The sequence below is a fragment of the Emys orbicularis genome, chromosome 16 (assembly GCF_028017835.1).
Source record: "Emys orbicularis isolate rEmyOrb1 chromosome 16, rEmyOrb1.hap1, whole genome shotgun sequence".
NCBI classification, from domain to species: Eukaryota; Metazoa; Chordata; order Testudines; family Emydidae; genus Emys; species Emys orbicularis.
Window position 1 is genome coordinate 29,338,631 of NC_088698.1, and position 70,628 is coordinate 29,409,258.

Consider the following 70,628-nt stretch of genomic DNA (forward strand, 5'->3'; position numbering starts at 1 on the left):
TCACGAGAACCAGCACGGGAATGGTGCTCCCGCAACGTGCCGGCGGATCAGACTGTTACATCAAATGGCTGTGCTCTGTACACGCCTGTGATTAGATACACTCTCGTTCCATCGCCAGGGTCTGGGTTTGCACTGGAAATGGATCCAAATGCGCCTTCCTTGGGGGAGCTGGAGGTGGAACATTCCAGCTCAGGTAGTTACCTTAACAGGACGTCCAAATCTTGCATTTGGCCACTCAGTTTTGCGCTGGGGTGCATGCCTGCCTATTTCACACCCCTAGGCACCAATACAAGAAAACAGGTGTAAGATCCAGACGTTCCACCTTTGAAAAGCCATATTCCCTCCAGACACCCCCATTTGAAAGCAGTAAGGAAGCTCAGCGCTTGTTTGACACCGTAACACAGGGGCCGTAGCCCAGAAGGAAGCACTTTCCAAAGCAATAAGGAAAGGCAGCACTTGAATTTGAACTGCCGGGACACAAATGAGCACAGATTCCACAGAGCCGTCTGGGAGGTCTATGCCAGCAGCTCTGATTTACTGTTTGTCAGGCAGTGGAAGTGCTCCGTGCCAACAGATCATTGCACCCTTCACTGACCCAGTTATCCATCAGAGAGCAGCTCACTTTCAGAGCGGCAGTCCCCTGTCACTCGCGAAACATAGATCTGCTCAGCAGAGTCACGGGAAATCATTGGTGGTTTGCTGCTTGGGCCTCAGAAATTCAAAAACCAAAATGAGGTCAGTTGGTTTGCTTTAGATCATGGATTTTTCCTCCTTGCTGAAGAAGGGAGGAAAATTTTGAGTTCCTCAACCCACCCACCACCCTGGGCTGTAGAGGAAGAAGAAACAATCTGTTTCCATGCCTGTGCTGGTGCTAAAGGGAGTAAGCTCAGGTTTTGATGGAAGAATTATAACTCCAAGCAGCCTGGCTGCAGTACAGGCTCAGTGTAAGGAAAAGATTGGATTGGACTTTAAAGGGGGACACCAGCCTTAGATAGGGCCAAAATTTAGGGATTTTTTTTATTCAAAAGGAGGTGGATTTACAGATTCGAATGAGTAAAATTCATCCCTGCGGGACTTCAATGATACCTAAGTCTGTCGGGGCGCTGGAAGGGGGGGTCCATGTCCCCCCACACTTTTAGAAGAGGGAGGGCTATGTCCTTCCACTTTTTATCCACCCTAAGGATGAGCGAGGGGGTGGGAATGGGGCCTCGGGGGAAGGGGCAGTGCAGGGGCAGGGGATCAGGGAGAAGGGGCAGTGAGAGGGTGGGGGCTCGGAGGCAAAGGGCGATGTGGAGTGTGGGGCCACGGTTCGGGCTCCAGGGACCCCCCACTGTTAGGAAGCTTCCGCCACCCCGAGATCTACTGTCCCTCTGCACAGGGTGCGAATTTCACTCTGGATTAATAGAAATGGTTCCTTGAATGTATCAAATCCAATTAAACCACGGTGTGTTTGTTTAATTCAATCATTCCCTCGCAGCCTTGGGAACCCAAACACACCAGCCATTATACATGGGAACCAGGAAGTGAAACTGACTGCAAAGAAAAGTATCATTCTCCAAGGGGCAGAAAATGACAGGAAGTAAATGAGCACCCAGCAGAAATGGTGCAAAGATAAGTGAGCACCTCTCCGATCATTTCTCATGCCAAGGAATTGTTAGAAGCAGCAATGAGGAAAAGACATTGCAATCAACTGGCAAGAGTGTACGTAACTGCTTCCCTCTCTGCTAGGTGGAATGAGAACATCTCAAGTGTGTGTCATAGGTGCTGCACTGCTAAGCATTTAGGAAGATTCTCCTTCAGTTCCAGTGACAGGGGCCTATGAGTTTTGGAGCAGGAGGACCTGACTCCTATCTCTAATGTCACCGTGGCATGAAGCACGGTGACAGGAAGGAGGTTCCCAGGAGGTCACAGATTTGTTGCCATGTGAGATTTGCCTTGGCACTCTCTTTTTCAGCAAGAGAGGGGCGGATCGGAGACGGAGTAGAAGAGGGGGATGAGCAGAAGCAAAGGGAAAGGAAGAGAAAGGCTGCATCTGGGTTTGGATGCTTCCCTTCTCAGCAGAGGAGCGGGAGGGCAGGGAGAGAAATGCGGGACACGTTATGACTATTTAGACACCGAGATTTACGGTGCCGTGCAAATGCCTTTGCTTTTTGCTCCCATATTGCACCTCAATTCAATTAAATTTAATTGAATTGATTTCTTGGAAGAAGATGCAGCCAAGCAGAGAGTTTATTTACAGCAGAGTATTTCAAACAGCTGCACTAATAAAAGCCAGCGAAGAGAACACGGACGTGATCTAGACGGCGCTTGGTGCAGGGCAAGAACGGCCCAGTTTGGGTTGGAACTGACACCACTTGCTCACCTTCCATGCCCAGAATTTATCTCCCTCTGAAACACCCCCAGTCATATCCAGCCGCCATTGCTAGCACCAGCCCACACTCCCTGGCATCATTGTACACTGATGATTTGCTGCAAGCCCAGATGCTTCTGTCTGGTACACAACTGAGCCCTGCCCAGCTTTAAGTGTCTGGCACGACAAGCTTTGGTCCTTGCCCAGCTCTGGGGCCTGGGGAGCTACATCGCCATGGTGAAGTGAAATGCATTTTGTGCTGGCGACGGGAGTCAGATAGAATTTGAGCGTTAGAGAGCAGAGTTCTTTGTATCCCCAGGAAAGGCACAGCCTGGGCAAGTGTCCCCTGCTCTGCTCCCCACTGTGCATCATCCCTGGGGCTGGGAGTTCAGTCTCCGAGTCCTTGGCCTCTCTGCTGGGACGGGCAGCCAGGGACGGGCCATGGTGTTTGTGCAACGCAGGCCCCTGGGCTGAGATCAGCAATTCATTTCACCCAGGCCAGCACCCAGCAACCAGAGGGCACAACCCTTTGGTCCTTCCAGGCCCTGTCCTGCAGCGTGCTGAGAGGAACTCCCGGGAGTGCAGAGCTCCTTCCTCTGCCTTCGATTTCAGTTGCAGCTGAGGATCTCAGCACCACACAGACTGATCCCCAACCTCAGATCCTGCCCCTACTCCCAGTGCAGGCAGAAGCAAAACTGAGCCCCCTGGGGAGCACCATGCAAAAGGCCAGATCCCCAGCAGGTGCAAACCAGCGCAGCTTCTGAAAGCTTATAATCCACTGCAAAGCTTTCTTCTGCTTGTCAGCTGGGGAGCCAGTGGATTCCTAATCTAGTCTCTAGATGTCCTTTCTGCTAAATGGATAGAAGACAGTGGGCTTAAAGCAGAAAATCACCCTGTATTCCAGATGGTCTGAAAGCCCCGTCGTTTGGAGCTAATCATGGATTTTGCTTTCCCAGCACTGAGTTTCAAACGCAGAGAGGTCAGGCTCGGTTTAGAGAAAGCAGCAGTGTGTTCTCGGCTTTTCTCTCTGCTGGACTGACAGCGGAGATGTGCACGGCTCAGGATGCCAAAGCATTAGATAGAGGCAAGACTGTTGTGCGGTTTGTGTCAAGAATAACAGTCTTTGTGCTGAGACGTGTCTCATTTCCACCCTCTTGCCCCTCAAAGCAGCGCTCCCCAGTTCTGGTTACTTGCTACAATCAGACACAGATCAGACGTGATCTTTACGTGTTTAGGCTCACTTCCATTCTGCAAAAGCAGGGCGGTAGAGTCATACAGTGGTTAGAGCAGGGTGAACAAGACAGCTGGATTCTATCCCTGGATCTGCCACTGGTTTTGCTGGGAGACCTTGGGCAAGTCACAGCACCACTCTATGCCTCAGTTTCCCCATCTGTAAAATAGGCAAAATCTGTACTTACCTCACTGGGAGGTGGGTTTGTGGGGCTTTGCTAATCAAGGTCTGTACAGCCCTTTAAGATCCTTGGTGAAAGATGCCAGAAAAGGGCAACTCCTTAGTATTTAGTATTTATTACAATCATGCCATTAAATAGTCATGTTGCTGGAAAGAATCTGCTGGGTCACATCTAACCCCTCCCACTCCAGCAGTACTGAAGTGTCCTCTGCATTAGGTCCCTCGGTTTTCAGATCTGCCCTGGCATGCAGCTTCAAAATACTGGTGGATTTTGTGTGTAATGAGGGCACTGGTCATTTGTGATTGATTCCACCCTTTCATCTTCATGGACCTGTAAGTGTGGAAGGGGGACTCCAGACCTGCACTTCTCTACAGGTCCATACAAGGCCATGCCCATGTTTCTGATGGAGGAACTTCAATGTGTTCAGGCATTTGGCTGGGTAAGTTGAGATACTCACAGGAGCTCTTTGGTCTGAAGACAGAGTTGTATACCCCAGGAGCATGGGCTTCCTGGTGAGATTTGGGGTGTTTCTTGGTTCCATTGTGACAGAAATATTGCAAGAACCTCCTTTCTTGTGCTCTTTTGGTATTTGCACTCCTTGATGGAGTGAGGAAGTGGAAATGTCTGTGAAAATGGGAGAAACCACAAAAAGTCACTGAGCTTTTTAGACGCTTGAAGAAGATTCAAGGTTTGGGTGAAGGTTCTGACTGGCTGCCCCATTCTTTATACTTCAGCTCCCACCATCTTCGCTTGCAGACTGGAAGCCCTGAGCGCTTCTTCCCTAATGTCAAATAACCCAACGTGTGACCTGGGAACTGCCACGTCTGACGCTCATCCACATGGATTCTGCTACTTGTTGGCCAGGGAGGCACCAGGGTGTGCTTAAGGTGTGAGACATGTTCTGCACGGGAATGACAGAGCATCCTGCAGCTTGCAAGCTTTCCTGAGCCTGAAAGCTGTCTGGGCAGAGGCAGTAGTTTTATTGTATGGCAGCACAGCACCTACCAGAGCAGAGCCTAGAGCCCGGATTGGGGCCGCTACACGTTACAACAGACAAAATCATAATAATTCCATAAAGTATCCTGTAGTTGGATTAAGACAGTGGTAAAAATGCTGGAAGCTGCAGGAACCTTACCACTCTAGGGTTCCCCGTACTTCACCATTAGGCATGTCTGCCCCCCTGCCACTGTCCAGTCTGTCCCCATTCTGCGGATAAAATAGGTGGTTGCTGTCCCCGGCGCTGTTCACAAGCAGCAAACGGGAGGAGGAAGTAAATCAAAATAACGTAACCCACTTCTGAAGCCAGCTTTCTCCTTTGAGGGCAAAGGCAGGCTTAGAAATACCTGGCGCACACTTGAGGGAAGCTAATCAAAGAGGAGTTCTCTGAAAGGAGCCGGTTTGCCGCTGGTGTTGTATAATCCCAGCATGCAACGCCAAACATGCCGTCATGACAAGACCTAAAGAGGGTTTCATCGCAGAACGCTACTCCGACGGGCCCAGCACAAAGAGAGACAAGCACTGAGAACCAGCCGACAACGTCCTGTAGGCAAAGCTCTTCCTACAAACACCACAGACTCCCAAGTGCTGGTGTTAAACCACTTAGGAGACACGGCAAAGTTCTCCTGCACTGATTGCTCACGCCAGAGAAAAACAGGGAAAATCAACTTTTAGAAATGAGAGGCTAAGGCGAGAAGCAGATGTGCCAGCAACACTGAGGCAAAACGAGGCTTTTAGAAACCAAACTTGAGCTTTGTGCAGATTAGCCATTAAAATGAACTCACTTAATTTCATGCCCCATGCAAATCTTTGCAATCGCTGGAGACTAGCTGCAATAACTACACAAGAGCAGAAATGCAGCGAGTCCATTTATTAGGAGTTTATTGTTCTGGGACTGTAGCAAGCATGCCTAGCCTTTACCACAGACATCCAATGCCAGCAAAAACCTTTTCAATGCAACATCTGCAAACAAAGGAAATTCAGGACTAGGCCATCATTTATTCCTGACATTCAAGGAATCCTAGTTTAGCCAGTTACTGGGTTTCTGTATGGCCCCACCTTCCTTAATCTCCCAACTGGCCGAGTGGGTCTCAAGGAAGTCCCATTTCCCCAGAACAGAGCGTGACCTAGGTGGTCACGATGGACCCTCTTGGACCACTAGCTGATGTTCCCAACACTACACCAAACCGCTGCCTCCATCCAGAACCTGTCCGCTTCCTTTCCCATCTTCACCACAACCTCTGCGATGCACAACATGGAGCGACACACTCAATGGCTTCATTCCTGAGTGAAACACACGGAGAAGGAACACTAGACCTGACCAAGACCAAGAATCCTTCCGCTTTTCATTGCTATTGGTAACCAGGCTGCGGCTGTTGGCGTGTTACAGCTATATGAGGCCCTAATCCCTGATGTAAGCAGCGGAGCTGTGCTGAAGTATGCAGCAAGGTGGGAATTACGCAGCAACGCTGGCTGCTTATGAACTCATTGGACAAGCCTCCGTTTTACCAGAATGACTCTATAAATGTAGTGCAGAGTAAAAATCTGTAACTCCCACCTGCAATCATTTGCAGCCAGGGGACTAGCACTTAGCATCTTCCAGCATTTCCACAGCAGGCCGTCCTCCGAGGAAAACGAAATCCCTGTTTGAGGAAAGCATTCCCTCAATCTGCAGCACGGCTAGGATGCTTGTCCACACAGCAAAATGCCATGTGGGCCGAACTGGTTCCAGGAACCAAGCCAGGTGCAGGGCTAAGCAGTCAGCACCGCGTAGAACATGGTGAAGGTTCACGTGGTTGAGCAGATCGTTAGCCAGGAACAGTACAGATACAAACTGTGTTTTTAGCCTATCAGCGAGAGCGTGGTAAAAAGCTGCCGCATGGGAAGGAGCAGACAGCAGCAGCACTCCCCCTGCCACAGGCTGCCAGCCACTTCACAACTGAAGAGACTCACAGAGAGAGACACAAACAGCGTGGTGAGAAGATGCACGGAACAAGTTTGCTAGGAAGGAACAGGCGATAATAACAACGCTCCATCAGAGTCGCTTCCTTAGAGCTAAGAGATCAAAGCAGGCGTTCGCAATCCCTTTGGCTTACGGGCTTGACGTGTGTGTCTGAGCACAGGTGCGTCCCTCTGCTCTGCTGCGTAACTGCCTGTATCTCTGTGGTGTTTGCGTTAAATCCCGGGGTAAAATGTGGACAGAATGTGAATGTGGAGGAGGCTTGGATTTACTTTACGTCAAAGTTGCAGAAACTTGTCTGCCTCCCAAGCAAGGGGAAAAACTCATAGGGAAGTGTTGCAGGCAAAGCTGGATGAATAAGTATCGCCGACTGGTTATTAAGCGAAAGCAGAAAGCCTCCAAGGAATGGAAAAAGGGCTGGATCAGCAAGGAAAGCTACTTCTTGGAGGTCAGAAAGTGTGGGGCTAAAGTGAGAACTGCCAAAAGCCAAGCAGAGTTGGACCTTGCAATGGAAAGTAAATCCAATAGTAAAAGGTTCTTTATCCATATAAATAAAAAGAAAACAAGGAAAGAAGAAGTGGGATCCCTAAACACTGAGGAGGGGATGGAGATTAAAGATAATCTAGGCATGGCCCAACACCTAAATGAATACTTTGCCTTGGTTTTTAGTAAGGGTAATGAGGAGCTTGGGGACAGTGGGATGGTGGCTAACAGAAGTAGAAATTACCACATCCGAGGTGGAAGCCCAAATTCAAACTTATTTATGTCCAGATGTGGCTGCTGAGGAAACAGTGGGAGAGCCTCTGGGGTACCTGCTCTCATTGGCATGAGGTCAGATCTCCATTTAAATGGGACCAGCTGCTGAGGTGCTTTGCAGCTTATGGGGTCAATGTAAACAGTTTTTAAAACTGTTTAGCAGGGAAGATAAAAACCGGGTGAATATTCCAGCTTCCCAAACCTGAGCACCTACCAGGACCGCTTTTACCTTTTGACACTGAAATGGACAGAAGAGTAAAACTGGACTGAATGGACTGGGAGTAAAACGACAGCTGATCGGCTGTTACCCTACAGACACAGCTCTAATCATGCTTTGCCATTCGAGTGAGACTTTCATCGGAAAAGGGCCCCAACTCACTTTACTAACTCCAACCCAGAACCTGCATTCCCAGGACTGCGACCGACTTCCTCAAGGTTTGGGGTCATGGCAGCAGGGCAGCCAGGGCTGGATTCTCACCTGGTGCAAATTAGCATCGCTCCATTCACTCTGCAGCGCCTCCACGGGCTGCTGGACTCCAGTACATCTAGGTATAATGGGATCCTTTTCCCAAACACCAGGGCCCATCTTCATCAATGCTTCCTCCGCCCACGGCAGAGTGAGTGGCACTTTATTAGGTTTTAAGCTCCAAAGTGTCAGTTTCACTTCACTGGGATTTTGATGTTTAAAAGGCTTTTAAACACCGTGTTTATGAAAGCTTCCCATTATCAAGCAGCGCTCGTGGGGCAGGGGGGCCGGATTAACAAGAGCATTGGCAAGCAGCCCAAGGTGATCAAAAGATTGAGGAGTCAGGATTCCGAAATGTCAGAATTTAAAATAAAAAATAAAAAAAATAAAAAACCTACTGAATAAGTCCCAGTGCATCCCACTCAAATCAACAATAATTGAGGCCCCGGAAGCTGCTGATTAAAGGGACGGGGGCTGCAGAGCGACTGATAGCGTTTGGGGTGGGGTACGGCTCTCTGATGGCATGTGCATGACAGTACGGTGGAGATATACGCCCAGCAGGGCTGAGAAAGGCCTTGTTTGCACTGTGTGTCCCCCCCAGATCCCCAGGTTTAGAAAGAGGGGAACAAAGTGGCGAGTACTCAGATACAATCCTGATCTGCCCCGAGCATGCTGGCATGACACAGAAGACATGGGCGTTGCCATACCAACGGACCTGCGCTCCAGCTCGCCCAGTATCTTGTCTCGGGCAGGAACCACCGGCAGATGCTTCACCGGAAGGTAGGAGCCACCTGGCATTGGGCAGATCCACCTTAGGTCTCCTGCTAATTCCTAGTAGCCAGAGATTGCCTTAAACCCTGAGGCTTGGGCTTTCATCGAGCCGCCCAAGTGTGGGGGACCATGAACCACGGTAGCTCTGGATATCTGTGCTGTCCAGATGAAAGTGTGGGGCTTTGGGGACTCTTGGGCCTTAGCAACACCTTGGAGCAAGGATGACCACGTGGCCAATGGCAGGGACTGAAATGGGGAGTATCTACAACGGGAGCTAAAGAACCAGGCGTCCCAGGCATGTCCCAGACTGGCCCCCCTGTGGATCAGGCCGAGAACACAACACACAGACCAGTTGGTTACACTGGCACCCGCAGTCTAAGGGCTTGAGGCCTTGTCTACATTGGGGGTCCAAGCACCAGTGTAACTGAGCTGATGCAAACCACTCATTGCGCCAGTGTAAACTGGGACGTGCACCCTGGGGTGGAGAGATATCGGTGTAAAATGGGAGCAACACGTGGGAATTCAGGCCCCGGCGGGATCAGCCGGTTGCAATTTGGTATGGCACTCCCCGATTCAGCCTTTCACCTCACAGCCTGGAATGCCCTGAGGATACCTCCCTGGCATATTCCTGGCTGCTACAGTTACCCTGCTAGCACCTGGAACCCCAGCACACTAAGAGATGGCCCTGCCCTGGAGAGCTTAGCCAGGACAGGGCTGGACAAAGGAAGGGGAGAAGGGGTGCAACACACAAGCAGAGCAATCGGGGGAGGGTTGGCAAATACCATGTTAGTTCCACCATCTTTCCTTTTTCGTGTCATTGTTTCTTTGCACTCCCCCGTCTGCCTGTATCCAGCTGGCATCTCTTGTCTTAGACGTAGGTTGCAAACCCCTTGGGTCGGGGGTTGCTTTTGCGTTCTGTATTTGTACCGCACCTAGCACAATGGGGTCCTGGCCCAGGGTCGGGGTTCCTAGATGCTACGGTGATACAAATAATCATGGTGAGGTTCTCTAGCATGGGCCTGTGTGTTCCTCCACATGCACACATTAAACAGGTCATGGGGTGAGAAGAGAAGCCAGGGTGTTAATAGGCATGACGGAGGAAGGCACATGAGACACTGAGGTGAGTGAGGACAGGAGATAGGAAGGCGAGTGGAGCGTAGAGGGCAAGGATTGTTCCCATTTATTATCTGGTTGGGGCCTACGGGATGCTTGGAGCTGTAGCGAATTCCCGCTAGGGCCGGGCCAGACGAGTGCTGTGTTTATCCCTGTGCAGGGCAGACAGGAGCCATGAAGCCAGCAGTTTCCCATTTCACCAGGAAGCCTTGGGGGTCTTTGATCACAGAACTCCCGGCGACCTGGGACGCGGCCCAGCCAGAACAGTGACCAGCAGCCGTTGCCGGAGGCTGTTTGGCAGCAGTCTGGAAGGCTGCTCTTGGGCTCAGAGTGAAATGATACGGGGCGTATGGCCCTCACCGCAGCAAGCTGCCGTTCAGTGGCCATTTTTCAGCCGTCTCAGCAGAGAGGCCAAGGACAGAATGGGCACGCAGGCTGACCAACCCTTCGGGGGGGCCCTCCAGAGCTAGGCTGGGGAAAGCTGGCCGGGGGGCGGAAGCCTGCAGTGCTACTGAGCGTGCTCACTGGAGAGAGGCCCTTGTGTCCCCGGCTGTCAACCTAAGCTGCCTTCTAAGAGTACAGGGGTGCGGGGAGCAACACCCAAAGCCTTTGATCTCCACCATATTTTTCTTTACAGAGTCCCAATGTGCTGAGCCTATGAACTCGCCCGCTTGGGCTGACATTGGACTGTGCGTTTGCTTATTTCCCCCCATTAGAATAACAGGGAGAGAATAAGGGTGGGAGAATCTGCTTTCCTCCACAGCGTCCTTGCTCATTTCCATTTCTCCCGGTTGCTATGGGGACCAAGGATATTACCTTCAACAGACACTGTTTGTTTTTCTTTTTTTGGTGCGTCAAAAGCCTTTCCGATCCAGCCGGCACCTGTAGACCCCACCTCATTATGCAGCTGCCTCCGCGCTGCCAGGCCTAAAAGTTTAAATCATTTCAGCTCCATCCCTCTCTGTTGCTGGGCTCCCCGGCCTGCCGGAGCGGCCGTGATCCAGACCCCAGCGCTCCAGGCTCTGAGCGGAAATCTACAACAAGAAAGTCAGAATTTCCAAGTGTGGGAGGAAAAAACCCTTTGAAATTGACACAAACTTCCCAGATGGGAAGGAGAGGGACGGTCCCTGCTGAATCAGAGAAACAGCCCCCTTTGAAACAAGGAGGGCTCCATTCTCCAGACGCCAGAACCCTCACACAAATTAATAAAATACAATCCACAGCCTCTGATATTAATCAGAGCTGGGAATAATCCACCCTGAGGAGGGATCAGGGTAGGAGGCAGATTGAATCCGGATTAGAGCCGCCTCCTTCAGCTCAGATGTAGAAGGAGCTCTCAGCTCCTATCCTTGTCACCTGGAGCTCGGCCAGCACGGGATGAAGCTCATGGGCCCGATTCTGAGCGCATATTGGGCTAAAATTGGGAGCATGTCCCTGGAACTGCGGGAAGCTCTACTGGTACACATGGCGTGAGAGTGAGAGCTGCTCCCTGCTGTACAAATGCAGCATTTGTCCCCCTCCCTCTGGCTGCAACTGTGTCTGTGTAAAGGGACTAACTTCAACCCTGGAGTAAGTCGAGCCCACTGTATTGTATGAGTGGGGAAAACTGCCTGTCAAAATCTGTGAAGCCACCACCGTGTTCTCCTGGGACTCTCCACTGCTGTGAGGCCTGCAAAGCACTGACTGCTGTCAATGCCTCAGCTGAGATGAACGCTTCGTATGCAAACAGCGCTGGTTTTACTCCGATCTCGTCCTCTCTGCCCAATTGCTTCTTTCTTCACCCTCTCGTCATGAGCCCAGACGGCGTGCACGCTAGGGCAGGGACTCTTTGATCGGTTTGCACAGCACCACGCACAACGAATCTCCACCCCTCAGTGGGCACCTTTAGCTGCTACTGTAATACCCATCGTGTAAACACCCTGAGCACACGGCAAACCGTTTGCAGGTACCCAGAGGAGACTGTTCTCTGCCAAGACAGGCTGGCAAATCCATGCAGCAACCAGTGCCGGAGTCTGAAGCACCTTTGGGTGACAGTCTGCTAGTCTCTTTCACCAGCAGCACCCAATCCTCTTTCTGCCACATTACTTCTGTCACAGACTGTCTCTGACCCATGGGCTTCAGTGGGTCTGATGCCGAATCATTGTGAATGAGCATCAGCTCTCTGCATTAACAGCCAAACCCTCCTCCTCGCTCCCTCCAACTACCACAGTCAGCAATGGGGGGAAAGTGAGTAAGAACCTGAGTCTCTATCTCTACGAACCTGCTCATCCCACAAGATGCTGGTCACCTCTTGGAGTTGATTAAGTTAATAGGAGCTGTGGCTGTTCAGCACTTCGCAGGATCAGAGCCCTTAGAGAGGAGATCGGTGAAGGCAATTTCCCGACCTTTATTGACATGCAAATCATCAGCACTAAAGGCAGCTCGCAGGATTAATATATTTCCAAATTGCCTGGCATGGAGTCACATTAGTCAAGTATATGTGGCAGTCAGTCCAAAATGTCTAGTTATTATACAGTCAGCAATTCTGTGCTAGTTTCAAGGGCAGCCCAGAACCAAATGCTCAGGGAAAGTCACTTGGGCGTTCATTCGGTTAAGACCTGTTTGATGCAGAGTCCCCAGTGACCTAGTTTTCTGAGCCGCACGAAAGTGATGACAAACGCCGTAGCGAAAAGCTGGGCAAAAGCATTTGTCAAACCCAGACATTTCGGGGGAGCCACGTACAATGTCTGAGAAACACCCACTTTCTGACCCTGGGAAGCTAGCAGAATTGGGGAGCTTCCTGGGCAAAGTGAGTTTTGAAATTTTAACATTTTTCACTTCAAAACAAATTCCTGAGTGCGAACAGGGTCTCTCGTTCAAACACAAGGTCCGGCTGTCAGGCAAAACACTGACATCTCAGTGGTGCTTCTCCCCACAACTTGCAGCTTGAAAGCTGCGAAGTTCCGTCTGTCAAGGTTTTGAATCAGATTAGACTTTTCATGCCCCTTTGGGTACGTCTACACTGCAGTGTAAACCCAAGTCGGTGGGACCCAGGGTTGTGGACTCAGTGATTCCAAGCCTGAACTTGAGTGTCCACACTGCCTTGTAAGCCTGGGTTTACAATTGCAGGATCCAGCTCTCATGACCGTACTAACGCCTCCACACTGCACTAGGCAGACCCTGCGACGCAGGTCTGCAACCTGAGCTGTGCCGTGCCAACACTGCAGAATGCCAGGGCATGGGCCTGAGTCACAGCAGGACTTGGGCTCTGACCCACCCCCCCTATCAGGATCCTAAAACCCAGGTTCCAAATGCTTGTTGACCTGAGTCCGATTGATTTGTGGGTGGATGGAAGAGGAGCTTGGGTTCCAACCTGAGTCAGAACCTGGGGTTAGTGTGCAGTGTAGACATACCCTTTGTGGCTTATTGCCTTTTGAGCACTTGCCAAACCAGCAGCAGCCTGCAACCAACCGGCAAACCGGGCTGACAGCAAGCGCAAGAAATAAAGAGAGTCTCTTCCACCCCACTTGGGACTTCCTGTTCCATTCTCTCAAGCTCTGCTGAATGGGATCTATCCTTAGACAGATGTTCCAGTGTGGCTTTGTCACTTGGGATCTGCTACATGAAACAAGCCCAGCTTCCTGATGTTAAAATTGGAAGTCACTGAATGTTCTGTACATGTGTGCTGTGATTACACAGCATGCAGCTCCAGCACGGCTTTTGAAGTTCCCTTTTTGTTCATTTATTCCCAGTGTTACAAACCAATCTGCTACAAAACCTTGCTTTGGGCATTTATTAAGAGAGCCAACAAAGACCTCTGTTTCTGTCTCATCCTCATCAGAGCTTTGCTCTCTAGCCACATATGCATGGATGTGTTTTGCTTTTGTATTTCTTTGGCATTTGTACTGAGAGCAACACACTTTGTCAAAATCGTTGCTTTCATTGCATGCAAGGCACAGCACCCTTGGTACTGGGTGTCTTTGCATTGTGCTGTAATTGTCTCTATGTACAGCCAACAAATCTGGCCTCTGCCTTTTATTTACCTTTGTCCTGTCTTGCTTACCAAGGCGCTTGCTAATGCTTTTATCTGGGAAGCGCCGTTTTCACTAGCCCGCCAAATATTCACTATACTTTGTGATGTCAACGCCATTTCTCACAATAACCTTCCTCTGACCTGGTCATCAGCTACATACTGCAGATAATTTGGTCTCTCCTTAGACCATCTTCTAACTGTTCAAAATCACATGACTTAGCTTTGGTATGTAGATCTCTAACTGCAGTCAATGGTGTCTCTGGCAGCTGGATTCTTGCCAAGAAAATGTGCTTTTCCCAAGTGTTATTCTGACATCATAGTATCCTTGACAGTTTTGAATGACTTTGCCTGCTAGTTTGCAATTCCCTTCACCCTAGCACTGGGCTGCATCGTAGCCCTCCAAAGCCTCCAGGCCTGGATTTCACCCTCTGCAACCCTGAGAAAGTCAAGGGGCATAATATCCTCCATTTTTGCAAACACCACGTAATAAAAGTGTGATGCCCAGGGGAGCCTGTAAGAGATAGCTGCTTTAGTTCCTGATACAGGTTAGGGTTATGAAAGATTAACACCATCACAAAATTGATTCTAGTGGCAAAACCGCACAAGCTTTTACCTAACAGATACACTTACAATATAACAATAATGACAGCTCATCAGGAAGAGGTTTCAAATATGCTCATTGCAAACAGCATCAAGGCAACTTTCAACCAATGCTAACAGTCCCCAAGGCTATACTGGTGCCCTTCCTTCAGACTTAAACTCTGTTTTTCATGCTCACTGCATCTAAATGCAGAAATGCAGACCAAGTCCAAAGGGGGGAAAATGGCAATATTTCTTACAGGAAGAAGAAAAGCAGAATGAATTACTGCCATCTAGTGGCTGCAAAGGACATTTCCTCCTTTGGATGAACATGGTACTGAGACAGGGTAGAAGGAACAAAACGCTCCACCATGTAAAACTCCATTGCTGACTATGAGAATAATGATCAAGCCTTTACAATTCTGTTAATGGGATATGGTCTTAATGCTTCTAGTCTATGCATCTGTAATTATATGACTGTCTGACATGAGCAACAGAGCATGATTTCTAGTGCAGAGTCATCATGGGAGTCAATGGTGAAATTCAAACATTCTGAACGTTCACACCCGCTTTTGGCTACTTCCTGTCTATAGAACCTGAGTAAAGGCCCTGCAAGGAAAGTAACCTCTGGGCTACATAAATGTACAAACATACAGCCCTAGACAATGAAGTGTAATGTTATTTTCAATGAACTGGAGAGTGTGCATGCGTATATCATGGCCCTCTGAATCAGAACAGTTCAAAAGCAGCTTAGGCCCTATATTGCTAATGGTGAGCCTCCTTTAGCTCATGTCATAGTGGCCTGTGCTTCTGAAATTCTTTCCCTGCTACCCCTTGTGAAGCTGTGAATAATGACGGTGTGCAACCTACCAACAACTGCAGTGCTTAAGCTGCCACGGATTTGTCATTATATTTGGCATTTACACAGTACTTTATAAACATTAACTAATCAACCCTCACCCCACTCCTGAGGGACGGGTTGCTATTTTCATCCCTGTATTATACATATGGCAACTGAGTCACAAAAGAGCACTTTTCAAAGAAGTTGATATCAAAGCCAAGAATAGATCCCAAGCATTCCTGGCTACTGGCGGTGTGCTCATACCATTAGATCAAATCTAACTGGATCACCAATGACAGATTATAAATGTGCTTCTTAGAATGTAGCTTGGGACTGTCTGAATTTAAAGAAAAAATACAGCATGTACTGAGGTGCAGTTGTTTTCTAATCCTCAATAATTAATTCCCCAATTAGGTTTGAGTGCAACGGCATTAAGAACAACGCATTTGGTGTTTGTATTACAGCTTCTTTGAAGAAATGTTTTGCTGATCTCTCAAAGGCTATTTGATTGTTCCAAAACTTGTTCCTCCACATTTTGTCATAAAGGACATTGGCATGTTCAAAATTAATAGACTACATGGTAATTTCCTGCTGTAGGGATTGCCTTGGGCTCAGTTTGATGCTGAGCGGTCTCCTAGCTGAGATGCTGTCAGGCTACCTTTAGGGATGCAGGTCTAATTGAGCTGATCAAGCTGCTTTTGTCAATCCCAATAAGTCAAAAAGCACATGGAGAAGTCCCAGGACTGAGAATATGGTTACTGCATTTAAAACAAACCAGAAAGAAGTGGCAAGACTTTCTCTGAGCACCCATCTCCAGTATAATGGCAACACCAGAGAGCTCTGCCTTCCCTGGGATCCTTAGGAGGACAGCAGTGACCTAGCTCTGAGCAGAATCAGCGCAGTCCTGAAGCAGTGGAAAACAGGTGAAAAGTAGCCCAGAATCCAGGTCATGTGTGTAAATCATGATCTCCTGCTAAGAGTTGCCTTCCCTGTTAATAATGCTTTTACTTAAGTGTCTATTGTTTGTTTGGTAACGTTCAGGACACAGAAGGCAGCACTGTCTTCCCCTTCCCCCCGCTTATCACCCAAAGAGAAAACACAGCACAATGTCCCTGAAAAAGACTGTCTTGGACCATTACTGGGGAAGGGAGTCACATTCCCATTATTTTAGTGGGTGGCAGCAATTCATGGGAAAAGCAAGCTCCGAGGAGAGATCTGACAGCAGAGAGGATGAGCTCCAAGTACAATAATGGAGGAAAGCTGGGCTTGTGCTTCAGGCACTGACAAACCTCAGATCTAAATTATCTTCCTGATTCTGCCACAGCCCCCCTGGGTGACCCTGGAGTGAAGTCACACTCTCTGTGCCTCAGTTCCCCCTCTGTAACAACAGGAAACAATCCTTCCCTACCACGTCGGGTTTGTTTTGAAGGCAAATGCTTTAACGTTTGTGAGGGACTGCTGGGAGAAGGGAGTTCCAGACAGAAGGGGCAGCAAGGAAAAAGGCAAATGAGACAACTAGGGTCTAGGGAAGTTTTTCAAATGAGAATTGCAGCCTGCGCCTTGCCAGCAGTCCAAGGCTTTTCTTCAGCTTTGCTAGGATACTTAGCTCTTAAGTATTACAGAACACTCGATGAGAAAAACAAATGTGAGGCAGGTGCACATAATTAACCCCATTTTACAGCTCAGGAGACTCCAGCACAGTTTTGTTGTGTCACATAACCGTTCTGTGGCGGAGACAGTAACAGGGTGCGAGCATCGCACTTCCTAGCTCCCTCCCCTGTGTTGGATCACACTTCTCTGATGGAGTTTGTTTAGTGGCAGCGGGCTGTGCCTTGCAGGTGCTGATGGATGCTCTGAAGAGAGTCACTGCAAGACACTGCTGCACTGGATTTATAGATTCCAAGGCCAAAAAGGACCATTGATAACCCAGGCCAGAGCCCTGCCCCACAAGGATTCCTACAGCAGATCTTTTAATAATAATTTTTTTTTTTTTAAATCCAGTCTTGATGATTTAAAACTTGCCAGTGATGAAAAATCCACCACAACTCTTGGTAAATTATCCCTCCCTGCTAAAACTTTACACCCTATTTCTAATCTGGATTTGCCTAGCTTCAGCTTGCAGCCCTGAAATCCCATTGTATTTCTTCCTGCTAGAGTGCAGAACCCTTCATCAAGTTTTCATTCCCCAGGCAGCCACTTCTAACTGTAACCAAGTCACCCCCTACGCGGCTGGTTGGCCCCCTCGCTTTTAAATAGCAGCTCCCGCCCTTCATGATCGAGCGGCCTTCTCATTGGCTGCTAGCGCTGAGACTGGCGTGAGAGTCCCGCCTATCGCGGCTCTCCACGAGCCTCTCCGGCGCCGGAGACGTGGAGCTGAACGGGAAACACCGCCGGAAGAGGGGGCGGGGCGAGGGGAGACGGATAGGCCGGGAGGCCAATGAGAAGGGGAGGCCGGGGGCGGAGTAGCCAATGGTGGTGAGCGGGGGCGGGGCAGGGCGGAGAGCGGAGACCAGCCCGGGCCGGGTGGGGACAGTGGCCGGCAGCCGGTGTCTGCGGGGGGGCCGTCAGGTGAGGCCTCGGGAAGCCCAGGAGGCCGCGGGCTGAGCTCTGGGGACAGAGGGTGGGTGGGCCCCGGGGGGGGCCTAAAAGGGGGCGCCCCGAGGCCGGGGGGGGTCGGGCCCCAGGAGGGGGTGTCCCGAGGCCGGGGGGGGGTAGAAGGCGGCCCGAGGCCGGGGCCCCAGGAGGGGGTGTCCCGAGGCCGGACACTACCCAGCTGTAGTGTCACGGGAGCCCTGGGGGGAGCAGGCTGCTGGGGCCAGGGGCACCGCAGAGTCGCTGGGTGCTTTGCTGCCCCAGGTCCCCAGTCAGGCCACCCCCTGGGGATCTTGCTGCCCCATTGGTGCTGGGGGACGGGTGGTGCTCCATAGATGGACCATCCCTACCCTTGAGCCGTCCTCTTGATATTTGCGTTGAGGGTCTGGTTGGGAGGCGTTGCCCTGGGCCCTGCCCCCAAGAGCTCACAGACAAAATAGACCAGCAGGCTGGTGTTAGAGCCCAGGTCTCACGAGTCCCAGACCGCTGCCTTATCTGCTGCATCATACTGGTCCAGCTACAAACCTCTGTGCTAAGGCGATTTCTGTTCCCAGGTCTGACCCATGAGAAAGGAGATGCTCCTTGTGTCCACCCCTGGGCCCAGATGAATCTCTTGTCGATGGCTGTGGTGGCGGATCCTGAGCTGAAATGGATGAGTCTGTGGCTCCGTGTCAGATGGGCAGCAGTGCTAATGGTCCTGGTGGGCTCTCTGTTGGTGCTGTTGCTCCCACTGGCTGCAGTAGAAGAGCAGTGTCAGGCAGTGCTCAAAGGACTCTCCTTCCTGAAAAATAAATTGGGAGTAGGCTATGTAGGGATTACCAGGTACACAGGGCAGACAACTGGACTCAGCGTGACTTCAGGTAAATTAGAGCTGCTGGTGCTGAAATCCAAACCCTCCGCAGGTAAGAAATGGGCTTTCTGTGCTTGAGAGACTAGGGAAATGTTGGGGGAGTGTGTGCTGCAGACACAGGTTACTGCATGACTGACTGTATAATACTCTGCATTTGTACAGAGTCCTTATCCAAGGAACTCCATGCACTCTATAAACATTAATAAACCCCCACAACACCCCTGCAAGTTGGAGAAGTTGTCCCCATTTTACCGAAGAATTAAACTAAGGCCACACAAAAAGCTGAAAATAAAAGCTAAGACTCCTGACACCTAGTCCCTAACTGTGCTACCACTCATTGATTTGAACCATGAAAGGAGTGCGTGCTGGTATTTTACTAGTCCTGTTGGTCCTTTGAGGTTCTTTCCGCGTTTTCTCTGTTCCAGTGAAGCTTCATTAAAATAATTTCAGGATCTTGAACACAGTATATTGGACTGATGCAGAGCAGCCTGGATTTTGGAGCATTTCTTCCAAAATTCTGAGATTGTATAACCTGTTGTGCCAACTTCTTTCTTGAATGCGCCTAACTCTACTATTGACTTTGGGCAGAATTCGACTCAGTGGTTTTAAAAAATATTCAGAGGAACGATTGCATTTCTAGCACTATATTCTTGGCTACTTCAGAGCCATTGTCATGCACTAGAAAGGTATTAAATACTTCAATTAAAAAACAGCAGAAATGCTGCTTCATACTGATCCCATTACGGACCTTGCATAATTGGCTACATGCATCATGTGAAGTGGAGATCGGCACCCTTTGGCACGCGGCCCATCAGGGAAAGCCACTGGCGGGCCGGGACTGTTTGTTTACCTGCAGCCTCCGCAGGTTCGGCCGATCGCGGCTCCCACTGGCCGCGGTTCGTCGCTCCAGGCCAATGGGGGCTGCGGGAAGCGACGCAGGACGAGGGATGTGCTGGCCACCGCTTCCCGCAGCCCCCATTGGCCTGGAGCAGTGAACCGCAGCCAGTGGGAGCTGCGATTGGCTGAACCTGCTGATGCTGCAGGTAAACAAACCATCCCCGCCCGCCAGGGGCTTTCCCTGACAGGCTGCATGCCAAAGGGTGCTGATCCCTGGTCTGAAGCATCAGCCATTTCTGAAAACTGGATACTAGGCAAGATGGACCAGTCATCTAATTGTAATAGCAACACCTATGCTAATTGTGGTTTGAGCAAGAGGCCTTCTCCAGCAGCAAGCTCTGCAGGCAGGGCTGGTCCCGATCTACATACCTTTCTCTTTAGACTAAGGTCAGGTGTACCCTTGGAAGGCTTTGCTGGTACAGCTGTAGCAGTATACCATACTGGCAAAGTGCTCCAAGTGTGAATGGAGTTTATATCAGCAAAACTCTCTTTCTGTCAGTATTCCAGCCCACTCACCTTCCCAAGTGAAAGAAGCTATTCCTGCTACAGGGCAGTTTTGCTAGTATAACTGCATCTACACTGGAGGCTTTGCTGGCACAGCTGCATTGGTTACAAATCACACCCTGACCAACATAGCTGTGCCAGCAAAAGTTTGGAGGGTGGGCCTGGCCTGAGTTTCTGATATTTGCAACCCACAGTAAAGTGTAGAACATGAATTCTTTATATCACTCTTGGCTTGATTAATTTCATTTTAATATGTATTAAAGGAACACTCTTAGTACCCATCACTGTAGTGTCTAAGTACTGTTGTTGTGCATTTCAGAAGTCAAATTAGAAGCCAAAGCAGCTTTGAATCAAGCCCTTGAAATGAAACGGCAGGGGAAGCGGGAGAAAGCCCATAAACTCTTCATGTACGCCCTCAAGATGGATCCAGATTATGTGGATGCTCTGAATGAGTTTGGCATCTTTTCTGAAGAGGAGAAAGACATCATTCAAGCAGACTACTTGTACTCCAAAGCACTGACCATTTCTCCTTGTCATGAAAAAGCTCTGATCAATCGGGACCGAACTCTGCCCCTGGTTGAAGAGATAGACCAGAGATACTTTAGCATTATTGACAGCAAAGTTAAAAAAGTGATGTCAATCCCCAAAGGCAATTCAGCCCTGCGGCGAGTGATGGAAGAGTCCTATTACCACCATATTTATCACACAGTTGCTATTGAAGGGAACACATTAACACTCTCTGAAATACGGCACATCATCGAGACCAGATATGCTGTTCCTGGGAAAAGTCTCATGGAGCAGAATGAAGTCATCGGTATGCATGCTGCTATGAAATACGTAAATACCACACTGGTATCCCGAATAGGCACTGTAACCATCAGCGACATTTTGGAGATACACAGGAGAGTGCTGGGCTATGTAGACCCAGTGGAAGCTGGGAGGTTTAGGACTACCCAGGTGTTTGTAGGACATCATATCCCACCCCATCCTCAAGATGTTGAAAAACAGATGCAGGAGTTTGTACAGTGGATCAACTCCGAAGATGCCATGAGCTTACACCCTGTGGAATTTGCTGCCTTAGCCCATTATAAACTGGTATATATACACCCATTTGTAGATGGCAATGGAAGGACCTCACGCCTGTTAATGAATCTCATACTAATGCAGGCAGGCTATCCACCCATCACAATCCGTAAGGAGCAAAGGGCAGAGTATTATCATGTCTTAGAAGCAGCCAATGAAGGAGACGTGAGACCTTTCATACGCTTCATTGCAAAATGTACTGAGACCACTTTAGATATGCTGCTTATTGCCACAACAGAATATTCAGTTGGTTTACCTGAGGCTGATGGCAGCACTGCTAGATACAAGCAAACTATTCCAGTCAAAACTTGAATGTTATGACGATCCAATGACAAAATGAATGTGTGGAGTAATAAAGCTTCTCAACATTCCTGTTGAGAAACAACTCCACCAGAGGAGAAAATCACTCTTAGCATTTCATTTATTTAAAGATTAGTAAATTAATATACTTTTTTATATCCATTATCCTTATGCCAAGCTAAACTGTGAAGCGTTAGTGTTGAACGTGTACTAGGTCCAGCTTGTGTTACTGGAGGGGAAAGGAGAGAGAAATCCAAAGTGAGGCCAATTTGCAAGTGTGATCCAGGCTGTAGTAAAACTGATTGAATTACTTTCTACAATCCTGTATGAGATGGCTTCCTAAAGCCAACACCTTGTAATTGCCTCAATGCCAAGTCTATCTTAATTTGTATCGTACAGGGAAGGCACGAGCACCCTTTCTAAAAGTCACAAGGTAGGGGCTAGTATTTTATTGTATTGCTACCATTGTCTTATTTTGCTTTCCAACAAAACCCCTTCAGCCAGTGTTGTAGCACTTTATTTAAAAGCTCTTTAGCGGAATTATTTTACAATTGTCCAAAGGCTCAAGATCTCCTTTCCTCCCTCACCCCACTGCTAATGTGCCATACTGCTCTCTAATAGCTAATCTACTTTTGTTAAAGGTAACATCTAAAATTAGGGCCTTTTTTTTTTTTTAAACTTTGTATGTGCTACCATACGTTGTATGGTGTCCGTTCCCTCTATTTGGGTGAGTTCTATGCAGCAACTGGGGGGGGAGGGATTTTTTAAAGTTGGTTTGAGGCCACTGTCCAGGGGATTCAGGAGCAACTGAACAACCCATCTGTCCAAACTTAATTCAACTAGATTGCAAATTGATTTCTTCTATTGTGTATAAGGGTCCTATACTGCCTCCTGCAGCTTAGTAAGGATAATAGCTTACCTAATTCTGTAAGCAGAAGTTGTCATGCCATAGAAAGTGCCTCTTGCAATGAACACTCCAGTTACATGTTTGAAAATAGGTAGCTTCTGCAAAATCATGGGAAGTAGGTGTTCCTATACATGATAGGATTCAAGATCCAACCCCACCATGTCAGTAGAGATAGCAAATTTGTATACTAGATACTCTACAGCCCAGTTAATGCATTTTCATCTTCAAATGGTACAAGAGGCTACTAGCCCCAACTGATGGCTTTAACAATTTCTAGATTTCCTGACTGCTAATGTGGTTGAGCTATATATGTCATCTCAACAGTATGGAGAGGGCCACTTTCTAATGCTATAATTTTGCAAGTACTCAGAAGCACATCACAAACAATTTCTTGCACTTAGGCTCCAGTAAATTCTAATACTAGAGTCCAGTTACTGTTTGTGTAAGTTGGCAATATCTAATGAAACAATGTCAGTATACTGCCATGTTCTCATTCCTGCTCTTGCTTTGATAAAAAAGCATTTGAAGCTAGTAGCCCCTCAGACCCCTTGCTTGCTAGTTAGGTGATAGTATGACACAAAACTGTAGCAAACTGAAAATATAACAGCCCAATGCATCCTAGTTGGATTACCTACAGCAGCATCCTGAATCTGAGAATGCAATAAGATCTTTCCATAGCTCACTAATTGATGGGTATCATATAGCCACTCCATTTCTGAAATCACAAGTAGCAGCTTGTAATTGTTATGCTGCCTAGTTGTTTACTATACACAATAATTTCCCCCACCCTCTGACATATCATTTCTCACTTAAAGGCTTGACCTGAATCCTATTTAATAGCAAGTTTCATAATAAAACCAGGAGACCAATAAAGTATCAAGATACGGTGTTGCCTGTTAGTATGTGCTGGCTCATGTTCATGTCATGTATCATGACTCATTGTACTAGACATCACTGACTGGGATAATAAACAATGGGAATTGTTTTTAAAAGCATGCTTATTTTTGTAGTACAATATGTGTATACAGATTCTGCACTTTAGCTATTTGTGGAAAATGTTATTTTAGTAACAGATTAATAAAGTATTTTACTATGTAAATCTTTGTTTGGGGATATCATCACTTAGCACAAGTTTAATACACTAAATTTTAATTTTACATAGTAGAGCCTGGTTCCCTGAAGTCTGTGTGCTAGATGTCATTACTAGTTATTGTTACATTTTTCTTCACTCAGACAGATGTGGATTACTGTGCTTAGTTACAGCAAGAATTCCTGGCTAGCCCTGGCTTTAAAAAAACAACAACTTTAAGTGTAGCTATAATTTACTGCATTCCAACCAACATTTCTAATTTGCTTCTAGATTCAGAGGTCACATGATGAAAAATTATTTATTGTTCCAAGCAGGGGTACATGGATGTTTTCTTCTAGAGCACTGTTTCTGGACCTTTTTGATACCAGGGACTGGTTTGCTGCCTTCCTAAACTAGGGAGATCAGGGACCAGCATCAGTCCACGGATCGGTTCTTGAGAAACACTGTTCTAAAGCACTGAACAGAACTCATGGGATTATGGGGAAAACATGAGTGTACCTTGTTCCCTCTCATTTCCCAACGGTGTCACCCACAAGTTATGATGTGACAGTTTCAGTTGGTTGGTTCCAGGCTACTGAGGTGAATAATTAGTTTCAACTTTAATTTAAAAAAAAAAAGCACACAACTAGAAAAGTACTGAAAATACTGTTTGTTCACACCAGTGCCAGTGTTGTAGAACTGACCTCAGCATCTTCTCCTCATACTCATGTATGTTCTGGCATCTGAAATTCCCTCATTTCAGTTGGATAATAGTATTAGTCATTTTCTCTTACCTGCAGTGTAATATATTAAGTTACTATAACTCAGTTTCGGTAAAGCATTTAACCATGTTGATCAATTAAGTAGTTTAGGGAATCATAGAACTGGAAGGGACCTCAAGAAGTCATCTAGGCCAGTCCCCTGCACTCATGGCAGGACTAATTATCTAGACCATTCCTGACAGGTGTTTGTCTAACCTGCTCTTACAAACTCCAATGATGGAGATCCCACAACCTCCCTAGGCAATTTATTCCAGTGCTTAACCACCCTGAGAGTTAGGAACTTTTTCCCTAATGTCCAACCTAAACCTCCCTTGCTGCAACTTAAGCCCATTGCTTCTTGTCCTATCCTCAGAGGTTAAGAACAACAATTTTTCTCCCTCCTCCTTGTAACAACCTTTTATGTACTTGAAAACTGTTATGTCCCCTCTGTCTTCTCTTTTCCAGACTAAACAAACCCAATTTTTTCAATCTTCCCTCGTAGGTCATGTTTTCTAGACCTTTAATCATTTTTGTTGCTCTTCTCTGGACTCTTTCCAATTTGTCCACATCCTTCCTGAAATGTGATGCCCAGAACTGGACACAATACTCCTGTTGAGGCCTAATCAGAGCAGAAGAATTACTTCTCGTCTTGCTTACAACACTCCTGCTAATAACATCCCAGAATGATGTTCGCTTTTTTTGCAACAGCATTACACTGTTGATTCATATTTAGCTTGTGGTCCACTATGACCCCCAGATCCCTTTCCGCCGTACTCTTTCCTAGGCAGTCATTTCCCATTTTGTCTGTGTGCAACTGATTGTTCCTTCCTAAGTGGAGTACTTTGCATTTATCCTTATTGAATTTCATCCTATTTACTTCAGATCATTTCTCCAGTTTGTCCAGATCGTTTTGAATTTTAATCCTATCCATCCGCAAACTTTATAAGTGTACTCTCTATGCCATTATCTAAATCACTGATGAAGATATTGAACAGAACCGGACCCAGAACTGATCCCTGCGGGACCCCACCCGTTATGCCCTTCCAGCATGACTGAACCACTGTAACTACTCTCGGGAACGGTTATCCAACCAGTTTTGCACTGACCTTATAGTAGCTCCGTCTAGGTTGTATTTCCCTAGTTTATTTATGAGGTGGTCATGTGGGACAGTATCAAAAGCTTTACTAACATGTACATTAAATGAAGGGATCTTGTGAGAAAAGCTAGGTATCAATATCATACTGCTATCTTACGGTAAGTTGAAATCAGACACCATATCTAAACAAAAGCGACAGTATTTTAAAAAAAACCTTTGAGAACTTTAGTTTAATAAAGCAATAACTCGCACTTCACATTGTGTACAAAACAAAATTCAAGAAGCAAACCATACAGAAACCAACTGTCAAGACATGGAATAGTCATTTAGCAAACAAAAGGTAAAATGGTCCGCAGTAGCATATACAGCTTTTACATGAAACAAAGTTACCAGCTCTAATGTTGTTTATGAAGCTTAAAAATAATAGTTTGAATGTCATTTACAAATACACAATATAAAAACAGACCAACTTGAGCAGAACGTCGATTACATTTTTATAGAATTCCCTCCCCTCTCAATACTAAAATAGGCCATTGTGGTGAAGTTACTAGCATCTGCCATACGAACTTTTTAAATGGAAGGAGGTGTACGGGCCCATGACTTCTGAAATAAGTCAGTGTGTGTTTAAGATGGGTTGTATGTTGCCACAGAGGCTGTCTACCATCACCAACCAAACCCTGGTGACCAGTGGGGCTCTACAATCACACCATTAAGCTTTCATTCAACTTTCTCATTCTTTACAAAAGTAAAAAAGAATACTCCATAAAACTTCATATTGTACCCAATCTGTAAAGTGAAGATTCCCCCCCATTACCCTCAATATGAGGGATCATTTAAAGCCATTTTACCGGAACAAGAAACATACCTCTTTGCTCTCAGAGAAAAACAAACAACTGGATTTGTACAGCCCCATTCTGGATCTCGGTGAATGCAACAGTGCAGAGAAGTATTTACACATGAGTGTGATTGGCTGTTTCTCTTGCTAGCATAAATAAGGACACAACATGGCTTCCAAAAAGGCATTTCTCATTTTACTCTTGCTCACTTTTCCAGTAGCATCCTGGCAAAATCAGCATTGGACATCTTTTTAGGCTCCTCAGTGGCTGCAGATGAAGTTGCTGGTGAATTCTGAACCATCCCATTCTCAGCCTTTGTCATAAGATTGCTCTGGCGTTGTAATGCACGAGGCACCATTGAGAGCTGAGTTCTGCCCTTCCCCCGTCTAAAAAACCAAAAGGCATGTTTGAGAACATCAAGGAGGTTTTTTTTTTTTTTGGGGGGGGGGGGGGGGGGGTTGGTACATTAAATTTGAATCAAGAGGAAAGAAACAAAGGTTTGTTCACCACAAGGAACACCCATTTAACTACTGTTCCTTTCTCAGTTGTTTTATTACCAGGCAATGCAGTGTTTACGTTGCTTTCATTTTGTTGCCCGTTGAAAGAGTGTATTTTAGTGCTGGCAAAAGGCACCAAGCCGGACAGCCCGGGAGACTGAAGTCTCCTATTTATCCATTGAACAAGTACACAGCAGCAGCACACCCCTGGTCTACTAGCGTGCCTTAAACCCTTATCTGTGGGAGCACCTTTCCGAGATGAAAGGAGAGCTCAGCCTTCCTGGCCAATTTGCCAAGACTGCCAATAGCAGATAATTCAGGCCAGTTTTGTGCTCAGATGTTCACATCAGAGATTATCACCAGAACAGCCATCAACACCATGGTACCTTTCAGTCACTGCTGCACTGGGTTGGATTTGAACTAGCAATCTGGAAATGGGAAGTGTCTACATCCTATTACCAACCCTGTGAATCCACCACGCCCTAAACCATAACAATAAGGCACTTCTCTAGCACCTTTCAAACATTATCCTCACCTGTCCTGGGTGTGGTTCCTAAGTATCCCTGTGTTACACACCTGATGTTTTTTAAGCACCCCCAAGCAATGCGTGCCATGAATACTTACGCTCCATAAATCTGTCGTGGTACCATGGACTGTGAGGCTCTCCCTGCTTCAGGTTTGTCTGGGAATTTTCGGAGAGGTGGATTACTGATTGCCACCTTGATGACATTTTCCTTAATTGTCAGCCCATCCATTTTCAATACAGCCTGCGAGGCCTGCGCTTCATTTTCGTACTCTACATAGGCCAGGCCCTGAACAAGGAAAGCCCAGAGACAAATTAGGTAAGTGTCAGTGTATATTTTCTGCATGACAGCTTCTGCACAGACCTTAGTCAACTGAGATGACTGAAGTGACAATGGTAGGTTATAGACATGACATATGGCTGAGATGAAGTCCCACTCTTCATGGTGAAACTGCAGGTGTGCTGAAGAATTCAAAGCTATATGGCTGTCTAGAGAGCAGAGTTTTGCTAACTGCTACTCATGAGACCCCTTTTAATTGACAATGTATTTTGTACATTAGCAAGTAGGTAAACAGTCATTCGAGCGCTACACCACAGAATGCTGTCTTAGTAGTGAGACCTCACTGCAGCACTCTAGGATCTGCAACCAGGCTGAGACCATAGGGTTGGAAAGAATCATCAGAGTTACGGGTTAGCCCAGTGAAAGTTAGTGAGAGTCTAGGCATCTCTATCTAGCAGCTACAAAGGCAAGATCCACATGGAATCTGCTGCAATTCTTTACTGGGTTAAAACTTCCACTTAGGAAATCAGGTCCATTACCCTATGGCATAAGTAGTTACTTTAGTTTCAAGAGCAGCCAATCTATTTTAGGCAACACCATCAACACTGAATGGTAGAAGTGGTCTCTGAAAGGGTTGGAGAAATTTGTCCCACAAACCACATGGGGATACTTTTAAGTCATCAGCAACAAAGCATTCCCCATAGGCAATGGTTCTCTGTGCAGGTTTCACTGTATAGCAGCTGCTAACCACACTGCTGATGGTCCCCGTGGGTGAGAGTTTCCCCACTCATTTCAAATTAAACATGGGTAAGGAGAGGCTGCATGGAGGCACTTCCTCCCACACAACACAGGAGATTTCTAGCAGCTGTCACTGCATAGTAGGCCAGTGATATTCGCAATGATTTCACAACGTGCAAAACTATGCCTTTCCAATTGTGTTACCATTGCTCTTCAGGCCCCGTAGTTTGTATGCACTTTTAAGGCTGGCTAATCTTGGGAGGACGCATCATTCTGGACCATACAAATATATCCAGTTTTAAATGTGACCTTGTTTAAGCTATGAATGATTAAATACATTCTATGGCATTTAAGTAGGAATCCCACCTCAAGCCAAGCTCTGAACATACCCTGAAAAAGTAAGTGAAGCAAGTGGAGAGCATCAATTACAAGACCTGCAGTGGGAGCCATTTTTGAAAGATTATATTGCTTTAAAATGGATTTTCAAGCTCGTAGTACACACAACATACACATGATTAGCAGGACGACAGCTGTTAGAGTGACTAGCACTTAATCATGTCTATTTGAGTAAAGTGTGGGAGGGCAACATTTTGAGGGAACAGCAGCTGATTTAAAATCTCTCATTTAATGAATGTCCTTAATTTTATACAGATGCAAATGTAATAAAATCTGTCATGAGATGAGGTGGCTAATTCCTTACTGCCACATCCATTGCTGGAAGACATATTGAGATCACTAGAGTCAAAGAATTAAAAACAACTGAAGTCGTTTTAAAACTAGTTATGATCACAGCCGTATTTCCATATAATTACATCAGAAGGATACTGTCATGTGAGATCAGTTTAAAAAAAAAATACAGATTCTTCAGACTACCAGCGCCTATTACTAAAATTGAAAGTTCTACAGAACATCTTTTTCTCCCATTTATACCCATACTTTTTGCATTTCACTTAATTTGGGCAAGACAGACTGACTCAGTTTCACTTTCTGGTGCTCATGCACTAGCATGAAATGTTTGGGTTACAGATACTGCAAAAGAAGGTATAAATTTAAACAAGTCTGGTTTTGGATTAAGAATAGCTGGTGAAAACATTCCAACTCCCTTGTTTGGTTTTAAACAGAAAATCTATCTTTTGGACCCAAAATATCCAAGAGTTTCCCTTTGAAGTTTCTTTTAAAATTTAGATTAACGTTAACATTAGATTAACATGAGTGCTGGACACTTACCTTAGGTTTCCCAGCTCGATTAGTGACTAGCCTAATATCTTTCACATTTCCATGTGCTTTACACATCTCCTCCAGCTCTTCTTTGGTGCAGGAGAATGGCAAACCAGAAATAAATAGTTTATGCTTCTCTAGTGCAGTGCTGTACCTGAACACCTGGGGTAAAAAAGGGACATTAATTCCTGTCCAGTTGCAGACATTCGAAGAACCTATGTCCAACTTGCGCCATAGTTTCAGACCATTAAATATTAGTATGAGACTGGGGTTGTGTCTTATGTGATTATAACAGCACTTAACACAATAGGGCCTGTCTTGATTGGAGCTCTTAGGCGCTACAACAATACAACTAATAGGTACACACTTCTAAGAATTCAGTCTGCTCTAAGCAAGCAAAGGTTTCACCCCAATGAGTCTCTACAATATTATAGGTCTGCTCCAAGTTCAGGAAGAGCTTCCTTAACTGTGTCTTCATGCTATATTTTGAGTGTTAAAATAATATAGGATATCTAGCTAGTGTAGTAAGTTGTGTGTGCGCACACACATGCATTGCATCTAACACAGAAACATTAGCAAGACTTTAAGGATACTGAATATGCTTCAACGGCTGTCAGCTGCAGTGTTGATGTGCTTCACAAACACTGCACTTTGGGATCATGCGTGGATCAAAGTTCACTATATACAATACCTGCAAACGGTTACTTCTGCCGCATTTGGCGCAAACCTTTCCCTGTATTACTAGCATTAGTCGCAGCCTCTTGAAAAGCATTTTACAGATTATTTGAAAAATATACAGCTGGGAGATTGAGAAGCATGGTTACTACACTGAGTGAGTACACAAATGACGGAGGATTTATTCAAGTGTAGATAGTCAGAGATACACTGATCACTGCAGAAGTCAGCTCTAGCATGTGGCTCAGCTACCTGAAAAGATGCAAGAATTCTGAAGGGCTTCAAATGCTTTGGAGGTTCAACCAGTCAAGTGCCTTTCACTTTATCTAGCACCATCCAAAGAAATCACAGTGTGGGTTCTCAACCAACAAAGCAGCACAATTACCCTCCCTTATTTATGGCTAAATTGCAAGGGGAAGGGGGGTGACTTTTTTTCTGTTGTAACAGGAGAGTACAGAAAAGGTTGAGAACCACTGGACTAAGATACCAATCAAGCTAATTATTGATTATCTATTGTATCAAAAGGTGTCACCGACATGCACTGAGCGCATCTAGTGCAGACATTTCTCAACGTAAATTCTGGACTGCCAGTATGAAGAGGTTAGTGCAGGGTTGATCACTAGGAAGGATTATTGAAGGGACTAGACATGCTGCTAGTCTTCCTATGCAATCTCATCAATAAGGTTATTTATTGAATGATTAAGAAGTATTGTACCTTAAAATCTGGATTCTTGTTCTTGTCAACACAGGGAGACACAAACATTGGCCTCCCCTCCACAATCCTGCGATCCAATCCCAGGGCCTGTAGAGCTGATTTTTCATCCACAAATTCTACATAGCAGTAGCCCCGGAAAGTCCCCCTGTTAGAAAATATGGGGCGGATTTCCACCACTTCCCCACAGCTCTCAAAGAGCTCTTTCAGTTTTACTTCAGGGTCTGCCATGCTATAAGAAAGATTGCTGACAAAAACAGTGACGTTATCTTTAGCACTGTCATGGAGAACTCTGGGAGCTTCTTTTCGGCTTGCAGCTGCCTTTTCATTTTGTTTAGAGGAAGCAGCTGGTCTCGCAGGTGCACTTCTTCCAAACAGGCCGGTTTCTACCTCCATATCTTCCACCTCTTCTTCAGCACGCGTACTGTCACCATCACCCTTGTGTCTCTTGCTGGGTTGCTCTGCTGTTTAGTGAAACAAAAGCTTTAAATGCTTTAGACGTTCTAGCAAACAGCAGGGTTTTATTTACATATATATTAAGGGAAAGGCTGCCTTCCTCTAACAGCCTGATCCAGGGAAGTGCTCAGCACCTGGAACTGCAGGTGCAAAATAAGATCCTAACACAAAGCTGAGCAATCCTTTTGACGTTCGAGAGATAAGGACTGCATGCCTAGGACAGTGAAGGCTTTAAAGGGACACAAGGTTAGCAGTCAAATTTTTCCACTTACTATCTCATCACACACACTGTAACTATATGCATGATCATGTGTTTTTCCCTCTCCACAAATAAGCGGGTAATAGCATTCTTTTCAAAATGAGCAGTCTTCTGAAACCACCCTGAGTGAGGCTGTATGCATGTTCCTCCCTCTGGGGGACTTTCCACAAGAAACATTTGTTTCAACCTTCTGAGATGCTGTTATAAATACAGGAAAATGCAGATGGTTTGAATAGCTTGGAGGACATACATAGACTCAGGGGGAAAATAGGGAGATTTCAGCTAATTGGGGTTTACATGCAATGAAATAATTGTATAAGCCAGGAAACATATCTAGTGAGCGCTCTTTTAAACTTATTTCAATTATTAAGGTAATGTAAGTGTTCACTCCCTATTTTATTTTATGATCACTGACGACCAAAAAATGCAACAGAGGCAGTTTTGTGATTGACACGTGGAGATAAATTAAGATCCCTCTGGAACACACAGCTCCAAGGAGACCCCAACAAGACTTCCTTGACCTGTGCTGACTGCAGAGAGGCAACTAAAAGTCCTGCTGTCTTAAGTTGTGAACAATTTTAAGCTACAGTTTATACCTTCCTCCTCTTGCCCCCACTCTCCGTCGTCATCATCTTCGACTTTGCGTTTGTCTCCAGGTTTCATTTTTTTAGCCTTTTTGGAAGCTTTTTTCTCAGCCCGAGCCTGCTTTCGTTGTTCAGCTTTTTCTTCTTCCTGCTTCACAAGAGCAGCTTCCTTCTCAGCAGCCTGGGAACATTGAGGAGTTTTGTCAGTCACTACAAACTGAAGCAGATTTTTTCTAAAGCACTTCTTTTTAGAAGTATGCTGCATGTATCTATAGCAATGAGAAATAGATTCTTCCACTAAGCTTTATACACACAGCCCAAGTGGGAGGATCACTTAACAGATATATCTTAACTGGTCATTTCTATAGTTTTAATTGTCATGTTAATTTTACCTCTTCACAAGTATCAACTAGACGTCCAGTGCAAAAGAAACTAGTTATATCAACACTCTAAGAAGTTAGCAGTTTTTAGGGTATGGCTACACTAGCAAGTTTCTGCACAACAAGTTATACCACTTTTATTAAAGCGCTGGAATTAAACCGCAGTTGCGTGTCCACACTGTGTTCCTTGCGACAGTGGAGCGCAGCCACATTAGCAGCTCTTGCAATGGCAACGAGAGCAGTGCATTGTGGTAGCTGTCCCACTGTGCAACTGGCCACAGGGTGCTTTGGGAAGGGTTTGCAATGCCTCATGGGGCAGGCACAGCATCACATGATGCAGGTTTCCCAAACCCATTGCTCCATGGGCCTCCTACTACATTGCCAGCTGCTTTTCAACTGAAGGGGGGGGGGGGGAGATTGTGAGACAGGGAGTGTGCATGTGTGTATTGGGGGGGGAGGGAGAGACAGTGTGTTTTGGGGAACAGAGAGTGTGTCAGCATGCTGTCTTGTAAGTTCAGACAGCAGCAGGAAGCAACCAGTCCTGAGGCAGGGGGAAACCCCAACATCAGCCCCTGTCTCCCTCCCCAGGTCTCTGCACAGCAATCTGTGTGACACACACACACACACACCCTACCTGCCTCTGTGTTCAATGACAGGAGCATTCCACATTAATGGTTTGCTTTGTGTCCCAGAGCAGATCAGCACAGCACACAATGGCTGTCAGAAAGGGAGCTTTGAAAGGGGAAAGGCCAGCCAAGTTCAAAACAATCAGCAGGGCAGCCACTTGAGGGATTAAGGGACACTTCTGGAGGCTAATTGATGGCTTTCGGCTGTGTAAACACATTACAGCGCAAATACAGCGCTGGAGCCTCTGCGCTTTAAGGCTTATGACTCTCCTCGAGGTGGTTGGTTTTTTTGCAACGCTGCAACTGAGGAGTTTCTGCGCACTAGTGGCTTGGCAGTGTGTACACCTCAGGAATTACACCACAGAAAGCTGCTTTACTGTGCAGTAACTTGCCAGTGTAGACAAGGCCTTAGTCTTGAGGATATTTCAAGATCATTTGTGGGGCTTGACAGAAGAAGCTTAAGTCAAAACACTCCTGTAAAGATGACCTTGGAATAACTGTTTCCTATTGATTTCTCGGATAGTTCATATAAAGAAATTCTGACCTTTACTCTTTGTTCATTAACTCGAGCTAGTCTATTTTCTGTTTTTTGAACAGCTGCATCCCAGTCTTCTAAAGTGCCTATAGGATACAAAAAATGATTTTTACTCTTCCCATAATTTGGGAAAAAACACATTTACTAAAGTAAGAATGAAACTTTTGAAAATATCCCTCAATATTACCTATCATTAGACACAACGCAAAAACGAAGTCCTAATCTATCTAGTGGGCTTGAAAAAGATTAGAATAAAATCAAATACAATGGAAGCCTTTTATAGGGTGTGATGCAAAGTGCACTGAAGTCAATTGAAAGAATCCCTCCCATTGACTTCAATGGGCTCTGGATCAGATCCACAGTAAAGAATTTTTCCTGCCCAGAACTTCACTGAAAGTAGAGGTTTCTTGCTAAAGTTTAAAAGGTTGAAGCAAATGCACTGTATCAGAACAATACAGGACTACCGTTCTACTTCACCACTAGCTTAGAGTTCACTACGTAAGAGTTCCCTGGGCAATAACTTTGGACTTAATAAACCAAGAAAGTGACACGATAGTGGGCTATAGAAGTTACCTTCTATCCTCTCAAGAGACAGCAGCACCTCACAGACATGCTCTGGATAGTCACTTGTGCACTGCACAGCTCGATGCAAGGCCTTCCTACAGTGCTGGGTATCTCCATGGGCCCTGAATTGGAGAAATTAAGGAGCACTTATATTCGCTGCTTTCACTCCCAGATAACACGTATAACCCATTATTATAAAACTTAGCAATTCTACAGCATCATTCCCTAGAACAGCGGTTCTCAAACTTGTGTAGTGATGACCCCTTTCACACAGCAAGCCTCTGAGTGAGACCCCCCCCCCTTATAAAGTAAAAACACTTTTTTTATATTTAACAGTATTATAAATGCTGGAGGCGAAGTGGGGTTTGGTGTGGAGGCTGACTGCTCGTGACCCCCCAGGCCATAACCTTGTGACCCCCTGAGGGGTCCCGACCCCCAGTTTGAGAATCCCCGCCCTAGAAGATCTCAAAAGCACTTAAACATTAAAAAAACATGACCACATTGAACCCATCTTGCAAATGGAGGAACTGAGGCAGAAATTAAATCACTGCTTCATTAAGTCAAGTCCTTACCGTTCCAAGTTATAGTATTCTAACCACATATTGGCGTATTTGGCATTCCCTTTAGTCATAATGCTGTCCCAGAGCTCTCTGGCCTTCTGCATATTGTTACACAGGCGAGCCTAAAAAGGCAACATTAAAAAAATTCAATATAGGTAAGAATCATCCACACACAGCGGAAACCAGAAAGGCACATTCATCACACTTTGCAAACCTTTTAAGTGACACACAAGAAATGTCAAAATAAATTATTGCTATTGAAAGCTAACTTCTCCAGTTAGAGCTCTTCTCATCCCAATGTTGGCCTCTGGTTGCCAGGCATATTTCAGTTTATACATTATATAAGATCTTATTTAAATATTTCTGAATGTCTTTAATTTCAAATGTTGTTATTCGTGACTGAACACCTTTAAAAATAATGAAACATGAAAACATCTTTCTTCATATTTATACGATACAATAGATGCTTTATTTGAATAGGAAAGTTTCTAAGCCAGTACTACTGAAATGCTCTTCATTAGCACCTTTAATTTGAGGAAACCAAAGCACGTTGTGATTATAATATCCGTGCAAGTTAGGCATATATCCCCTTTTATAGGTGGAAAGAAATGAGAGAGAGAGAGGTGACTTATCCAATGTTGCACAAAGTTGTGGCAAAGCAAGGAACAGAAACCATGAGTCTTGTTTCTATCTGAATCAGACTGCTGCCTACTCAGGGTCTTTGAACTCATGCCTTCAGGTACACCGTGGGTGGCTGATCAGTTTGTAGTGGTTGTGGTGGAATAAGGAGAAAGCCTCAGCTATACAGATCACTGACACAAGGGCCCAAGTTTATAGAGGTGTACAGAGGAAGGAGTATGTACACCTCTATAAACACAGATTTCTAAAAAGGTAACTTCCACTAGCAACACAATTTAAATACAACAGATTGATGAAAATATTACCTCAATCCTTGCCCAGTTCTGCATTATAGTGCAGGATGGATCCCCACTTTCACTAAAACCTTCAGATGAAAAAAAAAGCAGAGTTGTTTGACGCATGTTTAAAAGCAGTGATTCACAAGCAAAGTATTTGTAACACTACAGTAAAAGACTCGCATTACAGATTCACTATATTTGTGGTCCAAGCTTAAAAACACAGGGGCGGCTCCAGGCACCAGCGCACCAAGCTGCGGGAGGTGGCCTGCCGGTCGCTGTGGGGGCGGCAGTCAGGGAGCCTTCGGCGGCATGCCTGTGGGAGGTCCGCCGGTCTCACGGCTTCTGCAACAATTCGGCAGCGGGTACGCCGAAACCGCAGGACCAGCGGACCTCCCGCAAGCCTGCCGCCGAATCTGCGTTACCAGCCGGACTTCCCGCAGGCACGCCGCCGAAAGCCGCCTGACTACCGTGCTTGGGGCGGCAAAATACGTAGAGCCGCCCCTGTTAAAACATTATCAGAAAATGAATACACCTCAGCCTCAACGTAACACGCACAGAATAGAAAATAAGCCATTTTGGAGTGAAAAGAATGAGAATATTTCAAAGCTCTGACTTACGTTCTTCCACCTCTTGTTTTAAATATTCCACTGCACGTGCAAATGCAGACCTCAGCTCTTCTAGTTCTTTACTTGAGTCTTTAGAAAGACAGAGAAATATATCTGCACCTTAAAATAATGATTTCCGTTTCCTTTAGCCTACTATGGTTTCTTCACTAATGTCCAGCACAAAGAAGAAATCCACTTTCACCAACAGAAATTTTGTTTTTTCAAAAAGCATTTTTCACTTCAGCAGAAGTCATTGCATATGGAGTTTAAAAGGACAAATAGAGCCACAGGAGATCGAAAACAGAGAAAGAATTTTGGGACAATCTATTCAACTAGGAACTGATTTAGTGAACTGTACAAGTTGTGTTTTTATAAATGCCAAATTACTATTTCCTCCACAATTAATAACATCTTAAACACAATTATTAGAGGCTCTTTAAGAAGAGTATATTGCCATTTCTAAAGGCTACACAGAGCAGAGAATTTAAACTAAGGTGAGTTACTCTCATAAGTTTATATATAGTTACCTTGTGTAAAATCCACCCTTCTTCTTAGATAATCAAGGTATGCCTGCCAGATCTCTACGTAATCCGTAGCCTGAATAAAGCCAGCATTCAAAGCCTTTTCAAAGTTTTCTAGGGGGAAAAATAAAAGCAAACATGTATTTGCTTTTGTTCCCTTTGCCAATAACTGGAGTTAATAGATTGGGGGATGGGAGGGGGCTATTTCTGTGGTTTTATGAACCAAAAGTTACACTTCAGAAAACTGAATGATGCAGTGGAACCTGTATATAATAAATTCTGATTTGGCAAATTAGTAGGAAAATTGCAAATCTGTTTCAATTCAGTAATGTGCAATTATGGTTATAACGAAACCTCAGTTTAAACGTGAAATTGTTCCAGGAAAGAGACTTTACTGTAAAATGGTTCCACTGTGTTTCCATTAATCCAACCTAGTTTTAGAGATATTTCAGAATGGGTTCAGATTCCTTGTTGAATACTATGCACATCACCATTCGTCAACAAGAAAACATCCTGGTCCAGACACTAATGACAGCAGTATTTCCTTACCAGAAACAATCTGATGATCAACTCTGTGCCTCTCCATTGCTAAAAGGTACCGATTCCACAGCCCGACAGTCCAGGGACAATTCCTAACAGCTCGATCATGTGCTGAGAGTACCAATTCTTTCACTTTCAACTGCCGGTCCTAAAATAACCACACAATTAATTAAAGGATGCAAAATAGCCCACTGCTCCTCTCATCAGACAGCCACCATCACAGATGGATACAATACTACCAAAAAAAATTGCTGACTTCAAAAAAAAGCATGTTTTGATTTCACATAAAAGTTTGAGAATTGTAGTTTCAAGTTGAGCACATCAAAAGGGAGAGGAGATATGCTACAGTGTAACAGGGTATAACGTTGGTCCCACTTTATCAATTAACCCATTCTGCTATGCTACCAGACGGAATGAGACAGATGTAATAAAAGCATTGAATGAATCCCCAATAACCCCTTAGTCACTTAGAGTGCAAGAAAGAAAAAATAATTTAGCCTCACAGCATAAGACATCCCCTTTAAGGGAACTAGGTATGGCACCTGTGCCTTACTCAATACCTTCCAGGAGGGAAGAATGGAGACTAGGAAGCAGCTCAGTATGGGTATGTCTTCACTGCAGAGTTAACCTGGGCTCTTACTTGGGTGTTGCCTCTAACCGCCTTCCCATCCACACACAAAACACATTGGGATGGACCAGAGGGCAGGACCCAGTTTACCTGTTCTGATCAATGTCAAAGCGTGTCTGTGTTTGAACAAGAAATGCATCCCTGAGAAAAGGGAAAGAGATATTGGTGAAAACTTCATTGATGCAGCTTAGGATGACTAGATAGCAAGTGTGAAAAATCGGGCAGGGTGGGGGGATAATAGGTGCCTATGTAAGGCAAAGCCCCAAATATCAGGACTGTCCCTATAAAAATCAGGACATCTGGTCACCTGTCCGGTTAGTTGGCCTGACAGCTTACATGAAAGGAGGAAACTGAGGCAGAATCCAACATAGAGTCCAAGTAGACACTTATGGCTACAAAATAGGGTAAAGATCATATTCTTTTGCTTTCCTTACCAGATACTGATTATAACGCGCCCACAGATCAGGCACAAGGCAGTTCTCAGCCAGGGCACGCTCATAGATTAACTGAATGCGAGCTGGATCCCCTGCTTTCATTTCAAAGTCAATATAGGCTTGATATTCTGCTAGCTTTGGTGTTTCAGCAACCAGCTAGAACACAAACATGAGTACAAAAAGGAAATAGAGTCGGGAAAATAAGCAGATCAACCTTAAATCAAAACAGCATTTTACAGGCCAAGAACAATATTCTGAAGAACAAGTGTTTAGCCTCAAAAACATCAGCAGATCTGGGAGAATCCTAAGCAGTGGAACTGGATTCTGGCCTTTGATTTTCACTGATCTCTGAATACACGTCAGGCTCTGGGAGGGTTCAACTATACAATTCTATCCCTAAGAGATCACAAGCTCTGGAAAACTAACAAGAATTCTAATGGGCACCATAGGGATACTGTAGAGTGAATCTTAATGCAGGTGTCACTGTATAGACCAGGGACGGGCAAACTTTTTGGCCTGAGGGCCGCATTGGGTTTTGGAAATTGTATGGAGGGACGGTTAGGGGAGGGGGCGTGGCCTCTATCCAACTGCCCTCTATCCGCCCCCCCCACACTCCCTGCCCCCTTACCGCGCTGCCTGGAGCGCCGGTGGCGCTAAAGCCACTCACCGCGCAGCACAAAGCACCAGGTCAGGCCACGCTCTGCAGCGGCGCTGCCCCAGGAGCTTGCAGCCCCGCCACCCAGAGCAGTGCGCCGGTGGCTGCGGGGGAGGCATAACAGGAAGGGAGGGGCTGGGGGAGAGCCTCCCGGGCCAGGCGCTCAGGGGCCAGGCAGGAGGGTCCCGCGGGCCAGAGTTTGCCCACTCTGGTATAGACAGTACTATTTCAAGCTGCTATAAAATTCTCAACAGTGTCTATAATAATACAGACAGCTGGAAAGTTTCCCTTACGTTGCTTACTGCTGAAAAGGGTTTTCAAAGTCACTGGTTTACTTCTGTGGTTGTTTTTTCTAAACAGGTTGCTTAGTCTCACAACACATGCTTAAAATAGTTACCAGTGCCTCTTCATATGGTTTACTCTTTTCCATCTGCTGCAGTGCTTTCTTGTAGTTCTTTATTACTGCTTCAGGTATAGGGTCCTCTGACCATTCTTCATATTCAGCATATGTGGCTTCCATGTCTATTAATATATACAAAGAACCAAAGCAACTGAAAATTATTTTACTAAGTAATCTGAACTTAGCATCATGAGTTTTGATGCCGTCATGTATGTATACTTAGTTGTAAAGTTTGGCCAGTTGGTTAAAGGGCTGAGGTAACAGTTCCTACATAGTGCAATCTAATTCAAACTCAAGATGAACTGTTTTTAAAACATCAATGGTTTTGAACAAAAACACAGCAGGATTACTCTAAGGCTTTACGGAAGAGAGAGAACAAGCCAAATTGTTTTCGTGTGCAAGTCAAAAAAAGTGAGAGAACTGTGTTTATCTGGGTTTGGTTAGACTCTTAAAGGAAGAGGACACAGAGGGTACCAAGTGAAAGCATAATGGAGCTGGCAACCTTAATGGACATTAGGGGGAACACCAAAAGCTAACAAAGCAGCAGCTAGTATGTATTCCCAACTATCAACCTAGGCTCTTACATAAAGCTGGTCGGGAATTTTTCAACTAAATTTTTTTTGAACCTGCTCCACCTTAGGCAGAGCAGGGACCTGAACCCAGGTCTCCCACATTCCAGGTGTGCGCCCTAAGCAGCAGGCTATTGGCTAGTTTAGGGTGCAGGCTCTCTCTCTTTTTTTTTTCCCTCTCCTGGAAAAACCTCAAGAGGTCTCTGTTTTATCCTGATGGGGAATGGAAAAAATGGCTGAAATCTCAAAAGCTTTAGTGGGACAAGAAAACAGTTTCCCACCCAGATCTACTCTTATACCATGCCTATAGCCATGGCATCTTCATGCCTGTCTTCTGTTTAAAAGTTCCTAGTTTAAATTGTAAGACACATTATACCAAAGTATGTAAAGCACTAAAAGATTTTTTTGGAAATATCTATTTCCTTAAGCGTTGCAAAAATCAATTTATCAATTAGTAAGCAAAATGTTCCAAACAAAGCAGAGGCACAGAAAGTCTTTGAAGCCCCCAGAATGACACATCCATGACTGATCACTTCAAAAATACACAACCCTTGCAGCAGCATTTTCTGTGGCATGACCAAAAAGGAGAACTCAGCGGATAATCACTGCCCAACTCAAGGAGGACTTACAGCCTTATTAATGCAGTCTTCTCAAGTTCATAGACTCTTACCTAGCAGCGGGAGCCCCAGCTGGCGCCTAAAGAGCGTGTGGATCTTCTCAAGCTGTGCACAGAGTGTCTGCTGCTGTTCAGGGGAAGGAATACTGCCAGCAGCTGGCTACAAACAAAGATATACTGAGCATTACCCAACTCCCTTGGGTCCTGGGTTGATAAACAATAAACCCAAGTGCAATTCTACATAACAGAGACCTCAGATCCAAATGACAATCTTTAAAAAGCAGACACGACAAACAAGCGTCTCATGTGACAGAACTGTACAAGCGCACAACAGGAAAGCTGCTCAGCCTAGAGGTCTAAGGCATGCAAGTAGCATTTCTCACCAAGAACTGAGATGAACATACATTTGTAAATTATGTTTACGATCACAACAAGCCTATTACAGTACTTGATGAAGACAGTGACATGTGATAATGGCAATTCACAAGCCCAATGTCAGTAACTGCAAGACAGTTTCTAACCTGATTTAATAAATCCCTGAAGTTCATACACAAAATGTATCCTCTAAGACTTCCAGGTACCCTAACAACCCTGACTAAAGACTGGATTCCTTAAGACTATGATCTCCAATTACCCCTATTTAAAAAGTTATTAGCATTCTGAGAGTGGCTCTTTCAATGTCTTATTTTATAAACTACCAAGAAACAGGAGTGGTAATGTTATCAGCCAGGTTGTGGGACTATTTTTTTAGGCTTTGTGCTTGCATATTTCAGAGAGAAAATATGCTCTGGAAATTTTGTCTGGAATCCAATATTCACTCACACAGAAGAAGAAAATGAATGAGAAAAAACAAGTGTTTAATAACGCAATATTTGGTTTAATTTAAAGCTATTTTTCTGAGTGTCAAGCCAACGCAAAAGCAGGAAGGAAACTAATATCTGGACTGAGGTTCCTCATTGCGTGCATTACAAATGACACCAGCCCACAGCGATGGAACAGATGCATTGATTGTTGAGAGGCCTATTGGAACTAACACCACCATTTGCTCACTCCTGAGATAACAGAAAAATCTGGACTTTACCTGTACTGTTTCCAAGATGGCGTTTTCAAACTCACGGTAAGCTTCCCAGATTGCTGTTCCTTTTGTCACATGTAAGCCAACTGCAGTCAGCGCTCTTTCGAAAATTGAGCGAACTTTCTCAATCCCGCCTTCCTCACCGATGCCACCGATCGAATACTGAGCATACTCGAGCCAGATTTCAGGACCTAAACAAAAGTCATCAGAAACAATGAAGTAAAATCTTCTCCTAGGAAAAAAGTCTCCCTTCTACTTCCCAAATCAAGTGTTTATAGCATATACACAGAATCTTTCATACTAACAATATACTTTCCTTGCACCCTACACTTCCACAAAGGAAAAGAGAAACTAAAATATTCTTTCATGCTGCACCCCTACCCCAATACAATTTGACAGGGTTACTGTCCTAGTGGATAGCGGAGCAGCAATAGACAATATCTTGGTTTTAGTAAGACTTTTGACACAGTCCCACATGACGTCCTCATAAGCAAATTTGGGAAACGTGGTCTAGATGAAATTATTATAAGGTGGGTGCACAACTGGTTGAAAGACCGTTCTCAAAGAATAGTTATCAATGCTTTGCTGTCAAACTGTGAGGGTGTATCTAGTGAGGTCCCACAAGAGTCAGTCCTGGGTTTGGTACTATTCAATAGTTTCATTAATGACTTGGATAATGGAGTAGAGAGTATGTTTATAAAATCTTCAGATGACATCAAGCTGGGAGGGGTTGCAAGCACTTTGAAGGCCAGGATTAGAATTCAAAATGATCCTGACAAATTAGAGAAATGGTCTGAAATCAACAAGATGAAATTTAATAAAAGACAAGTGCAAATTATTTCGCATAGGAACAAAAATCAAATGCACAATTACACAACGGGGGATAATAGGGTAGGTGGTAGTTCTGCAGAAAAGGATCGGGGGGTCATAGTGGATCATAAATTGAATGAGTCAACAATGTGATGCAATTGCAAAAAAGGCTAATATCATTCTAGGGTGTATTAACAGGATGGTCATATGTAAGACAGGGGAGGTAACTGTCCCACTCAGCACTGCTGAAGCCTCATGTTAAGGTCTCTTATAAAGAGGATGATGATCAGTTGTTCTCCCTGTCCAATGAACGTAGGACAAGAAGTGATGGGCTTAATCTGCAACAAGGGAGATTTATGTTAGATATTAGGAAAAAACTTTCTAGCTATAAGGGTAGCTGATCTCTGGAACAGGCTTCCAAGAGAGGTTGTAGAATCCCCATTATTGGAGGTTTATAAAAACAGATTGGACAAACATCTGTCAGGGATGGTCTAGGTATACCTGGTCCAGCCTCAGCACAGGGGGCTGGGCTTGACTTTTTGAGGTCCCTTCCAGCCCGACATTTCTATTATTCTAATTTCTCTGCCAATTAAGGGCACAGATACCCTGGAAATGAGAACGAAGGATACCAGACTGCATAACTTTTCATCACATACCCTAAAAAGCAAGTCACTCAAAACCCCAAGTGTAATCCACTCACCAGTTCCCCTGCAACCTCAACTACCTCCCCCTTCCCAGAGTTCACATATTTCTACCTAACCTACCAACAGGCATCCTTAAATGCCAGCCATGTTAACTATTACACTCATGTCTTTCAATGAGTAGTGGATTGATGTGGATTTCTTAAGTGTCTCTGTATGTCGTTCCGCATGTAGTTCCATACTGGTGTGTGTACGTTAAGCAAGGTATGATATCAGGCTGAAAATAATGGATTCAAGATTTTCTGTAATAGAGCTGGTCAAAAAATTCTATCAAAACAGTTTTCTATCAGAAAATGCTGTTTTGCCAAAACCAATTATTTTGTGAAAATGTATAGATTGGCAAATTTTGTTTCTAAAAAAAACCTGGAAAAACACACAGACGTTTTTAGAATGGAATGTTTTGATTTGGTTTCTAAATTTACTTTATTCATATTAAAATATATATAAAGAATGGTTGAAATCAAAATAAAACATTCCAAATGTCCCAAAACAAAGCTTTTTTCAGAACTTCAGTCAACAAAAAAACCAAAACAAAAAATCAACAATTTGACTTTTTGTCCCTAATCAAGACAAAAACACTTTAGACACCTCAAAAATTTTTCATGGGATGGAAAATCCATTTTCCAACCTGCTCTATTCTGTAATGTTTATGAAAACTCCAAACTCTTAATGCCTGCAGGGAAGAGTGGGAGGGGAAATGAGCTGGACATAGATTGGGACAGCACGGACAAGCAAGAAAGGACAAAGAAGTTGGCAGAAGAGCTGCAAAGCAGAGCCAGAGAGCAGGGCGGAGCACCCGAGCTCCCATGTGACTCCATAGCCCTCCATTATGTTCCCAGCTCCACAACAAAACCCAAAGGGCCATTCATCTCCCAAGTTCCATAGGTCCCACTCCCCCACGTGTCATTCCAAATTAGAAAACTAGCACCCTATCTTTCCCTTTAGTTTTGAGTGTTTATTTTTACTGTCTAATCAAACTATCATAAAACATAGTGTTAAAAAAAAAAAAAAAAAAAAAATCAAGAAAACCAAAAAGTAATGGTCTGTTGGAAATAGAGATAAGAAGTGCTGGGTGAGCAGTTCTGTCACTTTTCTTGGAGATCAATTAAATTATGACAGGTCAGGGAATAATTCCTTTTCACATGTTTTTTAGATGTTCAAGAGTGGCTTTGCCTGCAGATCTGAAGAATTAACTATGAAGCCACTACTGACACCTCCATAATATCTGCCGATTCAATTCACAGCTAGCTCCACCACAATACATGAAGCAAACCTGGTTGTTCAGCGCAATAAATTAGGTACTTAGCAGCAGCCATCACCTGGTGAAGAGGTGCAGACAAGTACCAGATATTTGTCTCTCTTTTAATGAGAGTTCCCATGGTCCAGCACTGTAAAGCGTAGGCTGGCTGAGGTACTTGGTTAATAAAGGATGGTGTCTTTGTGGTATTAATGGCAACCTACTCTGAAAAAGCTTTCATGGACAGTGGGCACAATGAAATACATTAAAGACAGCAGGAACTAACAAAATAAGGTCTACAGAAAAAATGCAAGGCACTGAAAATAAGCCTTTTAAAAACACTTTCTAAACACGAGAATGGAAGAATTCATTATGGGATACACGATTCAATAGCTTTAGGGAAACACTCCTCATCAGGTAACAGCATGATACAAAACCAGAAAATGTAGTGTTAACCATCTGCTGCCCGCTGAAATAAATGAAATGATAACAGATCTGAAGTATCAGGGGGTAGCCGTGTTAGTCTGTATCTACAAAGACAACAAGGAGTCTGGTGGCACCTTAAAGACTAACAGATTTATTTGGGCATAAGCTTTCATGGGTAAAAACCTCATCTGAAGAAGTGAGGTTTTTACCCACAACAGATCTGAATCATTCAATGACTTCTCTCCAATTTGCACAAACTTGAAATCTCAAACTATGTCACCAACAGATTGTGAGTTATTACTTTTAAACAGGTTTAAACAGCTTTTCCTCACAGATCCAAATAAATAAATAAATAAATAAATACAACTTTGGGGGAGTATTTTTCATACTAATACTTCTGATCCAGTTTCAGTATTAACCATAAGAAAACACCTTCTTAGGAAAAAAGAAAGCGATGATTTCAATGCAAAGCTACAAATGTTTATTTTGTAGGATGTATTTGCAACTTACAGATATAGTCTTTCACAGCTCTCTCAAACAGCTCATAAACCTTCTCACGATCGGTGCTTTCAGAAGCCATTCTTATCTCATCCTTCAACCAGTCCAGCCAAATTTCTGTAAGACAGCAGGAACTTTAGAGGTACATTACCAAGAATATTCAAGAGAGTCCAAAAGACAAGAAATTAGTTTAACTTGGCATCACTAAATAGAATTGTTTGAAAATGTGATTTTTTTGGTAACACTTTTTTTAACCTTTACAGATAGCTACGGTTAATTTTACTAAAGCTTTGGCCAATTTTACCACCACGACACCAAATATATAGGTAAATTTCTATTTGTAAAGGCAGAATGTTACCATGATTCCTATGTGAAAAGAGCATAATTGGTGTCAGTTCAATTCCCAGTGAACAATGGTCCACAGCACAAGGGATCACCAGCACCAATGATACCCTTCTGGATACACTGCAGATGCCAATCATTGAATAGCCACAGAGGCTGTTCTCCCCCTCTCTTCTGGAGCAGGTCCTTCCATGTCAGGGCCAAGACACATCAGCCAGGCAGTGTAGGGAAGCTTACTCAGCTGCTGTCTGTACCATCAATAAACAAATAAATTTCTGGCTCAAGGGCTATCTGCAACTTTCAACAGCATCATATTCAGAAGATTACAAAATATTAACCTTTTGGCAGGAGTTTGTATGCTCAACACTGGACATTATAGCCAGAATCATCCACATGACTGTAATCCCCAAAGATGTCTGATTTGGTCTCATGGACTTCATGTTAAAATTCAACGCAAATATTTTACAAACTGTTCAGTTCAGCTGCTAAAAATGGGATGGGAGTGGGGGGTTCACAAGGATAACACTCAAGGGTGAGCTGAAATCATCCTGTACCTTCAGTAAGTGGAAAGAGTTCACTCATCTTCTGGCGGGCTCTTCTAAGCTTTACCAGCTCTCCTTCCTGGCGGAGCAGTTTTATCAGGTCCAAGTGACAGTTATAGTCAAATGCATTGATGGAAAGCTTTAAAAATGAGATTTAAAGAAATGTAAGACAGAGTACATCTAGCAGTTGGAGCAGGAAACTAGGATACAGAACTCCGGAGTTCTATTTTGGACTGTGCCATCGACTCTATGAACTTCAGCGTCTCAGATTATGGCTACTAGAGATCTTATAGCAGCGCAGCCACATTCAGTCAACGGGAGAGAGCTCTCCATCGATTTAATTAATCCACCTTCAACGAGCAGTGGCAGCTGGTGCTTTCGTCGCTCAGCGGGTGATTTATTCACATCCCTGAGCAACGTAAGTTACACTGACCTAAGTGGTAGTGTAGACATAGCCTCAGTCTGTTCATGTCAGATGAATACAATACATACACCTTCCACCGTCCCTCATGGGGTAGTGCAAGGTTTCGTTATTGTTTGTAAAACCCAATGAGGGCACAAAATGAAAGAAGTCAGGTTTATAAAGAAGACAGAGGGTTGAATTAGGCTCTCAGAGCAAGAAACCACTGTTTAATATGTGGATCCTCAGGTGATAAGCATAACAAGCGAGTGCCTGCAAGCCTCACTGAGCAGTTGTGCATATTGACCAAGTCATCATTTCAATGGTAAAAATGAGGGTATGTATCCAAACTGCGTTAAACTCCACTTTTCAATAACATTGTTTAACAAAACTGAGAAGTTGCTCTAGTAAACTAGTATAAAAACCCAAAAGAGTTTCAGCTTCCCCTACAGTAACTGGAAATAGCCAACAAAAGCAGTTCTCATCTACAAGATACAGTAGTTCTGAGCTGTCAAAAGACTGAAGTTCTCTTCTCATTAAGGTTCTGCCTCCCTTTTCTCAGTGTCTGTCAAGCTCAGAAAAATCCCTAGACTTGTTACTGTAGGGTCCACCTTGAATGTCTGGTGCTGAAATGGACTGCATGCTCTCAAACTATATTAGTCCTCAAAAATTGCTGCTTCTGGCCACAACCATCAATTATTTCAGTAATCAGTGCATAAAGAAACCCCTCTGAAGTTAGCAGCTATTCCATAGTTTGCCATAGCAATTAAATTGCTGAAGGATTACACAATAGGAGGTCTTCTTTACACAGGTATAACATTTTCATAATTCAAGTATCAGAGGGGTAGCCGTGTTAGTCTGAATCTGTAAAAAGCAACAGAGGGTCCTGTGGCACCTTTAAGACTAACAGAAGTATTGGGAGCATAAGCTTTCGTGGGTAAGAACCCCACTTCTTCAGATGCAAGACCTCACTTCTTGCATCTGAAGAAGTGAGGTTCTTACCCACGAAAGCTTATGCTCCCAATACTTCTGTTAGTCTTAAAGGTGCCACAGGACCCTCTGTTGCCATTTTCATAATTACCACTCTGAAACTGAGAGCAATTAGCACACTTTTGTAGAAATACTGAGAGTGTCTCCAACTGAAAGGGCTCTGTAGCAAGATGGCCAGAGAAGGTACACCTTTCAATTCTCAAACTAATAGACAACACACACAAAGTTTAGGAACAGTGTAATTTACATACATTTCACATGATTATAAAGCTTGGAATTTGATACTTGATTTTTTGAAAGCAGTTCCAGGATGTGATCAAAGAAATTGAGACTATATATAAATTGAAAAAAGCAACAGAGGGTCCTGTGGCACCTTTAAGACTAACAGAAGTATTGGGAGCATAAGCTTTCGTGGGTAAGAACCTCACTTCTTCAGATGCAAGAAGTGAGGTTCTTATCCACGAAAGCTTATGCTCCCAATACTTCTGTTAGTCTTAAAGGTGCCACAGGACCCTCTGTTGCTTTTTACAGATTCAGACTAACACGGCTACCCCTCTGATACTATAAACTGAAAGGATTTCTTAATCCTTTGCAAGAGACAGCAGAGTTATACAATCCTGGATTAACACTAGAAAATGGATATACATGAAAGGAGAATTACCCACGCCTAAAAGTTTAACCCAGTATACTCACTTTCTTCCATAAATTCACCCGTCAATAATATCACATTCCTAGTCCATTGGTTCACAAAAATCTCTCACTCTCCCCACATGCTAACTATGCACCAATATTTAATGAGGGACTAGAATACAGACTCCCTCACATATTTATTCATTTGCTCCATAGGGATATCAATACTTCATTCATCATTTGTAGCCCAGTAGCACCCACAACATGCAAGGACACCGCTATACATACACATGAAGACAGTCCCTGCCCTAAAGATCCTTACAGATGAAGACAACGAGCAACACAGAAAGGGCGGCGAATGATGCTATAAGTTTATGGACATTATAGAAAGTGTTTTTTCTCCTTAACACCACTGACTAGCCCTCAGCCTAGTTAGCACAGCGATGGGGGGGCCGCAGGATGGAACCCAGCCCTCAGGAGCCAGGTCCCATTCACGAGTCCTACAGGAATTGAAAACCCGGCAGAAAAGGCGCCGCTCTGGATCTCCTGCTCAGGAAGCACGTGGCACTGAGACAGGATAGGGGTGTGGGGAAGATGTTCTTCTGGGGGAGCCAGGAGCAGCTGCCAGAATGGCGAGCGCAGCTCCCTCCCACGGCAGGGGGAGAAAAGGATCCACTGTGGAAACCCTAAAGCCCCCCGAGCCACAGTGCCCAGACCCGCACCCGGGCACGGTGCTCTGCACGCGCGAGGCACCCAGGGCGGCGGGCCGGGAAGGAGGGGCTCCCTCCCGCGCACCCCGAACCTGGCCCCGCCGCCTCGTTAGCGCCTCAGCCGCGGAACAGAAAGCGCGGAACCCCCCACCCAGCGATCCCGACGGCCCGCGGCAAGTCTCTGTGCGCGGGGCCAAGGGACGGGACACGCTGAGGCAGGCCCCACGCGGGGCTTCAGGGACTCACGCTGCTCCCCGCCCCGCCCTCTACCTGCTCCTCCAGCCGCTGGATCTCGGCCTCGTTCTCCTTCTCCTCATCCTCGCCGTCCGCCGAGGAGTCCGAGTCGCCCTCGTCCCCGCACTCCCCCTCCGACTCGCGAGCCCCCTCCCGCCGCCGCTCTTCCTCCGCCGTCGTCGCCGCCGCTGCCTCCTCCTCGGCCGCCGCCGTCGCCATCTTGTGCAGCTACCTCGGTTGCGCAGCCTGCCGAGCTCGGCCAAGCAGTGGGGCTGCCCCTGGCGCGCCTGACCGAACCGCCCCCACACAGATGCTGACCGCAGCCCCGTAGAGAAGAGCGAACGCCCGCCTGGAGCTCGCTCTACACAGTTCCGCGGCAACGGCCGTTTCCGAGTAGGGATTCACGGCCTTCTCGTGCACGGATTCCCACAGGCACCTGTGTAGTCTCCTCGGGCCCTGGGCACGTAGGGGCCTTAGGGAAGGTCGCCCTAGCCATGGCTTGACGATAGGGGAAGGACCCAGGCTTAGCCGCCATATTGTGTGTGGCAACAGGCTCTAGAGCTTGGTTGGGCTCTCTGATCAGCTCAGTCCATAGCAAATGGCTCAGGTCCTGCTGCTGTGTCCCCGCTCATCCTCCCCCCACCACTGCAGGATTCATCATAATAACTGAAAATTCAGTAAACACGGGGGGGGGGGGTGCACTGCACAGGAAATTAAATACTCATTACTGTATTTATAAAGTTCCCTCGGCTGCAACACTGGAGATACAGCATGGGAATTAAATATAGTAATGTGTACTGTGTTTGCAAAGCTCCCCCATCCCACTTGGCCCCTTACTGGGGACGCTGCAAAGAAATTAAAATAATAACTATTTGCAAAGCTCTCCCCATCCCGTCCAACCACGGTGTTCAGGATGCTGTCTAAAAACTGATACAATAGCAATGCATCATATGATAGCAAGGTCTTAAAGATGTTGGGAATGGGAATATTAATTCATCAAAAAGCTTGATCCCGCGGTTTGCACTCACTCCCCCGAAGCCAAATAAAACAGCCAGTAACGAACAAAACAGACCAACAGGAGAGCTATTGCATTTAGCTTTCTGATAGTGAATCCTCACTAGCTAGCTATCAAACTACAGCACAGTAAAGCAAATTCGGGGGGGGGGGGCAAATTCAGGCTTGCGATAAACAGCATGCGAGGCAATCATCTGTCAGGGTGAGTCCTGTAGAGGGCTCTGAACATCAGGACAGAGCCTTTGAATTGAGATCTGAAGTCACTGGGGAGCCAATGCCAGAAAGAGGCACAGGGTAAATCTGTTAGCATTTGTACCAACTGGAGCTTTTGCAGGGTTTGTAGCTTCAGTCCTAAATATAGTCCTCGCTCTATCCCTCAAACACGTCCTTCATCTACATGCATCCCTCTTCGCTGGATCGAGGCTAGAGTGAATTGCAATAAATACTCAATCCCGGGGGGCACAAAGGCGTGGCGCCACGGGCCAGGTCTGCCTGCGCTGGGATGGCAGGGGGCTGGCATGTCACTCGCATGTGGAAGTGGGTGTTTTGAAGACGGCGGCTGGGTGGGTACAGCGCCGTGAGCAGGGGGAACCCTGCAACGTGCGCAGACGTGGAGGGGCCGTTTCCCAGGCTCCGAGCAAAGGGCTGCACCGGCCCCGGGCAGCACAACAATGCGGCGCAGCAGCGGCAGGGATGGGAGGGGCGGGTACGCGCCCTCCTCGCGAGGGGGCGGGGCCGGCGCACGTGTGGGTCACGTGGGGCGGGGCGTGACGTAACCCTCTCCTAACAGTGCGCAGAGGGGTGGGGGGATTTCGGGAAGATGGCGGCGCTGCGGATGACGGGGGGCCGGGTTGCTGCTGCTCTGCTGAGACCCGGGCCCATGGGGCTGGCGGATCCCACCGCGGGGTATCACAAGAAGGTCGGTGCGGGGCTGCGGGTGCGGGACGAGGCAGGGGGAAGGGAGTGGGAGCAGCCTTGGGGGCTGGGGGTGGAGGGGTGGGGAAGTGGGAGCAGCCTTGGGGGCTGGGGGTGCGGGATTGGGAGCAGCCTTGGGGGCTGGGGGTGCGGGACTGGGGGAGGGGGAGCAGCCTTGGGGGCTGGGGGTGCGGGACTGGGGGAGGGGGAGCAGCCTTGGGGGCTGGGGGTGCGGGATTGGGGGAGGGGGAGCAGCCTTGGGGGCTGGGGGTGCGGGATTGGGAGCAGCCTTGGGGGCTGGGGGTGCGGGACTGGGGGAGGGGGAGCAGCCTTGGGGGCTGGGGGTGCGGGATTGGGGGAGGGGGAGCAGCCTTGGGGGCTGGGGGTGCGGAAGTGGGAGCAGCCTTGGGGGCTGGGGGTGCGGGACTGGGGGGGTGAAGAAGGGGGAAGGGAGGGACTGGGGGGAGTGGGAGCAGTCTTGGGGCCTGGGGGTGTGGGATTGGGGGGATGAGGAAGGGACTGGGGGAGGGGGAGCAGCCTTGGGGGGTGAGGAAGAGGCTGGGGGCAGGATCCTGAGAGTTGTATGGGGCCCTTAAGGGTGGGAGATGAGAAGGGGGTCTGGCTGTTGGGGGACAAGGGAGCTTATGAGCCCCTATCTTTGAGGATGGGTCAGCTGTGGGGGTTATTAGCTGCGTGCCTTGCCATGCGCTGGGCTTTGTCTGATGCATGTTTTAAACCGCGCAGGCTTTATGAGCACTTTCCTGGCTGGGGACTGTAGACACCATAGTCATTGCAGATCAAATTCCCTTGTAGGTAGTGGATCACTATGAGAATCCTAGAAATGTGGGCTCCCTTGATAAGAGTGCAAAGAACGTTGGCACTGGATTAGTGGGTGCTCCTGCCTGTGGCGATGTGATGAAACTACAGGTGAGCTTACAAATACATAACAACAATGTCCCGCTTATTTGTGTGGCCAAAAAAATGCTAATTTTGTTATCTAATGACTTGAAGTTAAGCTCTAGTCACTGAGAGAGAATTCTAGTATAATTAATATTATGAATTGATCACACTGATTATGTTGACAATCATAAGTTGTTTGCAAGAAAGAACAGCTGATGATGAGACAAAGTAACATTACAAAATGGAAGCTATGGAATATGAGCTTGTTACTCTTAAATGAGAGCCACCTAATCATGACACTTCTGTCAGAGAATTCTCATCTAATGGTATTACAAGTGGTACCTTATGCTAGAGAGAGGTTTCTGTCTTGTTTATACATCTGATAGCACTTTGTGAATGTTCACTGTTTCCCATGTATTGTCATTTTTCCCATTGCTGTTTTTGTGGGTTCTTCACACAACATAAGGGGGGGGGGAATTAAAAAAGGAAAATGTTCTGGTAAAACCACAAAGAATAAAAGGAGGATTATGGGGCAGGTGTCAGACCTGCAGACTGCTTTTGACTCACCTTTTGCAACTAAGTAGATTGTAAATGGATTATGTCCGCTGAAGACTACCAGTAACTGCAGGCTTAAACCATTAGTAAAATTATTTTCTATTTCTAGAACTAAAATGTAAATGTTTTACAACATTCCTTGCCTCAGTCATAGGCCCTACGTATCCTGCTTCACTGGACACCAGTGAAAAGGGAATCTTGCCCCTGACTTCTATATGACTAGGCTCAAATTAAACCATTATCCAGTTGAGTCCTCTTCAGTGTTATTAGTACAAGAATGTGATATAAACGGAACTGATGTCATTGAAACTCTTGCAGGTTGAAGTGGATAAAAATGGAAAAATTATTGATGCAAGATTCAAAACATTTGGCTGTGGATCGGCAATTGCCTCAAGCTCATTGGCCACAGAATGGATTAAAGGAAAAACGGTAAAACTGACTTCACACCTATGAAAGAGCATATTACACAGGAGCTGGCAGCAGTCTCCAGGGATTGCTATTAATGCTACACCATCCATTATCAGAGACCATATGTGGAACAGTGGTCTGAAAAGCATAGTATGGCGTTTACATTTTACCTAGCGTGAATTTTTTTTCTAGAATGAGGGAGATTAAGAATCTCTTCCATCCCTATCATGGGAATTTGACTTTTCCAGTTCAGTAGTTTTCATTTCCATTTCTAGAAAGGCAGCTCTTACTTGGGTAGCTTGATGATTTTCAGAATGGCCATAGCTTACATAGCCAGAAATAATTTATGTATATTCTCTTCCACACAAGCACCATGCCCACATGCTCGGGGTTCTGCTGATTGCCATATTTGGGGTCGGGAAGGAATTTTCCTCCAGGGTAGATTGGCAGAGGCCCTGGAGGTTTTTCGCCTTCCTCCGCAGCATGGGGCAGGGGTCGCTTGCTGGAGGATTCTCTGCGACTTAAAGTCTTTAAATCATGATTTGGGGACTTCAACAGCTGAGTCATGGGAGAGAATTATTCGAGGAGTGGGTGGGTCAGATTTTGTGGCCTGCATCATGCGGGAGGTCAGACTAGATGATCACAATGGTCCCTTCTGACCTTAAAGTCTATGAGTCTATGACTTCTTCCAACAAATAAGAAGCTCTTGTGAGATTATTTAGGTTTCTACCTATCCTTTTCCCATCAGTCTAAAACATCAAGTTGTCTGTCTTATGCACATAGTGCCGTACAGATGTAAATGCACAAACTGCCAATATAGGTTCCTTGTAAGGTCACAACCTAGAACACTAGTGTGTGCCTGGACTTCGGTCATCTGCAACTGTTCATTTGAAAACCTTTTCCTTAAATCTGGTATTTTGGGATGGAAGGCGAATGGGAAATGTTGATGGGGTGGTTATGTCAATTTGTTTATACACAATCCTTTAAAATACTTGTGCACGATCATTGAGTATAACAAAATAATTCTTCCTAGGTTTCTCTCTGAACCCCATCCTGAAGGCTAGTCCTCAAACACCCCTTTCACAAATCTGTGGCGCATGTACACCACCTAAGGTGTTTGGTGACAAGCAGTCAATCGTATATTAACAGGTTTATAAATTTCAGGTTGATGAAGCCTTGAAGATCAGAAATACTGATATTGCTAAAGAGCTCTGCCTTCCTCCAGTTAAACTACACTGTTCTAGTAAGTCACAAGTTAAATACCGATTGTTTAAACACTGAACTATTTTAAAAATTAAAATCTATGTTGTCAGACGAAGCGCAGAAACGTGGTACAACTTACTGCAATTTGACTCTAGCTCTTATTATTGAGGTCTCTAGGTATTTGCAGAGGACTTGCATGGGTGCATCAGGATGTACCTAGTGTTACCTGTCTTTTGAGTCTGCCATAAGTTCTCCCAAGTCGAGTGCCCAGTTCTACTGATCTCTTTTTAAAGGTGACCTGCAAAAGAAACAAATCGGGGGTTGGCTGCTTTGGGAGGTACAATGAGGGCCTAGAAGACATTCTGCTTTTATTTTTACATTAGAAACCAGGTCTTTCATCTAGAAGAGTCTGTGGTGACTAGAGAACTAGTAAAGTGACATCAAAGAGCCAAAAATTGAAACCTGAGCTTTTAATCAGAAGGAGTCTTGTCTGACCAATTTTCCTTTCTCCAAAATATTAGTCATGAACTTTAAAGATTCAGTACCCCTTCCCCCTCAATGTAAGTGTAAGTTCAGAAGCAAGTGATGACCAGAGTAGACGTTTCTGATGCTGGTATGGCAAAGCAGAAAAGATGGCATAGGCCCTGTTTTTAAAAAAAAAACTCCTTTGTTAGCTCCCTTGAAAGGAAAAGGAACATAACCCAGATTAAGGATGTTGAATGAGATAGATGTGCAGTCGGTTGGCAAATGGAAGAGGGGGGGAAGGCGGGGGTGTCTGTCTAAAACGTCAGTTTCCTCAGACAATTAAAAGCATTTCCTCAACTAAGGAATAGTGCAGGCAGGAGCCAGGGCAAGCTTTGCTGTAGAAACACTTCTCCTGTATCCCAGTTGTGACCTGCAAGAAAATCTAGCCTTCTCTGTTTCTGCTAGTGTCCCTGCTGTATAGTCTTACAGTGTATTTGACACATTTTTGGAAAGTGGATCATTTCCCCCCCCTTACTTACAAACAAGTTTCAAAGTGCTCGTTCTCTCTTTCGCTTTTCAGTGCTAGCTGAAGATGCAATCAGGGCTGCTCTGGCAGATTACAAGTTGAAACAGGATCCTAAGAAAGAAGAGCCAGAGAAGAAAGCAGCCAAAGCCTAAACCTGTGTGAGACTGTAAAGCTTGCTTTCTCATGCCACTGACATGTACAGTGCAGTTACTTTAGACGTAGAGATGAGAACCAGTGCAGTACTAAATGAAGCTGTAAGAGACGCACAATGTTTCACTGTTCCACGTGTATTAAACCACCGTTGTGGTGCTCAAATTACTGGAATTGTTTTGAGCTTATTTCAGCACATGCTACTGTCCTATCTTGACTTCATATTAAGTGTACAGGTGAAGGAGACAGAGCTCTGAGTGTGACAGTTGAGTTTTCAGCAATGAAAATCCTGGGGTTTCAAATGTTGCAAGGGCTAAAATTCATGGACTAAATGTATAGTTTTCCCTATTGTTTTGTATAGAGAAGGGTTATATTGGAAAGTGTTTTGCCTTGATCTGAATGTTTATGCAGGAAATTGCAGATCAGTTTTATTGCATATGCTGTATATAATATATTAAACAATCTATGGCAATTCCTGTTGGGTACAGTTGTGTTGAAAGTCCATTTCACTCTGACTCTTTGGGGCATTCATATCCATCCACCCTACAGTTCGGTTCCTAGCATTTCAAAACTTAGGAAATATCTGTTTAGAGGCTACTTTAAAAAACACCCCTGTTTCATCCTATGGCATTTAACAACCAAAAACTGAATTGAAAGAGCAGGTAATGGCCACTAGAAGGCAGTACATTCATAAGCTGTTCAGTATATTGTGCCTGCCTATTCTTTTTTTTTTCTAGTTCAAGTACCACTTTCGCCATCAGTCTATGCAGTAGTTTAAACAAGGGGTACCAAATGTGAGAGATGGACCTTTGAACACTAGGTCACCAGGCAGGCAGACAGGCTGGCCACATGGCACCTGGAATTTTTCCAGAAATGCCCTTTGGGGTTTTTTTTGTTTGTTTGTTTGTTTTTAAAAGTTTCCTTCCCTCAGAAAATGTTGAGTTTCTAACTTTTCATTTAGATTTAGAAATGAAATTTTTTTCCCAGCAAGGAAGTTCTGGTTCCCTCCCATCTTAAAAAGGCAAATTAAAAACACATTTTATTAATAAATCCTTGTTTGGTGGGGCCTTGTCTAATGGGTTTTGAGTACTGGAAGCTGGCATTACTCCAGATGCTTTGTAAGCCTGTGTTGGGGGGTGGGAAGAATGTTTGTATATAGGCAACGTTATATCAAGAAAAAAGTGTGCTTTAGTATCAAATATTACACATCCCCTCCTTTCCGTATGAAGGGAGCAGGCACTGGGCCGTTCCTTCTCCAGTCTAATGCAGAAGAGGGTACTAGCCCATTAGTCCTGCTGAGGCTGTTCATGGGGGAAAACGGGAGAGAGAGCTGCTCAGAGGGAGGGTGGTGGGGAGGACCCTGGGAGGCAAGAGCCACCCAACCCACCCCAACTCCGGTAGGCTGGTGTTGACTAGGTCAGAGCCTGCACCACTGCTCCTGCCCACACGAGGGAAGCATGTGTGGGAGGGGTGTGGCCTGCCTCTGTTCACCTGGCTATCAGTGATGCTAGAACCATTTTTATAGTCCGGGTGCTGAAAGGTGGAAACCATGTATTTGGGTTATTACTGTTTCAAGCCAGGGGGTGCAGTACCACCCTCAGCACCTATACTGGCTGGGCTGGATTAGCGCTGGCAGGGTGTGCATTGGGGTCCCTCCTACCCTCACCCAGTCTGTGACAGCTCTCCCAGAGCCTGTTCCTTTCAAGGGGCAGGGACCTCCAGAGTCTCTCAGGCTGCAAATGCACCGCACACACTATTTAAACAGCCTGGCCTCCTGGCTTCCGCTTGGTGCAGTGGTTTGCAGCACGTGGCTGAAGAAAGCTGTAACCAATGGAGTATCATAGCAAACGCTGCCACATGGCTTCCCTAAGCCCTTCTGTTGATTCACTTTTCCCGACCGCCCTATGAAATAAGCACATGAGAATTATTTGGCAGGTTTTTGGGGGTGGGGGTGCAGTATTGGCAGCCCTGACTGTTCAAAAATCATGCGTCATCCCCAAATTCATGACATTGGCTCCAAAACATCCATTTTTTAAATGTTCTGTTGAAATTTTCAGGCTCCCTTTTGATTATTTAACTCCCCCTGCCCACCCCCACCTTGTGTGTAACTGACAAGCTGCCTCGCCACCTCTCCCAAATGTACGGGGAAAGGGGATTTTGGCCCCTGCTTCAGGAGCTCCTGCTGCTATCTGATGGCAGAGAGCATCCAGCTTATCCCCAAAATTCCAATTAATTATATGCCTCCTACCCCCACATCTGCACATCCCCCAGCCCAGCAAATAATTCTGCTGCCCTCACACCCCTAATATCAGTTCTTCCCCTGCCTCAGTTCTCCACATCATTCTGCCCCCATTCCCCCACTCATCACTTCTCCCCCCAACATCAATTCTGCCCCCTAACCCCCCCTTTGCCCACATCAGTTCTCACCCCAACGTCAATTCTGGTCCCCAGCCCCCCACATCAGTTCTCCCACTAGGATTGGCCTGGAGTCTCCCAGAATCAGCATCAATCTCCCGGAGACACACTAGTGAAAGCAATCCAGGAGATTTTAATAGGCTATTTTAAGAAAATGACATGACGTCATGTGGGGGGGGAAATCTCCCGGAATAGCTTCAGTCAGAGTTGGCAAGCCTGTCTCCGACACACACAGCCCACTACATCAATTCTGCCTGCCCCGCACAGAGCCCAACAGATCAAGTCTTCTCCCATACATCAATACGATCCCCCCAGCCACCATTTACATTTGCCCCCAGACTCTACATCAGTTCTGCCCCCACATTTTCCTGTCTTCCAGGCCCCAGGATTAATTCTGCCCCACATCAATTTTCCTCTCCCCCAGATCTGCCATCTCCCTGTCCCTCCAACCCCCAACCTTAGTCCTGCCCTCTCCTCCCAGTCTCCAAAGTGCAACCGACCCTGGTGAGTGCCCTAAGCCAGCCCAGGGGGCAACACTTAGCTCGGCTGAGGAACACCTTAAAGCTGAATGGGGCTGATAGCCAAGGCTTGAACCCTGAGGATCCCAACCTATGCTCTGGGAGGGAAGAGCTGTCTTCACCCCACTCCTGGGGGCAGGCCAGACCCATGAGGATAATCCCCAAATTGACTCCCATTAATTCTGTGGGGCACCCTCCATTGGCAGGGCAACTGGGCCCATCCCATTTATACTGGCTAGCCGTGATGCTCTGGCAGGTGGGTCATGAGTCACTCGCTTAGCATGGCAGCACATGCAGGGAATCGCACTGCAGGGAACTGGAATAGCAACATGCCGGCTGCCCCCTCGAACCCGTGTAAGGGCAGCCGGAAGCCGGCATACAGCCATTTTCAGGCACCTTCATGCTATCGACCGAGGCTGCCTGGTGGGGTCCCAAACTCTGAAGCAGGCTCAGCAAATCCCCCGTCCCTATGCTGCATTCACGGTACAGACAGCCCAAAGGTGTTTGCCCTACCACCCGTCCCTGTGCAAGTTTCCCTGTAACCTTAGCAGGTCAGTTCGGTGCAGGTTTGGGGAAGGGGGCGGGTCTGGGGACGATGGAGCATGCTCAGGCCCAGTATTGTAGATACAGGTCCCCTCCCTAGGCGCAGCTGGCCCCGTCTCTGGCCCCTTCCCCCCTTGTATGTGACAACACTCCCAAACGTATCATGGTGATTCTGGCTCCTGTTGCAGGCGCTCTCAGCCCCATCTGACCATGCCCCATTCTGCTCCCAATTTCCCATCAAGTCTGCCCCCTTCCCTCCACCTCTGCTCCTCTTCCAGCTCTTGGGGCTCTTTACCCCCCTCCCCATCTTCCCAGGCTGGGTGTTGCAGGGAGGCAGGGGAAGGACCAGAGGAAATATCCTGTCTCCATTGCTCACAGGCGGCTCAGAGCTCCACTGGCAGCAGCTATGATTGGCTGCTCTTCCTGGGGAGGCAGGGAATTGGGAAAAGCAGCCAATTAGAGGAGACTGAATCGCCAGCCTGCATCACATGACTGGCATAGGCATCGCAAGAGCTGACAGCACTGCATCTGTGTTGTATTTTGCAAAGACCAGTTGCTGGTGTGAGACGCACATGGGCCCTGCAGCGCTTGAAATAATTCATCGCTAGCTCCAGTTTCCAACAGAAAAATCTTTACAGTTGCTACGGTGCAGGTCACTTCTCAGGGTCTAGTGCAGGGGTGGGCAAACTACGGCCCGCAGGCCGGATCTGGCCTGCGAGCTGTTTTAAGCCAGCCTGCGAGCTGCACCATACGGCTCAGCCCTGCTCTGGCCGGAACGCTGGGTCGGGGGCCACCCTACACGGCTCCCAGAAGCCACGGCATGGCCCCGCTCCGGCTCCTACGCGCTCCAATGGGAGCTGCAGGGGCGGTGCCTGCGGATGGGGCAGCGCGCAGAGCCGCCTGGCCGCGCCTCCGCACAGGAGCCAGAGAAGGGACATGCCACTGCTTCTGGGAGCCACTTGAGGTAAGCGCCACCCGGAGCTTACACCCCTGAGCCTCTCCCCATGCCCCAATCCCCTGCCCTGATCCCCTTCCTGCCCTCCGAATCCCTCGATCCCAGCCCGGAGCCCCCTCCTGCACCCCAAACCTCTCATCCTCATCCCCAGCCCCACCCCAGAGCCTGCACTGCCAGCCAGAACCTGCACTGCTTCCCGCACCCCTGCCCCAGGCCTGATCCCCCTCCCGCCCTCTGAACCCCTCAGTCCCAGCCCAGAGCACCCTCCTGCACCCCAAACCTCTCATCCCCAGCCCCACCCCAGAGCCTGCACCGCCAGACGGAACCTGCATCGCTGCCTGCACCCCTGCCCCAGCCCTGATCCCCCTCCCGCCCTCCGAACCCCTCGGTCCCAGCCCGGAGCCCCCTCCTGCACCCCAAACCTCTCATCCTCATCCCCAGCCCCACCCCAGAGCCTGCACTGCCAGCCAGAACCTGCACTGCTTCCCACACCCCTGCCCCAGGCCTGATCCCCCTCCCGCCCTCTGAACCCCTCAGTCCCAGCCCAGAGCACCCTCCTGCACCCCAAACCTCTCATCCCCAGCCCCACCCCAGAGCCTGCACCGCCAGACGGAACCTGCATCGCTTCCTGCACCCCTGCCCCAGCCCTGATCCCCCCTCCCGCCCTCCGAACCCCTCGGTCCCAGCCCGGAGCCCCCTCCTGCACCCCAAACCTCTCATCCTCATCCCCAGCCCCACCCCAGAGCCTGCACTGCCAGCCAGAACCTGCACTGCTTCCCGCACCCCTGCCCCAGGCCTGATCCCCCTCCCGCCCTCTGAACCCCTCAGTCCCAGCCCAGAGCACCCTCCTGCACCCCAAACCTCTCATCCTCATCCCCAGCCCCACCCCAGAGCCTGCACCGCCAGACGGAACCTGCATCGCTGCCTGCACCCCTGCCCCAGCCCTGATCCCCCTCCCGCCCTCCGAACCCCTCGGTCCCAGCCCAGAGCACCGTCCTACACCCCAAACTCCTCATCCCCAGCCCTACCCCAGAGCCCGCACCCCAACCCCGCCATACAATTTCTATTCCCCGATGTGGCCCTCGGGCCAAAAAGTTTGCCCACCCCTGGTCTAGTGACAGCTTCACAGCATCACCAGCAAGTCAAAACGTAGTTCCCATTGCAAGCGGATCCGGCCCTGCCACCTCGCACGGTTTTATCTCTGGCTACGTAATAATTGGTGTTTTGCTTAAATCCCCAGTTGCTGGAATCATGAGAGTCTCAGTTTCATTTTTTTCAAAATAAAGATTCTAGCCCACTTGGTTGCTGAGAAGAGCTTTATAATCATGAAGCAAGTGCACCATAAAGGTTTGAAAACCAGAAGGCAATTTTAAAAACCCAGTTAGTATAGGGTGCTTTTGGGGGGCCTGACTCATGATATTTGAATGGTTGGGGTTTGCAGTACTATAAAACCCTCCTGACAATAATAATAATAAATCCCTTCTGAGAAATAAACCCACAAAAGCAAAGAGATTCTGAGCTAAAAGTCTCTGTAGCTTCAAGAACAGGGGCCTAGTGAAGGAAGCATGATATGTGTCTGGAGATCCTGCATCTGTGCGTTCTTCTCCCGTTCACCCTCCTGCCAATGCCCTGCAAAGTCCTGGGACAGGCCAAGCCTCCTCTAAACTTTGGCCCGAGGCAGTCACTCACCACTCCCTATACTTCCCTTCCTCAGAATTCAGGTCTGCATAAACTCCAGTGACTGGTGCTGGATGCCTCAAGCCTGAATGACCATCTGGGGCTGGGTATGTGATTGATGGGCGCTCTGTGTTCATTTCTACCTCCCTGTGCATCATGAAGAGGGCTGTTTATCTCGCTCTACCCCTACAAGGGCCAGGAATTTGGGGGTCACCAACCCATCTTGTGGCCCCCTCTAGCCACTGAAAGGGACACTAGTTCTATCCAGCAAAGTCGATGGAGAGGGAAACCACCAGGTGGGAATGGAGAAGTATTTTATGGGGACAGAGCCCTGTGAGAGACCTGGTGGATCCTCTGTAGGTCTGAATAATCACCCAAGCTCTGAATCTCCTGGGATTCTTCCACTACTGGAGTTATATGGAATCTGGTTCTGAAGAAGGGGTTCGGATGCTAGTTTGACATGTTGTGTGCCTGCACTGACACTGGAATTTGCATGGCTTTTTATATTAGTCCCCTTGATGCCGCCGGTCAGAAGAGTCAGCTGTGCTTTGGGTGTGTAAACAGTTACGATACAAGCGGTCTTACCTGCTAACTCACCCATTATGCCCTCACTCCCAGTGCCCCAACCACTGGGTTAGAGTTTTGCCATTTACTTCAGTGGGAGAAGGAGCAGCCCTTACCGAAGACTGGTGCTGTATGAATTGCAGGGAGGTGCAAGATGCAAAGGCACTAGCCAGAGTTACAGTGAAACTAGGCCGTGTCTCAATGCATTTATCAAAGCCCTCCAGTTCCAAGGCAGGAGAAACACACACAAATATCGAGCAAAGACCGTTAATCCGTATCCCAGAGCACATAAAACTTACCGAAAAGCTAAGGGCAGCTCCATTGCCTTTTGCCAGACCTTGTTTATATGCTGTGTCCATTAGCAAACGTTTCATCTTTCACTTCCGTTCTGTGTCCTCAAAGCCGTGAGCTGACATATGGAACTGAACTGCATTCCGTACTGCCAGATTGCCTCATGGTAACTGGTTAATTAAAGAAAAAGAAAAAAAGAAAAAAACCCGAGGCACTTTATGTGCAAAGGGCTGCTGGGTTTCTTTGCAGTTTATCTGGTCCCCCTTGATGTGTCATCAGCCTTTGATCATTTCTACTAGGCACAGGTTCCAATCCTTTCCTTCCCTCGCTCTCAAGTACTGCCTCATAGCATTTGATACTGGGGTGCGTTTCATATTGTGAAGGGTTCAAATTACTTAAAGCCACCTTTTCCCTCTCTTGTCTAGGTCACAATGCGTCCGGGGGGGGGGGGGGTTACTGCCCAAATCCCCCCTGGACAAAAAAAAAAAAAAAAAAAACAACAATCAGCTTTTAGCTAATAACACCCAAGACCCACACCTAACACTCCTTCAATCCTAACTCCCAGCCTCGCCCAAAATCCATCTCCCCCTCACTCTTCACCCATTCAGAACCAAACAGGTGCAAAGGATTGTAGGTTATGGGTGCAAATTGTTGTGGGATCTGACCACAAAGAATTGTGGGAGGGGGATAATCAGGTCACTAAACAGAGACCAGGTTTAGAGTCACTGAAGGGGAGAGTCTGAGAGCTCCCATATTAGAGGAGAAGCTACTGTAAATTACTAACAGCAGTGGCCTGAGAGGAGCAAGGCCTATGGCAGAACTGAGCGTTGAACCGTGGGGGAGAACTCTGAGTTGTAGCAAAAGCCTTGGAATAAAAGAGAGAGAATGTAAAGAGGCAGGGAAAGTAGGTTGGCGGAGGGTGCGTGTGGAAGTGGCCTTGTTCTGTTTCCATTGGCATGGCACAAAGGAAGTGTATTAAGAGCATTTTGACTATTCATTTAATTGTGTTGCAGCTGTTTATTAAAGTGACCACAGTTTGCTTCAGATCAGCTCTATTTAAAACACAGGTGTGAGAGGGAGTGTTTAAAACCAAGGGAAAGCTTCAAAAAGCCCTGTCGTCCCAGCTTGGAGAGAGGTTCTGATTTGGTATTTCAATCCAGCAAGGAGGAACAATTGAAAAGGTGTGTGCATGCCCCCGCAGACATACCTAGCCACCTGCACGTGCCTCTACATGGACACACACGTGGCCCATGTGCCAGCATGCACTTCCCCCATAGATACACCCATTCACAGATGTGTTCCCCCATACACACTGTCCCCACCCCACACTCTCCTAGCGAGGGGCCAAAGAGGGGAGCTTTTGAGTTTTGTAACAGATTGGTTAAGACTCCAGGGTCTAGTAAGGAGCTTCTTCTTTGCAGAGATAAAAGGACTTTAAAAATCTTCCCCGTATTTATAACACCTTAGTTGACTCATGAATATCCCCTACCTCTTTTGTACTTTTCCATGTGACAAAGACTGCAATTGTCCTCCAACTATATATATATATACACACACACACTTTGGATAGAGCAGAAGCCCAAAACTGCTGGGCTCAGGTGTGATTTATGTTCTTGTTCCTGCCCCCATTAATCTTCATCATAGGGCAAAGGCCTTGACCAGCTCTGTTGATGTCTTATTTGCATTCATTATTGTCCACATCTGAAGACTATAGTAATTAGAGGTGGAAGAGGCTTATTACATCCCATCTAGCCCACCTCCTGGAGAGAGGGTGGGAACTCGGGATGTCCCTGACGTGCCAGGGTTCTGTGCAGTCTAGTTTAGACATTCTAAGCATTGGGGCTCCCCATCTTCTTCACTTGAGAGATGATCCCACAGTCCATGGAGTTTATCCTGATCTTTCCATCCAAGGTTTTATTAATTTCATCCCACTACTCCTAGTGGTACAACCCTCAATACATTTCCCCTTTCCTTACCCTTCCTCCGAGATTTACACCATACTCCAGATGACAGGGTACTCCAAGACACTCCAAACTCTGTATGTTTTGAATCCAGCTCCAGCCATCCTTGTTGATTTCCATCTCTGCAGTGAGGCCAAAGAAAGCCCCAGCTCCAGAGACTCCTGCAAGCCACAAGAGGGGTGTTTGGATCCAGCTCTCAACAGTTGCAGGATTTTGTCATCTGCTGGTGGAATGCTTGGCCCTGGGATGGAGGCTGAGGCCCGGATCCCCTAAGCTATGGAAGCGAGGCTCCTAAATACCTCTGAGGATCTGGGACTGAGCCCTTAAGGTCCAGTCCTGCAATACTCTCCCTATTCACATCTCACTGTAGGATCAGGGAACTGGTTCATCATTCCAGGTGTGGCTGCAGCAGAACTGTAGGTGGGGGCTGAGAGGGGGCCCTGACCACAGTGCACATGCCGAGGGCCAATCTCTGCTGTTAGACTGCTGTGAATCCCCCATACCAGTGAAGCCAGTGGGCTGATGGGGGATTCACACAGGTGAAACGGAGAGCAGAACATTGCCCAAAATCTGGAGAGCAGAAAAAGTGCTGATTTGCTTGTACCATTTATCTCAGCTTTGCTGGCTCACTCCTTAATTTGACAACTGCTGCAGCAACACCAGGACTGAAATAGAGAGAAATCCATTTGAAACTCTCTTCCAGGAAAGAGTCCTGTCTTACTGCAGTGACTAGTAACCATTCACGCTCCCCTTGCCCTCCAGCGTTACTAGCCTGCAGAGAACCAGGCTAAAAGTAAAGGAAATCAGAACTAAGGCCTCTCAGCTGTTCCCACTCAGTTCTTTCCTATGGCCAGAGCTATGCCGGCTATTTCCTGTTTTAATCCCAAGGGAGAAATACATTTAAGGCAGCTTTTTCCAGACGTGGCACTGAGACATTCTGAGGTTTAAGCAGAAGTCGCCACAAAAATTGTTTGCTACTATTTAGGACGTCTAGGAGAGCTGGACAGATAATGAATCACAAGGGATGGGTGGGGTGGCGGTTGGTAGGCAGATTGCCTGATGTGGTGTAGCCATGCATATGTGTGTATGCAATGCATGCACTAAATCTTGAGCCTTGCTCTTGGTTGGGACTGTGACATTAGTAAATCAAGTGCCAGCACTGGCCAAGGCCATAGGCATTAGCTAAGAACTGGCTCACTCATAGCTGGAAACCAAACCTGGTCACCTCTAGGTTAGTTTTGTTCAAAATAGGTGTTAGTCTTCTGAGAAAGTATTTAGACTTTATGAAATGAGTGTAAATTGCTCCGTGCATTAATCTCACTTGTAATGGCTGTATTCCACGCTATAAGGAAATATGTTGGTTTTGATGTATAACTTTGAAAATGTTTGCTCTGCACTTGTGAACCCAGGCTTGGGAATTGCTCCCTTCCCCCCATCAGAAAACAAAAGCTTTGTTAATTGCCCCCCATCCATCCACGGAGAAATACATGCCGAAGGCCTTGTCTTATTAATTTGAATGCCGGAAGAGGGACATAAAAATAGTGGACATGAAGATTTTTTATCTCTATGCTGTTTGAACTCTCACAGGGCCAGAGATGTTGAACTAAGGCAGAGATCCCCAGGGGTTACCTGTGGGTCCGCCTTGAAAGACATTTTGAATTGACAGGTTACCATGTCTCTGTCATCTTTAGGAACCTTAGATAACTCATTTGTGTGTATATGTTTGCTAGCTTTAACCTGTAAAAAACTCTTATTTCTTTTTCCTAGTTAGTAAACCTTTATTACAGGATTGGCTACAGGCGTTGTCTTTGGTGTAAGATCTAGGGTACCAGTTGATCTGGGTAAGTGACTGGGCGCCTGGGACTGGAAGCAATCTGAATATTTAGTGCTTTTTGCTGTAAGTGACCATTTGTCACTAAGTCCAGCGTGCCTGGGTGGCAAGATGTACTGGAAAGTCTAAGGGGACTGTCTGTGACTCCCTGGTAAGACTTATGTGAACTCCTGGAGCACTTTACTGGCTTGGTGAAATCTAATTACAGAACATGCCACCAGTTTGGGGTGCCTGCCCTGTTTTTGACATTCTGCCCTGAGGTAGGCACTCATGGTTGTGAACTACTCCAGAGAGGGCGACAGGGGCTTCTAAGCAACCCCATAAAACAAATATCCAATAACCAAACTAACAAGTCACCCTCCTCATTTTCGAGGCCACAGAAACAAAACAAAACAAATCTGCATAGAAAATTTCTTTATTAATAATGGTGGAAAAGGGAGGCAAGAAAAAAAAAACAAATAAAATTGCAAACAGGAATTTTCTTGTTTAAGAAATGAGTGGAATGTTGGCATAAAACTTAAAAGTTAACTTCTGAGCATTAGATTTCTCTTTCTCCCCCCTCCATTACCTAGTATCTTTAGTCAAGTTGTTATGGTTGTGTTTTTTTAATGGAAACCCTGAGTAAAATATATTTCTGTGAGTCGTATTAACATTTTTATGGAACAGTTAATCAGTGGATATAAGAAGCTTACTCTTTTTAATCTATAATAATTATTATACACTGCAACAAAATATGGAGGCCAAAGAAAACAACTGTAAAACTCTATCAGTTGTGGAAGTCTACAAAGAGCTGCAGCAGGTTCCCTCTTATAGTCCTTTGAAGATTAGGATGTTTGGGGGAAAAAATCACAGAAGGTCATAAATATCGGTAAAGCCTTTACGATGCCAGACGAAAAGTCTGAGGTTATGTTTGAAAACAAGATTCTTCACACTAGATGGAATTACATGGTCCAGCTGCCCATTATATGAAGCACCCTCCTCTTTTCAGACTAGTCGAGAGGGCGAGGTCCGAAAATCCCATCTAGAGTCACTCACTCCACACACACAATTTCTTTTCCACCCAAAGTCCTCCATCAAATAGTATAAAAATGAATTAGAAAAATAACATTTGCAAGAAAGCCAGCAACAGCTTATTTTACAGAGAACAAAGAATTGCCTGGAAATTCTTCTGGAACTATATGTTGACCCTAATGGATAAAGCCCTAGATTTCCCACCAAGTAGAGTTCAAATCCATAGATGCTCACACAGTTTTTATTCAGGCAAAAACTCCCATTGATTTCCCCTAGATACCTGGGTAAGGACCCACAAGATTTGCGCCATATAAATGACTGGTCCTACCATATATAATTAAAGGCCACTATTCGAGACTGGCTTAAGCCCCAACATTTCGTTCCAGATCTGTCACTCACCCTGAAAGCTAGGTCATGGATTCTGATCAAGCCCACCTCTAACCACTACCTATGTACTTACTGTAAGTGAGAGCTACTAAGCAATTACACAGTAACTGAACGGTCTGTTAATGTAAAACACAGTGTACTAAATCGAATATGTTTTGATATTACAGCTGGGCACCATGGCTGGTATAACGACAGGAGTATCTATCGTGCCCACTTAATAGAAAAATAGCCCGTGGCATGTTGAATCAATTTCCAAATCAATAACGTGGTCAGCTGATGAATGGTGATAGTCCATTGCTTTAGCGTTGTTCAGGAGCGAAGGTCCGTTTGTCTAGCTCTCCTGCATTAGACACCCGGAGCACAGGCATCAGGAGCCGCTGGAACAGACACATCTTGCTTCTCACCTTCAGGGGGTTGCATGACGGGATCGGCAGCCCCGGGGCATTCTTTGAGCTCTTCTGGTGATGACTCATTGGCCTGCTCCACGTGCTGAACTTCCTCAGTGGAGGGAGGTTCTTCTCCTTTGGCCTCCGTTTCTGCTGTGCAATTTGGAGCTGGCGTCTCTTTTGCTGGTTCAGCTTTGTCCTGGGGAGCCGCCTGTTCTTTGGAAACACACTCAGCTGTTAGTTTGTCGTCCTCCACTTTGGTCCCTTCCTCCTCTTCTTTTGGGGGCTTATCCTCTATTTTGGTCCCATCTCCATTTGCCATGCAGACCTTGGCTGGGGATTTCAAGTTCTGGGCAGCAGCCAATATATCAGCTTGCAGCTGTTTGGAGGAGTCCACGGGCTCCTCCGGGTGCGTCTCAGGAGCCTTTTCAGGAACTTCACTGAAAGCTTTGGCACCCCCCGACCGGTCATTCTGGTCCACGTACTTCTTCTTCGGAAACGACGACGGGTAATAGGCAGAGGCCTTGTGTTTCTGCCGGACGATGACGGCTGCACATACAATGAAGAGCAGCACAAAAACTAAGGACCCTACCACAATGATTAGCAGCATGTACTCTTTAAAGAAGTTCACAATCCTATCGAAGATGTTGATTGAAGTCGAGGTGCCATTGACAAAGTTCACAGCAATAGTCCCGGATGTAGGATTCACCCCGAAATTCACACTCGCAGAGGAGGGGATGGAGGCACCCGGATTGTCTCCACTCCCACTATTATCATCCAGGACAGTCGCCTGGATGCGTGTCGATCGCGTGATGCACAGAGGTGCCATGAGCATAAGGAGCACACAGACCGTAGCTGGAGCAGCCATTTCCCAGACCAGAATCTGCCACGAACAGAAAGAAAACAGGGACAAGTTAGTATCTGGCCTGGGCAAAGTTCTGATGCATGGTCTGAGGTGCCTGGGAGTTGTGACAATGGTCAATGGACAATGACAATGAGTTGTTGTATGGTGTGTGCTTCTGGGTAAAGGAACGAACAAAGGGTGTGACCTGGCAGGTGGCTTCACTTTTCATGCCCTTGATTTTGTGGTTTGTGTCAGGTACGTTGCTTGTGTAGCAACCCTGACTGCTTCTCAACAACCAACCATTCAGGTGTATTCATTTCCTAGGTTTATTTTAATGCTTTAATTGGGGGTGGGTAGTTTGCGGGAGGGGCGCAGTAGGTCCATCTCTCCGCTACGTTTAATGTAGCTAGAGTATGTTGGGGTTTTATTTTGGGACATGGGTCTTTAAGAGATAGTGGTCACCAGTAAAATAGGAGGGCTTCCAAGGAGAAATTTCAGCCACAGCCCAATTTCAAAGACTTTCTATTAAAAATGTATGATGAGAAACCCAACGAAACCCTGCCCAAAAAACTCAAAGGACATAAAACTAACCCGGAGTGAAATTTCACATGGATTAGCCTCAGGCTTTTGGAGAGAAACAGGAATTTATGCTCCACTGTCAACCCACATTAAGACGTAACCTTAACAATGGAATGGCGATCAGGTCCCTCTAGAATAAATGATAGCGAAAGGGTGGGAAAAGGAGCTCTCAGGACATGATTGCTTTAAACATCAGCCAGAGCTTCAGGAAACGGTGCAGACAGAGAAGCCAGAGAAAGAAGCTGCCCTTTCTTGAGCTGTCTTTCTTAGCTGGACTTTGCGATCAGCCCCCTGGCCCTCAGCATCTGCTGATCCCGAGTGTCATTTTCATGATCTTGCAGAACGCACGTGGCTACTGTTGATATTTCAGTGCACCCCTTGCCCATGACCTCCACACTGCTAGCTACATCACAAGCTTTTTATTATTCACGTTGCATAGATGTACTGCCCGTGGGAAACCGCCAACGATAAAGAGCAAATACTGCATATGACAGACGCCACAGCAGAGTCGTGGCAATGGGACTCCTGCCCCTCGCCAGAGCCGAGTTCAGATCCATCCAAAATCTCCTACCTAACAAGCTCCAAATCCTCTACTCCGTTTTGCCTCCTTTTTTCGTATGGACGACGATTGGGGCCAATTTTCAGGAGCGCCGCTCCGATTTGCACCTCCAAGAAAGTGGGACTGGGCTTCAACCCTTCCGCCCATTGACCAAGCTGTCTGGAACTTCCCTAGCCAATGTTACTGCCACCCACTGACTAGCAACGACATTCAGCCAGTGGAAATGCGTGACCGTCAGAAGATGCAACACCACCACCAAGCCCAAGGAATCTCGCAATGGAGACCGCCACAGCATCATTAACTCAGCCCCATGTGCCTGGCGTTTTCTAACCATGTGGCCCTCTGCTAGGAGGAAGCCTCCCCGCCCACCAGTAAACAGGTTGCACAGTTTAAGCAGTGGTTTGACGCAAGACCTCCAAGCACATTGTATCCTGCTTCCTTCACGAGGCCCCTGTTCTGGAGGTTATGACCCCCTGGAACTTGCAGTGACCTGCCGGGCTATTTCTCAAACCCACCGTTAACGAGGGGAATGGCTGGGAGGCTGATGCTATGCAGCTCTCACTAGACCCTGGGAAGCTCGGTGCGTTCTAGCAGCTATAAAGATATTTCTGGTGGAAACCAGACCTGGCAATAAATTACTTTAAAGTGCCGTGGGGCCTGGGCGTGTCTCACAACAGAAAGTGCATTTGCAAAAGATAACACACAAGCACACCCCAGGAAACTGACAAATAAT

General features: G+C 46.4%; 4 protein-coding genes across 4 annotated transcripts; 2 read left to right on the forward strand and 2 right to left on the reverse strand.

Moving 5' to 3' along the window:
• The first annotated feature begins 17,806 nt into the window (after positions 1-17,806).
• On the forward strand, positions 17,807-23,468 carry FICD (FIC domain protein adenylyltransferase). The gene is made up of 3 exons (XM_065417748.1): positions 17,807-17,824; positions 18,403-18,750; positions 20,419-23,468. Exons 2-3 carry the CDS (start codon positions 18,453-18,455, stop codon positions 21,492-21,494), a joined length of 1,374 nt encoding a protein of 457 aa, XP_065273820.1. The 5' UTR covers positions 17,807-17,824; positions 18,403-18,452; the 3' UTR covers positions 21,495-23,468.
• A 2,058-nt stretch (positions 23,469-25,526) lies between these two features.
• Positions 25,527-46,386, reverse strand: SART3 (spliceosome associated factor 3, U4/U6 recycling protein). Its single transcript, XM_065417580.1, has 18 exons — positions 46,287-46,386; positions 45,403-45,507; positions 41,725-41,909; positions 40,698-40,803; positions 39,456-39,580; positions 38,404-38,559; positions 37,351-37,489; positions 36,808-36,915; positions 36,293-36,370; positions 35,703-35,761; positions 34,771-34,880; positions 34,208-34,320; positions 33,644-33,720; positions 32,106-32,274; positions 30,798-31,258; positions 29,417-29,569; positions 27,273-27,460; positions 25,527-26,537 (listed from the first exon to the last, which is right to left on the reverse strand). Exons 1-18 carry the CDS (start codon positions 46,312-46,314, stop codon positions 26,357-26,359), a joined length of 2,541 nt encoding a protein of 846 aa, XP_065273652.1. The 5' UTR covers positions 46,315-46,386; the 3' UTR covers positions 25,527-26,356.
• A 4,641-nt stretch (positions 46,387-51,027) lies between these two features.
• On the forward strand, positions 51,028-55,844 carry ISCU (iron-sulfur cluster assembly enzyme). Its single transcript, XM_065417681.1, has 5 exons — positions 51,028-51,171; positions 51,981-52,094; positions 52,941-53,051; positions 54,195-54,273; positions 55,279-55,844. The coding sequence occupies exons 1-5, from the start codon at positions 51,073-51,075 to the stop codon at positions 55,374-55,376; spliced, it is 501 nt and encodes a 166-aa protein (XP_065273753.1). The 5' UTR covers positions 51,028-51,072; the 3' UTR covers positions 55,377-55,844.
• Positions 55,845-67,872: 12,028 nt separating this feature from the next.
• On the reverse strand, positions 67,873-68,781 carry TMEM119 (transmembrane protein 119). The gene has a single exon (XM_065418052.1). The coding sequence runs from the start codon at positions 68,779-68,781 to the stop codon at positions 67,873-67,875; it is 909 nt and encodes a 302-aa protein (XP_065274124.1).
• Between the last annotated feature and the right edge of the window lie 1,847 nt (positions 68,782-70,628).

Excerpts from the sequence above, each read along its gene's own strand:
- FICD (XM_065417748.1), top strand. The coding sequence starts at position 18,453 with ATGAATCTCTTGTCGATGGCTGTGGTGGCGGATCCTGAGCTGAAATGG. Across the intron at positions 18,751-20,418 it reads GAAATCCAAACCCTCCGCAG|AAGTCAAATTAGAAGCCAAA; the intron begins GTAAGAAATGGG and ends TGTGCATTTCAG.
- SART3 (XM_065417580.1), bottom strand. The coding sequence starts at position 46,314 with ATGAGTGAACTCTTTCCACTTACTGAAG. Across the intron at positions 36,371-36,807 it reads AAGGGTGGATTTTACACAAG|ACTCAAGTAAAGAACTAGAA; the intron begins GTAACTATATAT and ends GTCTTTCTAAAG. Across the intron at positions 35,762-36,292 it reads AAAACAAGAGGTGGAAGAAC|GTTTTAGTGAAAGTGGGGAT; the intron begins GTAAGTCAGAGC and ends TTTCATCTGAAG.
- ISCU (XM_065417681.1), top strand. The coding sequence starts at position 51,073 with ATGGCGGCGCTGCGGATGACGGGGGGCCGGGTTGCTGCTGCTCTGCTG. Across the intron at positions 51,172-51,980 it reads CCGCGGGGTATCACAAGAAG|GTAGTGGATCACTATGAGAA; the intron begins GTCGGTGCGGGG and ends ATTCCCTTGTAG. Across the intron at positions 52,095-52,940 it reads GCGATGTGATGAAACTACAG|GTTGAAGTGGATAAAAATGG; the intron begins GTGAGCTTACAA and ends AAACTCTTGCAG.
- TMEM119 (XM_065418052.1), bottom strand. The coding sequence starts at position 68,781 with ATGGCTGCTCCAGCTACGGTCTGTGTGCTCCTTATGCTCATGGCACCT.